At 34.1% G+C, this 72,089-nt stretch overlaps 2 protein-coding genes and 1 long non-coding RNA gene across 5 annotated transcripts; 1 reads left to right on the top strand and 2 right to left on the bottom strand.

The window, feature by feature from the left end:
• Positions 1-43,357: 43,357 nt before the first annotated feature.
• Positions 43,358-46,855, bottom strand: LOC100819620 (probable serine/threonine-protein kinase NAK-like). 3 transcript variants are annotated; one of them, XM_006601790.4, is made up of 7 exons: positions 46,617-46,855; positions 46,405-46,495; positions 45,475-45,797; positions 45,084-45,219; positions 44,784-44,926; positions 44,559-44,682; positions 43,358-44,114 (listed from the first exon to the last, which is right to left on the bottom strand). In XM_006601790.4, exons 2-7 carry the CDS (start codon positions 46,454-46,456, stop codon positions 43,660-43,662), a joined length of 1,233 nt encoding a protein of 410 aa, XP_006601853.1. In that variant the 5' UTR covers positions 46,457-46,495; positions 46,617-46,855; the 3' UTR covers positions 43,358-43,659. The 3 variants fall into 3 exon arrangements, with proteins under 3 accessions (XP_006601853.1, XP_006601852.1, NP_001241128.1); XM_006601789.4 differs by having other exon boundaries at positions 46,405-46,470; positions 46,617-46,678; NM_001254199.1 differs by lacking the exon at positions 46,617-46,855 and having other exon boundaries at positions 43,660-44,114; positions 46,405-46,456.
• A 6,184-nt stretch (positions 46,856-53,039) lies between these two features.
• Positions 53,040-53,483, top strand: LOC102666715 (uncharacterized). The gene is made up of 3 exons (XR_419584.4): positions 53,040-53,090; positions 53,176-53,241; positions 53,406-53,483. It is a non-coding gene; the product is annotated as an uncharacterized lncRNA (long non-coding RNA).
• A 9,610-nt stretch (positions 53,484-63,093) lies between these two features.
• On the bottom strand, positions 63,094-63,483 carry LOC113000210 (uncharacterized). Its single transcript, XM_026126887.1, has one exon. The coding sequence runs from the start codon at positions 63,481-63,483 to the stop codon at positions 63,094-63,096; it is 390 nt and encodes a 129-aa protein (XP_025982672.1).
• Positions 63,484-72,089: the final 8,606 nt, after the last annotated feature.

Raw genomic sequence — 72,089 nt, 5'->3', positions numbered from 1 at the left:
AGTAGAAGGGGTTCGATTAATCAAATAAACTAGAGAGCTCACAGCCTCACCCAATAAATGAGATGGCGCATTACCATCTATCAAAAGTGATTTTGTCACCTCTAATATATGTCTATTTTTCCTCTTATCCGCTCCATTTTGTTGTGGTGAATAAGGACCTGTAGTTTGACGCAAGATACAATTAGAGTTCATGAACTCTTAATTGACTCTTAAAATATTCTCCTACATTGTCTTATCAAGACCTTAATATATGTGTTAAATTGTGTAGCTATCATCTGATGAAAGGAATGAAACACATCACTTTTATGTTTAAGCAAATACACCGGGTTACCCGAATACAATCATCAACAAAACCGATAAATCATTTTTTTCCATTATGGTAGATTGTGGGGCAGGGCCCCAAACATTTGTGTGAATTAATGAAAAAGGAAAGTCATTTTTTTATTGCTTAAAGGAAACACAACATGATGGCTTTTTGCCTTTACACAAGTTTCACAAAGAAAATCAGAAATATTGCATTTATGAAATAGCGATGGAAATTACTTTTATAGATAACCAAAAGAGGGATGTCCCAATCGCCTATGCCATAGCCAAATTTCCTTTTTGTTTTTATCTTGTATGTGTTCATTCGCAAGACAAGCCAATGCTCCTTTATAGGTTTTTTGTGAGACATTTTCCACATAATACAATCCTAGACTCTCTCTACCACTGCCAATCTTCTCCCTGGAATGGATGGTCTAAAAAAGACAATGGGTTAGATAAAACGAGGCAACACAAGAATGTGATTTGGTTAATTTGCTAATAGAGAAAAGATTACAGTTCAATGTAGGAACAAATAAAACATTAGGAATCGATAAGGATAGTGAGAGGCATACAGTACCTACACCTTCAATAGGAGATGAGATCCCATTGGCATTAATAATAACAGTTTTAGAACAATCAAGGGAAAAACTGGTAAATTTATGAGGATCACAAGTCATATGATCAATAGTACTTGAATCAATTATCCAATCACTACCCCTAGTAACAACAGAAAGATTAAGAGCAGAGTTAGATATACCTGACTTGGTCACAAATTCAGCTGCAGTAGAAATATGGCTCTTGGAAGTAGCGTCTACCTTGGTATTGGGAGTAGTTTTGCCTTTTGGATGCCAATCTGGATAGCCATGGAGTTTAAAACATGTCTCCATGACATGATTATCCCCATTGCAGTGGGTACACTTGCAGATTCCTTTCTTAGAATACTTCTTAATAGCAAAGGAAGTCCTCATAGTAGACTCACTATCAAGCATAGCCTCTTAGCGGTTTGCCTAAGCACAAACAGTTGCATAAACTGATTGAACATTTGGAAGGGGAATGGTAGCAAGGATACGACCACGAACTGCATCCAAATGTGAATCCAGGCCAGCCAAAAAGACATAAAATCATTAAGAATTAATCATGTTGTTATACTTCTCGACATCTTTAGGGCATTCCATGGTACAATTCATGATAGTATCATACTACAACCATAATCTTTGCAATTTACCAAAGTATGTAATAACAGAGTCTCCATTTTGCTGAGTAGAGATTACCTCACGATATAATTGATATGATCTGGATGCATCCTGGTTGATTGAGTATGTTTGCTGCACACTGTCCCAGATGTCCTTTGTCGTAGCTAAGCAAATAAAGAGGGATTTGATTTCTTTCGTCAAGACTTGACTTGGCATTTTTCATCTTCCCATGCTTCATATTCATCAGATTTCTTGTTTTCTGGTGCAGCCTTTGTTCCAGAGATGTAACCCCAATGTTTTTTGCCTTTGATCTTGTTCTACACGTTCATCGACCACTCGACATAGTTGGTGTCGTCAAGTCGTTCAAGGGTGAGCGCTATTCAAATAAATAAATAAGCATTGATTCCTATATTGGAGAGGATGTTGGTGCTCTGATACCATATGGAAAGGTTTAAAGAATAAGTCTAATGTATTTTATTTAAAGAATAGTGTAATATCTATCTATCTATCTATCTATCTATCTATCTATCTATCTATCTCTCCTTTCCTCTCAAACATTCTTTTAAATGGTTTTGCCAAACGTTGACTCATTTTTTTTCTTCACCGAAAAAAAATATATTAGTACGTGGACATTTAATGTGACTTTAAACTTCTAAAAGTATAATAATTAAAAAAAGCTTAAAACCCATCCATCCTGGAGAAAAGTAAATAAATTGTATAACATGTAAAATTTAAAATGAATTTAAACAATACTTAATTACAATCATAAAAGTAATTTAGACAAACATGAACACAATCATAAGGGGGATATGGCTTGGGCTTGGTACCAGGAGGATATTGGAACTTAGTACAGAAATGACTAGGGAATTGCTTGGGGCACCCAGCAATTTTTAAAATTGTCAAAAATATCCTTATTAGTTATAAATAAGGAGGAGTTTTTCATTTCTGCAGTGTCATTTTTTTTCCGCAAAATCTCGATCACTTAGTGTAAGTTTCTTCTGTTAAGATCGGTTTCAAACCGTATTTGTTCTCCGATGATGTACAAGCGTTGTTCAGGAGTATATGGTGAATTCTGGTCGGTTTTCGTCGTCGGAGAAGAAGAGTTATACGAAAAAAATTTGAAGAACCTTCGGATTGACAATCCATATGATTCATACAGATTACTGATCCGTAGGTTCGTAAATTTTTTTTAAAATTGTGAATATTTTAAAAATAATTTTTTTGTAATAACAAAAATCCGTAAATATTTTAATAATTTTAGTAGATAAAAATATTAATTTTGTGATATTAGTGCTATAAACAAAAATATTGATTTTCTGATATTATTTTATAGTGGTATAAACAAATGTATTTAGTAATTAGATTGTTAAAAAAATTATAATATATATAAACTTTTTTAAAATTACTAAAACTAACATTAGATTGCTTAAATTTTAATTTAGTGATTAATTAAAAATAATTTAATTCAAAAACATGACCAATTTAATTACTAAAAGATATTATTTGTTGCTCAATGTTACTTCAACAAAGGGATAATATTAGACAAATTATTTGTAGCTAACCAGTAACTAACAAAGGGATAATATTAGACATGATAAAACAACTATTATATATAAGAACATGATTGCAAAAAGTTTATGGTCAACACATGATAAAACAACTATTATATAACTAACAAAGGAATCATGTTCGTAAGTCATAATAATATTCCTAATAATTAAAAGGAATAATGTTCCAAGTCATAATAATGTTCACAAACATGGCCAAAATAACACATGGTTAACAGTCAGATCAAGGAATTTGAAAACAATTTCCATGCCAGCTTTCAAGGATAGGGTTTCACAAAAATATTTCCATCCAGCTCCAATTTTAAGTGTCTTTCTCCAGTGATTGAACACAAGTCGACATTCTGCAACATCCTCCAAATGCAAATGAGTCCAGCTTTTGTCTTTAAGAAAATAATACATGGTGCTTGGAGTGTCCTGATATTAAAAATAATGTTATGTCAACAATTTATGAAATTTAAAACTTGAAAGATAAAGAATGGCTGACAACTAAATTGGAAAGTTGCTTACCAGACTGCTGCAGGTAACTTTGTGCGGAGTGAGATACACCTTGAAAGTGATAGAATTTGGCACTTGATGGTATAATGAGAGTCATCTTGGGAATGATTTTGGCAGGCTACTGCTCTTGAATAAGGTGAGAAAGAATACACTTCTACCATAATAAGTTAACGACCCTTGATGATCTCCGGTTAGGTGATAAAAATCTCTTAGTGTTGTCCACCCTGCTACAATGGCTGGTTTGTCCAAATCTTGGTTGTAGACAACGGTATGAAAATTTTCATCCTTGACAATGAAAAGCCAAAAGCAATCAAGTAGGTCTTTCCACCTCACAGCAAATGACATACTAACTTCACCATAAATCTACATTTGTTATAACAAAATAAGGTTGGTTAGTTACACAAAATAACAGAATAATGATATGTTAATTAAATCAAAATGAAAATGACCTGATCCTTGGCGTTAACGGTGTTTAAAATAGTATATGGTGGAACCGCGACCTTCAGCATGATTTTGGCCATTTCGCAGCATTGTCCGTGCTCTTCATTTGTTAATTATGACATAATTAACATTCAAGCATGATATAACAAAATTCACATTCAATTAGCAGTCATGATAAACGCCAATATGAAAAGTTAACATTCTTACTAGACAGAGTCACAAGAATTATTTCTAGTTGCTTATTGAGGGTGCTTAACCGTGATGGTGGTAGAGCAGAGCCTGACATTCTGAAATATATTTGAAATTATGGTCAGCAATTCGTAAGGTCTGTAAGGTGTCTATACTATATTATTTTCAATTAAAAAAATTTCAAAAAAAAAACATACGGATTGTCACATTTTAAAAGAATAAAAAAATAAAAAAAATTAAAAGAATAACTACAAATTTTTTTAATAAACATAACACTATTAAAAAAAAATACCAGATCCGTATGGCCAAAACACTAATTAAACGGATTGTCACATTTTTTGTCCTACCAATATAATCTAATGCTTGTTTTTCAAATCTAATCTAATCTAAAATGTAATCTAATCTTACTAATAACTAACACAAATATTTCATACATAAAATCAATAATAAATAAAATCAATACTAAATAATTTATAAAATAATTCACATTTAAATATTTTCAATTAAAAATAATTCCTAATTTTTTTAAAAAATAAAAATAATTTAAAAAAAAAACACATACGGATTAGTCATACGGATTATTGATCTGTACGGGTTTTTCTTTTTCCCAAAAACGTCATTTTTTCCAGTGACCAACAACAGCAAACCACATAAATGATTCAAAACATCAACAATATTCAACAAAATAACACCAACCAACCATACCAAACCAAAGACAAACAATATTGAGAGGGAGACAAGAGAACGTGGTGCAAGAGGGAGACAAGAGAACTTACCTGCAACGGGAGAGGAAGCATCCACCAACATGAAGAAGTTTCATCAGGAGAGGAAGCCGAAGGACAGAACGGAGGAGAGAAGATGAAGGTGACCAACAAGGAGAAGAGCCACCTACGCGGAGGAGAGAACGAAAAAGGAGAAGTTGAAGCGCGGAGGAGAGAACGAAGGAGAAGACGAAGCAACACCGCGGGAGGAGTGAACAAGTGACTCGTATGGACGAGTCACTAATCATTTATATATTAAATGGGTGAAGGGCATTTTAGCCCTTTCACATGGGGTGCTAGGTGTCCCAACAAAAATGTTGGGTGCCCCAAGCAATCCCCAAATGACTAATAAGTCTTGAGCTAAAGCTTCATGCACTCCCTGCACTATTGCTTCCTGAGATTTGAATCCTGCACCTCCTAAATTTTTAAAAATTTCAAACTACCCTTTTCATATTATACCTTTCCAAAATAGGTGTCTCATAATAGTAAAAAAAATAGCTTTTGGAATAAATGTTTCATAGCAGTAAAAAATAGTTTTTCCTTCCAGAATAAGTGTTCCATAATAGTAAAAAATAGCTTCTACCTTTCGGAATAGGTGTTCCATAACAATAAAAAATAAATTTTAGAGTACGTATTCCATAACAATAAAAATAGCTTCCGAAATAGGTGTTCAATAACAATAAAAAATAGATTTTGCCTTCTAGAATAAGTGTTTCATAACATTAAAAAATAGTTTCCAAAATAGGTGTTCCATAACAGTAAAAAATAGCTTTCATAATGCTTGTTCCATAACAGTAAAAAACTAATGGTTGAAATTTAAAAAAAAAATTGTATTTCGAAAAGCCTATTCGGAAACTCAATCTATGTTCCCAAATGGTCATTCCATAAGGCTACTATATAGATTTTGAAATCATGTCTCTGGAATAATGGTTGAAAAAAAAACATTCCAAAAATTTCCTTTCAGAAGATAAAACACTATGTTTTGAATCGCATTCTTACCTTCAATGGCGACGCACAAAGGAAGGACGAGGAGGGAGGACATTTTGAGGCATCGTAATTCCTGAGGAGGAGGTCACGAGGCTAGCGTGAAGAAGGCCTTCATGAGAAAAGAAGTTGTCATCACGGGTGAAGGAGGTGTCATTGTGGGAGTAGTTCACACAAAGAGGAAGGTGTTAGGGTTTGGTATTTTGAAACAAAAATGGGGGTGCAAGCGTCCAATCCAAAATACTTTTGTATATTCTGAATTGGATTTTCTAGAATACAATAGGGCACAATAGGAAGCATTGGTGGGAGTACACGAAGCAACATCTTGCGTCTTGTGCTTGCGCTGTCATGTGTGTTGTGTGATTAGTTAGGCTTTCGGGGATTCCTATGCTAGATTTTGTGGGATTTTGGGTTGTTTTAGCATTGGTGCTATAAGTTCATCCACTTGTATTAACTTATAGCATGTTACTTCCTACACCTCACAAATTTGAAATTTCATTAGGCACCCCTTATTAAAAAATGATAATATAAACAATTTTATTTATGTTTAAAAATAGAATGAGTTGGGAAACTAAAAGCGTATATTGTCAAGGAATTTAATTCAAATATATTGATTAACTTATTTATTTTTCAATCTGGGTTCAATTGATTACTTCATCAATTATGAACGTTCTTTATCACATGTTTTTGCTCAATTACCCATGTGGATGCTTCAATCCATGTCAACAAAAACTAAAGACCTCCATTCAGTTTGAAATTTCCTACTTCTTCCATGACTGAAATGAAGGTCTCTATACTTCAAAAGTAACCTCAATCGAGGACACAAATTTTTCAAGATAAGCTCCAATGAAGTAGTGTTGTCAATGCGGAAGTACACAGACAAGGTGAGAGAAACAATTGTCCCAAAAATGGGATTTAGCAATTCATTTTATTTAGTTTAATTTTGATTTTGGATTTCCAGCCTATACTAAAAACGAGCCTGTTTTAATCTTGGGAACTGCTTGGGGCACCCAGCAGTTTTTCAAAATACCAAAAATGTCCTTATGGGTATTTTCTGTTACAAATAGTAGATTAGGTTTTTTTATTTCTGCAGCACCCTTTTTTCCTAAAATCGCACTTCCTTAGTGTAACTTGCTTCCGTTAGCGTCCTTTTGTGAGCGTTTGTTGTCGTCGATGGTATACGTTTTTTGTTTATGGATATACAATGAAGTTCAGTGGTTTTTCATCGCCAGAGAAGAAGAGGTGCATACTTTTTTTTCAAAACATACAGATTGTCAATCTGTATGTTTTGATTTTTTTTTAAAAATTATAATTTATTTAATTTTTTATACATTTAATTTATTTACAAAATTTGATAATTAAACAAATTTGATATTTAACTGAATATTGTATTTAGATGTTTATTACAGTAATTAATAGTTAAACAAATTTGGTATTTAATTAAATGATGTATTTGAATGTTTATTGCAGTGATTGAAAATTAAGCAAATATGGTATTTAATTGAATGATGTATTTAGATGATTATTACAACGGATGATAATTAAATAAATTTGATATTTAATTGAATGATGAATTTATTGGAATTTATATGATATTTATTAGTCATTTGTTTAATTATAATATTATCTTTTATTTTTTATAATTGAATATATTAATGAAAATATGTAGTGAAAATTTATACTATGACTATATGATCTACAATACATTTTTCTAAATTTTGTATAGAGCTATATTTGTGTCAATAACAAATGAGGTGATTGTATAATTTGTTGTCATTATGTTTTATTAAGATGGACGAAGAACAATGGAGGTATGATACTATCATGTCTGAAGAAGTTGATATGAATGTTAAAAATGAGGAAGATGCTGGCGTGAAAGTAAAACACGTTGATTACTCTGATGCCTTTAATACTTCTCAGGTATTTGTCTAATTTGTTGTTGGTACAGTAATTATATTACATAAATGTTCATTGATCTCATACATTCTTTGAATTGTGTTATAGTTGTTTGCTACCCGTGATAAAGTTTTACATCGGGCTCGATCGGTGACTCATGAAATTGGATTTGTTGTTGTGATAATGAGGTTAGACACAAATATCAGTGTTAGAGGAAGGGTCTCATTTTTGTTAATAGCTTATGAAAGGAGTGGTGAGTATAGGCCTAAGAAGAAGGGTTTGGTTAGAACATGTACTAGCATTAGAAAATGTGGATGCCCGTTTAAGTTGTGTGCGAAGCCAGTTTTGGGAGGAGAAGGATGGATGATGAAGTTAATTTGTGGGACTCATAATCATGAAATAGCAAAGTCATTTGTTGGGCATCCATATGCGAGTCGACTGACTAAAGATGAGAAGATTATTGTTGCTAATATGACAAAGTCCATGGTAAAGCCAAGAAATATTCTTTTGGCATTGAAGAAGCACAATGCCAGTAGTTATACAACAACCAAAAAAATTTAAAATGCCATAAATGCTTATCGTTCTTCCATAAGAGGGAGTAACTCCGAAATGCAACAACTCATGATGTTGCTTGACCGAGATCAATATATTCACTAGCATAGGCTAAAGAATGAAAATGTTGTATGTGACTTGTTCTGGAGTCATCCTGATGCAGTCAAATTAACCAATTCTTGTAATTTGATTTTTTTGATTGACAATACGTAGAAAACAAATAGGTACAAACTATCGTTGCTTGATATTGTTGGTGTTACACCAAAAGGAATGACATTCTCCGCTGCTTTTACTTACTTGGAGGGAGAATGTCTTAATAATGTTGTTTGTGCTCTACAGCAGTTTCGGGGTCTTTTCATGAAAGTTGATGCACTCCTTGGGGTTATTGTTACCGACAGAGATTTGGCTTTGATGAATGCAATGAAAACTGTATTCCCGAATGCTACGAACTTGTTGTGTTGATTTCACATTGACAAGAATGTGAAGGCAAAGTGATAAACCCTGGTGGGTCAAAAAAATTCATGGGATTATGTGATAAAGGCTTAGGGGAGTTTGGTTGACTATCCATGTGAGAGTTATTTTGATGAGTACCTTATGAACTTAGAAATGGCTTGCTCTCCATGGCCTATGTTTGTTGGCTATGTGTGCCAAACATGGGTGATTCTGCACAAAGAAAAATTTGTTAAAGCATGAACTAACAAAGTGATGCATCTAGGAAACACAACTACTAACAGGTATGAATATTCTTTTTTGTTTGTGTTGATTTGTTTAAGTGTTGACTTAATTGAAAATGTTGCGGTTATTTATACGTTGTTGTATATTTCATTTGTAGGGTTGAGAGTGCTCATTGATCATTAAAAAGACTTCTACAAAACAGCCTTGGTGACATATGCAGTGTTTGGGAAGTAATGAACAACATGATGACACTTCAACACACCCAAATTAAAGCATCTTTTAAGACAAGTACCTACATTGTTGGGCATGTGTTTAAAGTTACCTTGTACAAAAAAACTACTTGGCATGGTATCATGGTACGCTTTAAATGAAATTGTTACTAAGTATGAGCGTGTAGCTTATGCAGACATAACCCCTTCATGTTGTGGATGGGTGAGGACTACCCACGGTCTTCCATGTGCATGTGAGCTATCTAAATATGGTGTTGGCTCTATACCACTAAAGACAATCCACATTTTTTGGCGTAGGCTCAGTTTTTTAGATCAAGGGTTATGTGAGGCTGAGGTGACCATAACTGAGGAGATGGAAATGAAATCGAAGCGAATTGAGCAGCTCGATGTTTATGGAAAATTAAATTTAAAGACAAAGCTTCGGGAAATTGCTTATCTTGATCTGAACTCTATGTGTCCTCCTCCAGAAAAAGTGAAGACCAAAGATGCTCCAAAAAAACCGCTGACCAAACATCAAAAGTCAACAAAATATGATCCGTCTTATTGGGATTATATTGATGCGTTACACTCTGTGCAAAATAGTAATTCTTTGATGAAACGTAGTGCATCATCATCTGAGCAGCCAATACAAAGATGGAATATTCCAATGTTGGATTAATTTCATCCATGCATCTAGGAATATATTGAAAACATTATTGATGTCAAAGCGGATGGTAACTGTCGTTATCGTGCAATAGCTGCCTTGTTGGGTATGGGTGAAGATTCGTGGTCATTGGTGCGCAAACATCTGCATAAAGAACTCACAAGCTGGTCAAAAGAGTATATAAACTTGCTTGGTGGCATAGAGAAATTTGAGGAATTAAAGTATTCCCTACTTGTTGCTGGATTATATATGGTGCGTAAGTTTATTGTTATGTCACTTTTTCTTAAAATAATATTTAAGTAACCTCTATTTGTTGTCTGTTACATGTAGGTTACCATAGACAAGTCGATAAATATTACGGATATGGGATATGTCATTGCTTCACAATACAAAGTGCTCGTTGTTTCTCTTTCATGACAACAAAACATGACATTTTTTCCTCATAGAAGTCAACCACCACAGTTTCTTATGTGCATCGTGTAATATGCATTGGTCATGTGTATGAGAATCATTTTGTTCATGTAATTGCTTAATTATTATGTTAGTATAAATGTTGACAATGTTGTCAGTTATCTTACATTGAATCTGTTTGTAGTTATTGTGAATATATGAATACAGGGTTTTGATGATGCCAAAGTAGAATCAAACAAGGTTGCTTCAACAAGCATTCCAAGGTTAAGCATTGCTTTAAGATTAATACAAGGTTGCTTCAACAAACATTCAAAGGTTAATCATTGCTTCAAGATTAATTCAAGGTCAAGCAAACAAGATCATGAAAAAGATAAGGCCTCAAACAATCTCATTGGTTGATCAAGCTTTTGTCTCAAAACACATTGTTTCCAACATCCAAGGCTCTGGTAATCGATTACCAGGCAGTGTAATCGATTACCAGAAGACAATTTTGAAAATCAGCTTTTAGAAGGGTTTTAAAATTTGAATTTAAAAGTTGTAATTGATTACCATTGATGTGTAATCGATTACTAGTAACGGAACACCTGAAATTCAATTTGAAAAGTCATGACCCTTCAAAATATAACTGTGTAATCGATTACCAATGAAGAATTTCAGAAAAAGCGTTTTGAAAAGGCACGATAAGCCTATATATATGTGTGTCTGACTTCAAAAAGAAAGAGAGAGATGTTCTAAGAGAACTTAATTGTCAAATGCTCTCTCAACAACTATTGGGTAAACACTTACAAATCTATTGAGAATTCATCTAGGAACTTCAATTAGTATTATCATCTCTAAAAGAGAGAAATTCCTCTAGGATCTTCAATTTGTATCATTCACTCTAAAGGAGAGAAATCTTTCTGTTCATCTTAGAAAGTCAGTTGTAATCAAGAGACTAGTTGTTTCTTAGATTGTGAGAATTTTAATCAAGAGACAAGTAGTCTCTTGGAGAATCTTGAACACAAGGGTAAGGGACCCTAAGGTGTGTTCAAAGTCTGTAAGGGATTTACAGAGATAGTGAAAATCTCAAGTAGGTTGCTAGAGCACTAGACGTAGGCACGGGAAGTGGCCGAACCAGTATAAATCTCAATTTTGTCTTGCACGTTTAAAGAACATTGATTAAATTGATTGTTCCTTATTCTTCTGCATTCTGAGCCTATCATTTAAAAGGGGATTAAAAGTTTATTAGTGGGAAAATTTTGAAACTTAATTCACCCCCTCTCTTAAGTTATTGAGGCCATAGGTCCAACAAGTGGTATCAGAGCATGATTCTTGTTTAAAGTTTAAAAACTTCAAGAATAATTATGACCTCATCTAACTTTCCATTTCCTGAGGGAAATTCTTCTAATAGGCCTCTTGTTTTCAATGGCGAGGGCTATCACTATTGGAAAACTTGAATGCAAATCTTTATAGAAGCCATAGATTTAAATATATGGGAAGCCATTGAAATTGGTCCATTCATTCCTACAATGGTTGTGGGAAATATAACTATAGAAAAACCTAGAGAAGAATGGGATGATGATGAAAGAAGAAGGGTTCAATACAATTTAAAGGCCAAAAATATAATCACTTCTGCATTAGGCATGGATGAATATTTTAGAGTCTCAAATTGTAAAAATGCAAAAAGAAATGTGGAATACACTACAAGTAATCCATGAAGGCACAACTAATGTCAAGAGATCTAGAATAAACACTCTCAAACATGAATATGAACTATTTAGAATGAATCAAAATGAGACCATACAAGATATGCAAAAAAGATTTACACATATAGTTAATCATCTTACACCATTGGGAAAAATATTTCCTAATGAAGATCTGATTAACAAAGTGTTGAGATGTTTAAGCAGGCAATGGCAACCAAAGGTAATAGGAATTGCAGAATTGAGAGATCTCGCTAACATGACTCTTGCCACTCTCTTTGGAAAACTTCAAGAACATGAAATGGAACTTATGAGACTCTATCAACATGAAGAGAATGACAAATAGAATAAAGGAATTGCACTCAAAGCCTCATTGATGTAAGCTCCATTGGAGCTTGTAGGCCTAGGATCTTCTTCATCAATGGATTCATTTGCTTCTTGGAAGATAAATGACAGCGGAATGGAGAAGGAAGAGAGAGAGGAGACGCCACTTCAAGGAGAAGATAAGTCTAGAAGAAGCTCACCACCATAGGAGGCCATGGATAAGAGCTTGGAGGAAGAAGGAGATGAATGAAGGGAGAGGGAGAAAAGAGCACGAAATTTTGTGCTCTAAAAGAGCTCTGAAATCTGAAGTTAATATTCAAATGATCAAAGTTGAAAAAAATGCATACACCTGACCTCTATTTATAGCCTAAGTGTCACACAAAATTGGAGAGAAATTTGAATTTCAATTCAAATTTCACTTGAATTTGAAATTGAATTTGTGGAGCCAAACTTTGGAGCCAAAATTTCACTAATTATGATTAGTGAATTTTAGTTATGGTTCAGCCCACTAATCCAAGATCAATTCCAAGATTCTCCACTAAGTGTGCTTAGGAGTCATGAGGCATGTAAAGCATGAAGGACATGCACAAAGTGTGACTATATGATGTGGCAATGAGGTGTAGTAAGCAAATGCTCACCTCCCCCTCTAAAATTTAATTGGATTGAGCTTCTACCAATTCAACTAAATTTATTTCCAACCACACATATCAAATATTCACTTAGTGCACGTGAAATTACAAAACTACCACTAATACAAAAACTAGTCTAGGTGCCCTAAAATACAAGGGCTGAAAAATCCTATATTTCTAGGATACCCTACCTACAATATGGAGCCCTAAATACAAGGATCAAATATAATGAAATCCTAGTCTAATATGTACAAAGAGAATTGGACCCAAACTTGGCCTATAGGCTCAAAAATCTACCCTGAGGTTCATGAGAACCCTAGGGCCTTCTTCAGCAGCTCTAGCCCAATCCTCTTGGAGCCTCTTGCTCATGGCTTTAGTGACTGGTCCCTTCCTAGGGAGGATTGCATCATCCCCTTCTCCTTGAAAAAGATTTGACCTCAAATCTGTTAGTTCCTCCTCCTCAATATCAGCTCCACCTGCAAAATGAATTAAATCAGAAATGTTAAAAGTGGTGATGACTCCATACTCTTCTGGGAGGTCCAACCTATAGGCATTGTTATTGATCCTCTCCAAAACCTGAAAAGGTCCATCCCCTCTAAGGCTAAGCTTGGATTTTCTTTTAGTAGGGAATCTATCCTTCCTAAGATGGAGCCAAACCCAGTCACCCTTATTAAGAACTAGCTGTTTTCTTCCTACATTGCCTTTAGTTGAATACACCTTTGTTTGGTTCTCTATTTGGTTCTTAACCCTCTCATGCAACTTCTTTACAAACTTTGACCTAGATTCCCCTTCTTTATGTATAAAAGAAGTGTCTAGTGGGAGGGGAATGAGGTCTAACGGTGTTAGGGTATTGAACCCATAGACAACCTCAAAAGGGGACTGCTTGGTGGTTCTATGAACCCCCCTGTTGTAGGCAAATTCTACATGAGGAAGATACTCATCCCAAGACTTATGGTTGTTTTTCAGAAGAACCCTTAAAAGGGTGGATAAAGACCTATTCACTACCTCTGTTTGCCCATCAGTTTGTGGATGACAAGTGGTAGAGAAATGATGTTTAGTTCCTAGCTTAGCCCATAGGGTTTTCCATAAGTGGCTAAGGAACTTAGCATCTCTATCTGACACAATGGTCATAGGCAAACCATGGAGTCTCACAACTTCCCTAAAAAAGAGTTTTGAGATATAGGAAGCATCATCCACCTTGTGGCATGGTATAAAGTGTGTCATCTTGTTAAACCTATCCACCACCACAAAGATAGAGTCTACACCTCTTTGGGTTCTAGGAAGCCCAAGGATAAAGTCCATACTAATGTCTACCCAAGGTGCAGATGGGATGGGTAAGGGTATGTATAGCCCATGAGGCATCACCCTAGACTTGGCTTGTAAACAAGCCACACATCTAGTGCAATGCTTATGGACATCTTTCTTCATATGGGGCCAATAAAACTTTTCTTTGAGTAAAACAAGGGTCTTGTCTATCCCAAAGTGGCCCATGAGCCCACCCTTATGGCTCTCTTTCACGAGTAATTTCCTAATGGATCCTTGGGGTATGCAAAACTTTCCCTCTTTGAACAAATACCCCTCAGCCAAATAGAATCCATCTTGGGCCTTTTTCCCACAACTCTCGTAAATGGGAGAGAAATGTTCATCTAAAGCATATAAGTCCCTAATATTATCAAATCCTAAAATTTGAGCTCCTAGGGAGCAAAACAATGTATGTTTCCTAGAGAGGGCATCAGCTACCACATTTGTTTTTTCCTTTTTGTATTTGATAACATATGGAAATTGCTCTAGGTACTCTACCCATTTTGCATGCCTCTTGTTTAACTTACTTTGCCCTCTAATGTACTTAAGTGATTGATGATTACTATGAATGACAAATTCCTTGGAAACAAGGTAATGTTCCCAAGTTTGGAGGGCTCTTATTAAGGCATAAAGCTCTTTATCATAGGTGGGGTAGTTAAGGGTGGCACTATGAAGTTTTTCACTAAAATAAGCAATAGGGTGCCCACCTTGTAACAATACAGCTCCAACTCTCACTCCAAAGGCATCACATTCTAGCTCAAAAGTTTTAGAAAAGTCAGGAAGAGCTAGAACAGGTGCCTTAGTAAGCTTTTCTTTGAGCAAAGCAAAGGCTTGCTCTTGTTTTTCACCCCAAGTAAATGCCATATTCTTCTTCACCAGCTCATTGAGAGGTGATGCAATTGTAGAGAAATTAGGAACGAACCTTCTATAGAAGCTTGCTAACCCATGGAAGCTCCTAATATCTCCCACACTTTTTAGGGTGGGCCATTCTTGGATGGCCTTGATTTTCTCAGGGTCCACTTGGACCCCATTTCTACCAACTACAAAACCTAAGAAGACTATATTATCTACACAAAAGGTACAATTCTCTATATTTGCATAGAGGGTGTTTTTCCTAAGGACTGAAAGAACTTGCCTGAGATGTCCTAAGTGATCATCTAGGCTCCTACTGTACACTAAAATATCATCAAAATAAACAACTACAAATCTACCTATGAAATCCCTTAAGACATGATGCATAATCCTCATAAAGGTGCTTGGTGCATTAGTGAGCCCAAAAGGCATCACTAGCCATTCATACAAACCAAACTTGGTCTTGAAAGCGGTTTTCCACTCATCACCCTTTTTCATCCTGATTTGGTGATAACCACTTTTAAGATCAATTTTTAAAAAGATATTGACACCATGCAACTCATCAAGCAAATCATCAAGTCTAGGAATGGGGTGCCTATACTTTACAGTGATGTTGTTGATGGCCCTGCAATCTATACACATTCTCCACGTACCATCCTTTTTGGGCACCAACAACACTGGCACAACACATGGGCTTAGGCTCTCTTGGACCCAGCCCTTCTCCAACAATTCTTTAACCTGAGACTCTATCTCCTTAGTCTCCTGAGGGTTAGTCCTATAGGCTGGCCTATTAGGAAGGCTTGCTCCTAGGACTAAATCTATTTGGTGTTCTATTCGCCTTAAAGGAGGTAGCCCAGGGGGTATCTCTTTGGGAAATATATCACCAAATTCATGTAAGAGTTCTTGGACCTTTGGGGGTAAGGTCTCAAATGTAGGAATTGTGGCAGTGCTAAGGGACGTTTCCCTTGATAGGAGAAGGTAGAAAGATTGTTTGAGAAGGAGTACTCTTTTAATATCACATTTTGTTGCAAAATGATTTTCCTTCTTAACAATCTTCTTGGAGGAATCCTTTTCCTCTTTTTCCTTCCCCCTGGCCTTTGAAGACAAGGCCTTACTATCCTTCTTTTTCTTTTGTTTTTCTAATTTTTCTTCCTCATCCCTCTTATCTTTCATAGTTAGTTGATCTTTGGCCACATGTGAAGGTGTTTGAGGATGCAACACAAATTTAGTGCCAAGATGGGTGAGGGTAATCTCATTAGTTAGGCCATTATAAATGATCTTCCTATCAAATTGTCTCGGCCTTCCTAAAAGAATATGTCCTGCCTCCATGGGAACTATATCACAATTAACTTCATCCTTATATGTCCCAATGGAGAAAGGTACCTTCACTTTTTGGTTAACTATCATTTCCCCTTGCTCATTGAGCGATTGAAGTTTATAAGGTTTTGGGTGGGGAATAATAGTGAGGTTCAACTTGGAAACTAATCTTGTGCTACAACAATTGCAACAAGATCCATTATCCACAATGAGAGAACAAGTTTTATCTAAAATTTTGCATCTTGTATGAAATATGTTCTCTCTTTGGAATTGAGATAGATCACAAGATTGACCTCCAAGGAGCCTTCTAACCATTAAGAGGTCACCTTCTTCATGGGGGTAGACTTCCTCACTAGACTCTTCACCCCTTACTTCATCTTCACTTCTACTAGAGGAAGGGCAAGAAGTAGTCTCCTCTTGACTACTATAAATGTCTTGACCCCTCATGATCATGGTTTTCTATGTAGGGCATTGAGAGGCAATGTGACCTTTCCCAAGACATTTAAAGAATTTAATGTTGCTAGTCCTTTCTTGGGAACTAGTCTTAAGGGTGTATTTCTCTATGATCTTACCCTTATCTTCCTTGGGTTTTGAAGGTGCAGCCCCTAAAATTCCATGGGCTTGGTCCTTCCTTGGATAAGAGTGAGAGCCATAAGATTTTGAAGAAGGCTTTCTTTTAAGTTGTTGCTCCACTCTTATACAAAGTTGGACTAGCTCATTTAGGTCCCTATATGGAAGGAGTTCAACCTTGTCCCTCACTTCCATATTAAGCCCACTAAGGAACCTAGCTATGCTTGTTCTTTCCTCCTCCCTAAGTTCAACTCTTAAAAGGAGTAGTTCCATTTGTTGTCTATATTCTTCAACACTCATACTCCCTTGTCTAAGCCTTTGGAGTTTGTCCATAAGCTCCCTCTCATAGTAGGAGGGAATGTGTCTCTTCCTAAGGGCACTCTTAAGATCATTCCAATACTCTGCTGGAGGATCCCCATGAATCTTTCGTTCCCTAACAAGGGAAGTCCACCAATAGAGGGCATACCCTTGAAAGCTAATGGTAGCCAATGGAACTTTTCGCTCTTTGCTAATATGATGGCAAGCAAAGAGTTGTTCAACCTTCATTTCCCAATCTAAGTAGGCCTCAACATTATCTTTTCCATGGAAATATGGGAGGCTAATGTTAACCTCTTGAGGCCTTCTATCCTTTTCTCTTCTTTGGGAGTCATGTTTAGTATGTGAACTATGACGCCCTCTATAATAGTCGCTAAGTTCTTCACTTAAACTCTTGCAAGAGTCATGACTACTATAGGAGGCATGTTTTTCTCTTTTCATTTCTTTCATTATTTTTCTTCTTTCTTCCTTTCTTATTTTCTCTCTTTCATCTTGACTTATTTCTTCCACTCTTTTTTTACCTTTTCTTTTCTCTCTTGTTTTTCTTTCCACAACTTAAGGGATCTCAACTCATCTAATATCTTATACAATGGGTCCTTAGGAGTAGAACCCTCACCATTAACACTAGATGAAGAATGAAGACTCATGTTGGTTCCTAAGTTATGGTTCTTTCTTGTTGGGGGTTTGAAAAAAAGGTAAAATAAGCTATGGTTGAAACTAGCCAAAATAAACACTAAAAGAGGTGTGGAAGATAAGGTAAAAACTAATTGGTAAAAGGCAAGCTATCTAGGCGGTTTGACAATGGAGGGTAAAGGAAATAAGCTATGAAAGTAAGCAAGAAATTAAAGTGCAAGAAATGCAAACTAGGCGGATCCTAAGAGTGTTTGGATGACCTCATTTAAGGTTCCCAACAAAACACTCACTATCTACAGGGAAAATTGCCTAAAATTATTACACACAAATGGAAGTAGGGTGACCTATTGGAGGCTCCCAACTTACTTCCAATGAAAGGCCTTTTGTTACAAAATTTGAAAGCAATGAAAGTAAGTAAATTGTCAATTACAAAATTACAACAAGGTCCTTTTGGTGGTTGTTCTCTCTTTGGCGATTCACTCAATTTGGAGTGCTTCTTAGTCCAATAGCTCTTAAGGTGGTTTTCCCCTTGCTTCTTTACTTAAATTCTTCAAGATATGGCACCAATACTCCTTTCCAATTCCCTATATGGCAACTCACAAGCAAGAAAACAAAGAGACAAGCAGTAACCAAAGACAAAAAAAAATGAAATGAAAGCTAAACCAATAGAGTTTTAACAAGACAAATTTCCAAGGATTATTCAACAATTAAAGCAATAAAAAGCACAAAAAAAGCAAGCTAGGACTCAAAGAGAAACCTAGAATGGCTCTAGAATAGAGTAGAAAAACTAAAAAAAAAACTCAAGAAACCTCTAGTTTTGGCACTTGTTTTCACAATAATTTTCAATTGAAATTTCAGAACTAGGATTGGTATAAAATAGGCACCAATTATAGCATAAATTTTGAGCCAAAACAACAAGCACACTTTCCTTTCACTTTTTTTTCCTGGACACTGATTTTTCTGCCAACTTGTGCGATTTTTCTTATTTTTTCCTTTAATCCAAATCGCTTGGTTATTTTTTATAATTTTGGTCCAGATGTCTAGAAAATTCAGTAAAAAATTCAGCTCAAAAAACGTAGTGACCAACTCCCAGTAATTTATACAAGTTCGTATGTTCAAGCTGCCAGCACCAGCGATTTCAACCTAGAAGTCAAGAGTAGTGTTTATGTTGCTTAAGGCTTGGATAGTTACAATTTGTGTTTGCTTATGCTCAATTATCTTGAATAACACAATTCAAGAGAGCTTAAGACTTATTTTGATTCACAAATCCAACCACAACTCAGCACCACAACTCAACTTCATCATAGGCATCATGTAGGAAACTTAGAAAACAAAAAAAAGTTCAAGAACAAGACTACTTCTAGGAATTGATTTAGAACATGTTATGAACTAAATAACATGCCTGAATTAGACTCAAAATTCAAAAGATAGGCTAAGAATGACAAAAATACATGAACAAATGTATCTAGAATTCAATCAACAAAATAAAAATTCAACATAAACTTAGAACATAATGTGACAATTACTATGACTAAACATGACTCTAAGACAACATGGATTAAGTGATTTACACTTAGATTTTTGGGTTTTTTTTTCTAATCAATATTTTGGAAGAAAATTTAGATCTAAAGGTTCAACACAAGAATATTATGAATGAAAAATGATAGAACCTAAAATCAACACAAAAAACATGATTCAAGAGTAGATCTACAAAATTTGAACCATAGAAATGCAAGAACAAGTGTAGATCTAAGATTTAATCGGTTTATTTTTTTTAATCTACTCTAAACAGAACCAAAACACAAGACAATGGAGGATATACAAGGAGAATAAGATGAAGAACAAGGAATTAAAGAGAATTCACCGAACAAAAAGATAGAGGAAGCAAAAGAACATCACCTAGATGAAGATGCTCAGATACCACATGATGTAAGCTCCATTGGAGCTTGTAGGCCTAGGATCTTCTTCATCAATGGATTCCTTTGCTTCTTGGAAGATAAATGACAGCGAAATGGAGAAGGAAAAGAGAGAGGAGACGCCACTTCAAGGAGAAGATGAGTCTAGAAGAAACTCGCCACCATAGAAGGTCATGGATAAGAGCTTGGAGGAAGAAGGAGATGAATGAAGGGAGAGGGAGCGAAGAGCACGAAATTTGGTGCTCTAAAAGAGCTCTGAAATTTGAAGTTAATATTCAAATGATCAAAGTTGAAAAAAATGCACACACATGACCTCTATTTATAGCCTAAGTGTCACAAAATTGGAGGGAAATTTGAATTTCAATTCAAATTTCACTTGAATTTGAAATTGAATTTGTGGAGCCAAACTTAAGAGCCAAAATTTCACTAATTATGATTAGTGAATTTTAGTTATGGTTCAGCCCACTAATCCAAGATCAATTTCAAGACTCTCCACTAAGTGTGCTTAGGTGTCATGAGGCATGTAAAGCATGAAGGACATGCACAAAGTGTGACTATATGATGTGGCAATGGGGTGTAGTAAGCAAATGCTCACCTCCCCCTCTAAAATTTAATTGGATTGGGCTTCTACCAATTCAATTATATTTATTTCCAACCACACACATCAAATATTCACTTAGTGCATGTGAAATTACAAAACTACCCCTAATACAAAAACTAGTCTAGGTGCCCTAAAATACAAGGGCTGAAAAATCCTATATTTCTAGGGTACCCTACCTACAATATGGAGCCCTAAATACAAGGATCAAATATAATGACATCCTAGTCTAATATGTACAAAGAGAATTGGACCCAAACTTGGCCCATGGGCTCAAAAATCTACCCTGAGGTTCATGAGAACCCTAGGGCCTTCTTCAGCAGGTCTAGCCCAATCCTCTTGGAGCCTCTTGCTCATGGCTCTAGTGACTGGTCCCTTCCTAGGGAGGAGTGCATCACTCATCATCTTTTGTTTAAGAATAAAGTGACAAAGAGGACTTGAATGAAATAGAAGAAGATAATGATTTCAGATTTTTTGTGAAGAGATTCAATAAATTTTTGAAAAACAAAGGAAATCAAAGGAGATCAAATATCAATCCAAAGAAGAAAGGAGAAGATTCCTTCTTAGCCCCAAAATTCTATGAATGCGATCAACCTGGGCACTTGAGATTCGATTGTCCTGTCTTTAAAAGAAGAATGAAAAAATCCGACAAGAGAAATTTCAAAGAAAAGAAAGCATACATCACTTGGGAAGATAATGACATAGATTCTTCAAGTGATTCAAAAATGAAATCATAAATCTGGGTCTCATGGCCAACGACTATGAGAGCGGAGAAGAGGTAATGTCTTCTAATTATAACTTATCTATTTCTTTTGATGAACTCCAAGATGCATTCAAAGATTTGCATAAAAAATCTGTCAAACTTGCCAAATTAGTTTCATATTCTAATAAAACTATTTCAAGTTTGGAAAAGGAAATTTTTAAATTAAATATAGTTAGAAAATCTTAAATCTGAAGTTAAAATTTTAAAATCAATAGATAAAAATCAATCTTCTACAAAATGCTTAATGCAAGAAAACAATAAAGCATCTCATTGATGTGAATGTTGTGATAAATTCAAAGAAGAAATTGAAGATTTAAAAATTGCCCTTGCCAAATTTAATTTTGGTAAAAATAATTTAGATATTATATTTGGCAAACAAAGATGTGTTTTTGATAAAGCTGGGCTAGGATATAATCTTGAAAATCAACAAAAGATGCATAAAAATTTCTTTGCCTCCAGTCAAAAGGCTAGTTCTCCCTTGTTAACATGCTTTTACTGTACATAGTGCATCAACATGTTATATTAGAAAGAATGGTAGTACCATTGGAAAAATGGTATGTGTTCCAAAAGGATCCTTACTCAAAACAAACATTCAAGGATCCAAGAAAATTTAGGTACCAAAATCAAAATATGATTATATGAATGATGGACTCCTTGAAGAAAAATTGATACATTGATAGCAATTGCTCCAAACACATGGCAGGAGATGCATCAAAGTTTATTTATATTTCTCCCAAAAATAGTGAACATGTGATCTATGGAGACAACAACAAAGGTAAAATAGTTGAGTTGGAAAAATAGGTATGAATCCCTCTACCTCCATAGAAAATGCTTTACTTATTGATGATCTTAAGCATAGTTTATTAAGTATTCATCAATTATGTGATAAAGGCCTTTTGGTATCATTTGACTCTCATATATTCCAACAAGTGGTAACATTTTCTTTTAGGCCAAGAAATGATACTTTGAATGGTATGACATGTTCTACTCTTTTAATTCATTATAAATTGCTGAATGTTTTTCTTCTTTCTGCTCATGATTTGTTTTTTATGTTGACAAAGGGGGAAAGATAGATAAAATATAAGATAGTAAGGAAAATTATCTATTCTTTTTTAGACAGCTTTTTATATATGAAATCTTCAACTGTTTCATATAAGAAATCATTGAAAATTCAAGGGGGAGTAAACGACCCAAATAGATATTCTTTTTACTCCTAACCTACAGATGGTTGTCATCATCAAAAAGGGGGAGAATGTGAATCATGCAGGTTTTAGGTTTTGATGATGCCGAAAAGAATTTGCTTGATAATTATTCTCATCATCAAAAGGAGGGAGAATGTGAATCATGCAGGTTTCGATGATGCTAAAAAGAATTTGCTTGATAATGATTGTCATCATAAAAAAGGGAGAGAATGTGAATGTATGAATATAGGGTTTTGATGATGCCAAGTATAATCAAACAAGGTTTCTTCAACAAACATTCAAAGGTTAAGCATTGCTTTAAGATTAATACAAGGTTGCTTCAACAAACATTAAAAGGTTAAGCATTATTTTAAGATTAATTCAAGGTCAAGCAAACAAGATCAAGAAAAAGATAAGGCCTTAAACAATCTCATTGGTTGATCAAGCTTTTGCCTCAAAACACATTGTTTCCAACATCCAAGGCTCTGGTAATCGATTACCAGGCCGCGTAATCGATTACCAAAAGACAATTTTTAAAATAAGCTTTTAGAAGGGTTTTGAAATTTGAATTTAAAAGTTGTAATCGATTACGTGTAACGGAACTCCTGAAATTCAATTTGGAAAGTCATGACCCTTCAAAATACAATTGTATAATCAATTACCAGAAACCTGTAATCAATTACCAGTGAAGAATTTCAGAAAAAACTTTTTGAAAAGACACATCTATTCAAACCATTTTGAAAAGGCACGATGGGCTATATATAAGTGTGTCTGACTTCAAAAAGAAAGAAAGAGATGTTCTAAGAGAACTTAATTATCAAATGCTCTCTCAACAACTATTGGGCAAACACTTGCAAATCTATTGATTATTCATCTAGGAACCTCAATTTGTATTATCATCTCTAAAAGAGAGAAATTCCTCTAGGATCTCCAATTTGTATCATCCACTCTAAAGGAGAGAAATCTTTTTGTTCATCTCAGAAAGTCAATTGTAATCAAGAGACTGGTTGTCTCTTGGATTGTGAGAATTGTATTCAAGAGACGAGTTGTCTCTTGGAGAATCTTGAATACAAGAGTGAGGGATCCGAGGGTGTGTTCAATGTCTGTAAGGGATTTACAGAGATAATGAAAATCTTAAGTGGGTTGCTTGAGGACTGGAAGTAGGCACGGGAAGTGGCCGAACCAGTATAAATCAAGTTTGTAATTCTCTTTTCCCTTATCTCATTTATTTCATTGCAATCAATTTTGTCTTGCACGTTTAAAGAACATCGATTAAATTGATTGTTGTTTCTTCTTCTGCATTTTGAGCCTATCATTTAAAAGGGGGTTAAAAGTTTGTTGGTGGAAAATTTTGAAACTTAATTCACCCCCCCCCCCCTCTTAAGTTATTAAGGTCACTTGTCCAACAGTTACGTAACAGGTTATTTTACGAGACCATTGTCCTTTACCATCATTGGCGTTGGTGTGGAATACACATTGTCATTATCAGGCAAAGCAGTGGCCCACCCTATACATAGGTAAAATGCAGCGTTACACAAATTTGTCAAGGTTGACAACCAAATTTATTGATTTAGGTGAAGAATGAACATAAAATATGTTATTTCCACTAACGTTTCTGTAAATAATTATTTTGTTGACATTTTGTTACACTATGTATGTTATTTCCACTAATTGTGTTACTTTGTTAAGATAACTTAAAAAAGTTAGGACATAAATAAGTACTTTGAAAATAACAAACATACGGTTTCATTAGCTAATGGACACCAATTTAAACATTACATTAACTTAAAAGAGAATTGAAACAAACAGAAAATGCATCAAAAACTACAATTAAATAATACTAATTTTGCACTGAATCATGTTGCGACCGAAACATGTCGTCTTCCATTTTGGTTACCAGTTTACTAAAAACAGCTACATGAAAATGATAAAGAGAACAACTTACCTCAAAGGAGAACGAAAATGCATCGAGCCAATGAATGGAAAAGAAGATGAAACACCACAGCGAAGAAGAAGAAGCTTAATGCGCGAATGGAAGCAAGGAAGAACAGGGAATGAAGAAGAATGTGTGAAGAAGGTGAGGTAACGAAGGAAGAAGTGTGTGAAGAAGAAGCAACAATGAAGGAATAGGTGACTTGTACGGACGAGTCACTTTTTAATTTATAGAGAAAAGGTAAAGGGCATTTTAGCCTTTTCACCTTAGTTGTTGGGTGTCCCAGCAAAAATATTGGGTGTCCAAAGCAATTGCCTTAATATGACGCAATTAGTCCCAAGGTGTTATGCAGACTCAAGCAGTCTTGAGACTCTAAACCATGCATGTTTAAGGGCATTACTATTGGCCACTACCAAATTGCTCTTGGCCCCTACCAGCCAAGAGAAATTACCAAACTACCATTCCTCACCCCATCTAAACTACTCCTTCCTTCCCTTTTCTTTCTTCATTCAATCATTCTCATCTCCCTTTTTCCCTCTCTTCACTCTTGTAGTCCATACTGAAAATGGGCTTGTTTTAATCTGACGCAATCAGGCCAAAGGTGTTATGTGAACTCAAGTAGTCTTGAGACTCTAAACCATGAATGTTTAAGGCCATTACTATTGGCCCCTACCAAATTGCTCTTAGTCCCTACCAGTCAAGAGAAATTAGTAAACTACCCTTCCCCACCTAATCCAAACTACTCCCTCCTTTCCTTTTCTTTCTTCATTCAATCATTCTCATCTTCCTCTTTCCTTCTCTTCACTCACTACTAAAGGTTTTTTTTTTGTTTTGATAAACACAACGGAATCATCATTTGGTTGTGCAAAATGCACAACAAAATCATGATTCCATTTTTTGGGTTTTTGGTTACACAATAGAATCACGATTCCATTGTGTAACACATTTGTAATACAATGGAATCGAGATTGAATGCACAACTAAGTTTACCTTTAAAGCCACCTCTACCCTAGTTACCAAGTAGAGGTGGCTCAGATAGAGATGGATATAGAGGTAGATCTTTTTGGGATAGAGGAGAACGTGAATCAAGATTCCATTGTTTGTTTCCTTTTCTATTCAATTTTTTAAAAAACAATACTACGAAAATCTCGATTCGATTGTTTAACTTCTTTTTATCACAAAGGAATCATGATTTTGTTGTGATGGGGGGGTGCCAAAAAAAATAACAACGAAATCTCAATTTCATTGGGATAAAAAAACTTAAACAACGAAATCAAAATTTCGTTATGATAAGGGGATGTCGAAACAAATAACAACGGAATAGAAATTTCGGTGTGATAAGCGGGTACCAAAAAACATAACAATGAAATTGTGATTTTGTTGCTATGTCTAGGGCAAAAAATATATATATATACAACAGAATCACGATTTCGTTGTGATAAGGGGGATGAACCTTGTTACGCAACGAAATCATGATTTTGTGGGAAGGAAATTCTCGAAATAATAAAAAAATTGTCAACTCCTTGGTAGGGACCAAGAGCAATTCCAATGGGGTCCATAACAAGCCCCTATGTTTAATTGTGGTTACAGACTGTAATTTAAAATCATGATTATCATACATTAAAAATGAAAATATGGGATGGAATTAATAATAATTATCATCATCATAGTTTTAAATTGGGGTCTTGGTCGTAGTCGTGATTGCAATTTTTCACAATTCTTGCCATTAGTGGAAATGGTGGAAAAATATTGATGCAATCCTACCCCGCAAGGGCATTGGATAGAAAAACTCCAAGTAGATTGGGTCTGAGATGCAAGAGAAGGCCCTAGGGTTCTTATGAGCCTTAGGGTAGATTTCGGGCCCATGGGCTAAGTATGAGCCCACTTATCTTTGTAAATATTAGATTAAGGCTTCATTATTTTTGGGCCTTGTATTTAGGGCTCCATAATATAGGTAGGGTACCCTAGAAATATAGGATTTTTCAGCCCTTGTATTTTAGGGCACCTAGACTAGTTTTTGTATTAGGGGTAGTTTTGTAATTTCACATGCACTAAGTGGATATTTGATGTGTGTGGTTGGAAATAAATTTAATTGAATTGGTAGAAGCCCAATCCAATTAAATTTTAGAGGGGGAGGTGAGCATTTGCTTACTACACCTCATTGCCACATCATATAGTCACACTTTGTGCATGCCCTTCATGCTTTTCATGCCTCATGACACCTAAGCACACTTAGTGGAGAATCTTGGAATTGATATTGGATTAGTGGGCTGAACCATAACTAAAATTCACTAATCATAATTAGTGAAATTTTGGCTCCAAAGTTTGGCTCCACAAATTCAATTTCAAATTCAAGTGAAATTTGAATTTCCCTCCAATTTTGTGTGACACTTAGGCTATAAATAGAGGTCATGTGTGTGCATTTTTTTCAACTTTGATCATTTGAATATTAAACTTCAGATCTCAAAGCTCATTTAGAGCACAAAATTTCGTGCTCATCTCTCCCTCTCCCTTCATTCATCTCCTTCTTCCTCCAAGCTCTTATCCATGGCCTCCTATGGTGGTGAGTTTCTTCTAGACTCATCTTCTCCTTGAAGTGGCGTCTCCTCTCTCTCTTCCTTTCTCCATTCCGTTTCCATTCATCTTCCAAGAAGCAAAGGAATCCATTGATGAAGAAGATCCTAGGCCTACAAGCTCCAATTGAGCTTGCATCATGTGGTATCAAGAGCATCTTCATCTAGGTGATGTTCTTTTGCTTCCTCTATCTTTTTGTTCGGTGAATTCTCTTTAATTCCTTGTTCTTCATCTTATTCTACATGTATATCCTCCATTGTCTTGTGGTTTGTTGCTGTTTAGAGTAGATTCAAAAAAAATAAACCGATTAAATCTTAGATCTACAATTGTTCTTGCATTTCTATGGTTCAAATTTTGTAGATCTACTCTTGAATCTTGTTTTTGTGATTGATTTTAGGTTCTATCAATTTTCATTCATAATATTCTTGTGCTGAACCTTTAGATCTAAATTTTGTTCAAAAATATTGATTAGAAAAAAAAACACAATAATCTAAGTGTAAATCACTTAATCCATGTTGTCTTATAGTAATTGTCACATTATGTTCTAAGTTTGTGTTGAATTTTATTTTGTTGATTGAATTCTAGATACATTTGTTCATGTATTCTTGTCATTCTTAGCCTATCTTTTGAATTTTGAGTCTAATTCATGCATGTTATTTAGTTCATAACATGTTCTAAATCAATTCATAGAGGTAGTCTTGTTCTTGAACTTTTTTTTTTTGCTTTCTAAGTTTCCTACATGATGCCTATGATGAAGTTGAGTTGTGGTGCTGAGTTGTGGCTGGATTTGTGAATCAAAATAAGTCTTAAGCTCTCTTTAATTGTGTTACTCAAGATAATTGAGCATAAGCAAACACAAATTGTAACTATCCAAGCCTTAAGCAACATAAACACTACTCTTGATTTCTAGGTTGAAATCGCTGGTGCTGTCAGCTTGAACATACGAACTTGTATAAATTACTGGGAATTGGTCACTACGTTTTTTGAGCTGAAACTTTTACTGAATTTTCTAGACATCTGGAAAAAAATTATAAAAAAAGAACCAAGCGATTTGAATTAAAGGAAAAAATAAGAAAAATATTACAAGTTGGCAGAAAAATCAGTGTCCAGGAAAAAAAAAGAAAAGTGAAAGGAAAGTGTGCTTGTTGTTTTGGCTCAAAATTTGTTCTATAATTGGTGCCTATTTTATACCAATCCTAGTTCTGAAATTTCAATTGAAAATTATTGTGAAAACAAGTGCCAAAACTAGAGGTTTCTTGCGTCTTTTTTTTTTAGTTTTTCTACTCTACTCTAGAGTCATTCTAGGTTTCTCTTTGAGTCCTAGCTTGCTTTTTTGTGCTTTTCATTGCTTTAATTGTTGAATAATCCTTGGAAATTTGTCTTGTTAAAACTCTATTGGTTTAGCTTTCATTTCATTTTTTTTTTGTCTTTGGTTATTGCTTGTCTCTTTGTTTCCTTGCTTGTGAGTTGCCATATAGGGAATTGGAAAGGAGGATTGATGTCATATCTTGAAGAATTTGAGTCCAGAAGCAAGGGGCCAACCACCTTAAGAGCTATTGGACTAAGAAGCACTCCAAATTGAGTGAAATACTAAAGATATAATAGCCACCACAATTGAGGACTTTTTTTTTGTAATTTTGTAATTGGCAATTTGTTTTGCTTTCAAATTTTGTAACAAAAAGGCCTTTCGTTGGAAGTAAGTTGGGAGCCTCCAATAGGTCACCCTACTTCCATTTGTGTGTAATAATTTTAGGCAATTTCCCCTTAGGATAGTGAGTGTTTTGTTGGGAACCTTAAATGAGGTCATCCAAAAACTCTTAGGATCCGCCTAGTTTGCATTTCTTGCACTTTAATTTCTTGCTTATTTTCATAGCTTATTTCCTTTACCCTTCATTGTCAAACCGCCTAGATAGCTTGCCTTTTACCAATTAGTTTTTACCTTATCTTTCACACCTCTTTTAGTGTTTATTTTGGCTAGTTTCAACCATAGTTTCTTTTAGCTTTTGTTTTCAAACCCCCAACAAGAAAGAACCATAACTTAGGAACCAACATGAGTCTTCATTCTTCATCTAGTGTTAATGGTGAGGGTTCTACTCCTATGGACCCCTTGTATAAGATATTAGATGAGTTGAGATCCCTTAAGTTGTGGAAAGAAAAACAAGAGAGAAAAGAAAAAGGTAAAAAAAGAGTGGAAGAAATAAGTCAAGATGAAAGAGAGAAAATAAGAGAGGAAGAAAGAAGAAAAATAATGAAAGAAATGAAAAGAGAAAAACATGTCTCCTATAGTAGTCATAACTCTTGCAAGAGCCTAAGTGAAGAACTTCGTGACTATTATGAAGGAAGGCATAGGTCACATCTTAGACCTCACTCCCACAGGAGAGAAAATGAAAGAAAGCCTCAAGAGGTTAACATTAAAATCCCATACTTCCATGGGAAGGACAATGTAGAGGCTAATTTAGATTGGGAAATAAGGGTAGAGCAACAACTTAAAAGGAAGTCTACTTCAAAATCTTATGGCTCTCACTCTTATCCAAAGAAAGACCAAGGTCAAGGAATCTTATGGGTGAGACCTTCTAAGCCCAAAGATGATAAGGGGAAGACAATAGAAAAGCAACCCCTTAAGGCTAGTATGCAAGAGAAGACTAGCTCCATGAAGTGCTTTAAATGTCTTGGAAGAGGACACATTACTTCTCAATGCCCCACCAAGAAAACCATGATTATGAGGGGCCAAGACATTTATAGTAGCCAAGATGAGGCTACTACTTCACCTTCCTCTAGTAAAAGTGAAGAAGCAAAAGGGGAAGAATCTAGTGAAGAGATCTACCCCCAAGAAGAAGGACAACCTTTAATGGTTAAGGAGGAGTGTAAGGAGGTAAGTGTCTCCTCCAAGAGGTTAGCTAAGAAGGAAAGACATTTTGAAATAAAGACAAATATTAAAGAAATTTCCCTTCTTAGACAACCTCCATATTTTCTCCTTTGTAAAAAGACACTTGTTAGCATTGCCACATCTCTTAGGCTTGAGTTTAATCCTCAAGTAAAGGAGTTGTTGGATGAGGGTTTGGTTCGCAAGAGATTAAATCCTTGTGCTTTGTTGGTGCCCAAAATAGGTATTATTAGGCACCAAATCCCTAAAATAGGTGGTGTGATGAATGTTTTGGGTGGTGCAACACTCTTTTGTAAAATCACTCATGCACCCAACATCTTCATGATTTGTGTACATAGGGACTCATTAGGTAGGTTTGCTCTTATTTTTAGTTTCAATACAAACTTAGGCACTCATATGGGACACCTTAGGTTTGTCATACTTTTTGGTAGGAATAATCAACATGAAAATACAGAAAAAGGTATGTTCTATTGCTTTACTTTTCTTAATTTTTTAAATTGTGATCAAGGGGTTCCCATGAACCCTAAGAGAATAAAGGTCATTCCTGAGTGGCCCGCTCCACCAAGTGTAAGAAAAATTTGGGGCTTCCAAGACTTAACAAACTTTTACAAAAGCTTTGCCCCATATTTTTCTATACTTGTAGCACCACTCATTGAGTTGGTGAGGAACCATATTCCTTCATGGGAAGATGCCCAGGAAATGAGTTTTCAGACCTTACCTTACTTCAACATACAAAACTCCACTAATACATATGTTTTTTTTCTTTTTACAGGTGTTGAGGAAAAAAGCCCAGAGTTTCAAGAACATCGGGATTTGAGGTCAAATCCTTTTCAAGGGGGAGGGAATGCATGATGCAAGCTCAATTGGAGCTTGTAGGCCTAGGATCTTCTTCATCAATAGATTCCTTTGCTTCTTGGAAGATGAATGGCAGCGGAATGGAGAAAGGAAGAGAGAGAGGAGACGCCACTTCAAGGAGAAGATGAGTCTAGAAGAAGCTCACCACCATAGGAGGCCATGGATAAGAGCTTGGAGGAAGAAGGAGATGAATGAAGGGAGAGGGAGAGAAGAGCACGAAATTTTGTGCTCTAAATGAGCTTTGAGATCTGAAGTTTAATATTCAAATGATCAAAGTTGAAAAAAATGCACACACATGACCTCTATTTATAGCCTAAGTGTCACACAAAATTGGAGGGAAATTCAAATTTCACTTGAATTTGAAATTGAATTTGTGGAGCCAAAATTTCACTAATTATGATTAGTGAATTTTAGTTATGGTTCAGCCCACTAATCCAATATCAATTCCAAGATTCTCCACTAAGTGTGCTTAGGTGTCATGAGGCATGAAAAGCATGAAGGACATGCACAATGTGTGACTATATGATGTGGCAATAAGGTGTAGTAAGCAAATGCTCACCTCCCCCTCTAAAATTTAATTGGATTGGGCTTTTACCAATTCAATTAAATTTATTTCCAACCACACACATCAAATATCCACTTAGTGCATGTGAAATTACAAAATTACCCCTAATACAAAAACTAGTCTAGGTGCCCTCAAATACAAGGGCTGAAAAATCCTATATTTCTAGGGTACCCTACCTACATTATGGAGCCCTAAATACAAGGCCCAAAAATAATGAAGCCTTAATCTAATATTTACAAAGATAAGTGGGCTCATACTTAGCCCATGGACCCGAAATCTACCCTAAGGCTCATAAGAACCCTAGGGCCTTCTCTTGCATCTCTGGCCCAATCTACTTGGAGTTTTTCTATCCAATGCCCTTGCGGGGTAGGATTGCATCAAATATGATTGATGCGACTACAATCACAATAGTGATATGTTGTGATAAGTCAAAAAATCTTTATATTGTGATTACAATTGTGGTTATGGACCGTAATTTAAAACATAATAATACATATAGAAATGAGAAACATGAAATGAAATGAAATGTGTAATTGAATAAAGTGCAAAAATGTCAAGGGATATGAAAAGACAACAAGACACAAAAAAGAAATTAGTTAGTGAAAAGCAAATCTTGACAACAACTAAAAATTAGGACGCAACCGATTCAAAATATAAAAATATAGGGAACAAAAAAGATTAAAAAAGTAGTTTGTTTTACCATCCAGGGGCAATTTTTTTTTGCTTTTTCCATATGGGGTGCTTTTTAAATTATTTCTCAAAAGTGGGTAAGTCGTAACAAGTCTTGCGACTTCTGAGTTAAAAGTCGTAATATCTCTTACGACTTATAATTTTTTTAACTGAAGTCGTAAATAATTTTATGACTTAAGTTTAATTTTTTTTATTTATGACTTCAAAGTCATTAGTTACTTTTTTTTTTTGCTCTTACAACTTTGAAGTCGTAAGATATTTTTTTTAAATGTATTACGACTTTGAAGTCGTAATGCTTTTTTCACGTTATTTCATTTTCTTTTGTTTGTATTTTATTTTCTTTTGTTTTCAATTTTTTAAAAATTGTAAATAATTTTATTTATTTAATTATTAAATAAATATTTTAAATTTTTCTTGTTATTAGTTTTATTTAATATGTTATATATTTTTATGGTTTTATTTGATATGTTATATATTTTTTAATTTTTTATTTAAAATATATTATATTTTTTATTTAATATATTTTGTATATTTAAAATTTAGATAATCTTTTAATAATGTTATTGAATTTTATTTTTTTAAAATGAAATAAAAAGTAACTAAATGATATTTAATATATTTTTTTGAATATTTGTTTTATTTTAAATACTTAAATTTTAAAAACTAAAATTTGAAACCAAATATTAAAAAAAATTGTTACTAATATTAAGTTATAATTTATGAAATAATATTATTTATTTTGTGTAAAGGAATTTACTATTAACAACATCTAATAGTTTAGTAATAAAAGTAGTTGTTAAATTGAGAACAACACAATACATTAATATAAAATGAAAAATGCAAATTAAAGAGAAACATAAAAAGTAGAAACTATATTAATCATCTACTTGTTTGTATGGACAATTACTACAATTATATCATTCACTTCTACACAATGAGTATTTCTTAGGCCTATTTGGAATTGGTTCGTTCATCTCATTATGTATACGAATAGTGGTTGGCCTTCCCAATGTCTGTTGTCGTTTTGAAGGATCAAACATAAAATATGGACCTAAATATTGAGGTCATTTGTCTTCACTTCCAAGGGAATGAAAGTGATGCTGATAAACTTTGAAAATATTTTCCAACTTGTATACAAGGTCAACAAAGTCATCATAATTTAAATTGCAAAAAGCATGTGCTACAATCGTATGCGAGCAAGAAATTCGAAGTGCTTGAAATTGGTCACAATCACACGACCATTCATTCAATTTGATTGTGCATGTCTTTGCTCGTCGATCAAGCCACATATTTGAAATTTCTTGAACCTCAAACTCCCCTATTTCTCAAACATACATGCAAACATAATGCGAGGTAGTAATGTGTTGATTTTCTTGCATCATGACATATACGTCTTCAGAGTACCTATGTCCTGCCTTTATCATATTCATGATTTTCATGCCATTAGTAACAAATGAATCATTTATTTTATTAAGTGTTTCATTGACTAAGGCAATAATAGGTAATGCTCGAGCTCCTTTCAAAATAGAATTCATGCATTCGGAAAGATTGGTAGTCATATGGCCATGTCATTTCCCTTCATCGTAGGCCTAAGTCCATTTACTCTTGGGAATTTGGTCCAATCAATATGCTGCTTGTGGAAACTCTGCTCGCATTGCGATTAACTTTGCCTCAAATCGTGGTTTCCTCATCTTATATCCTATAGCAAAAGATAAAACAATGAGTAATGAATATAGTGATGATGTAATAAAACAAGAATTTGATGCACGAAATGGTTAGAAGCATACCCATATTGATGACTTGTTTTTTTAAGTCAATATTTTTAAACTGTTTGTTGAAATTTGATGCAATGTGGCGAATGCAATACACATACGAAACATCCGGTCCATTCAACCCAACTCGTTCTGATTGTAAAGCTGCTAGCAAATTGGTTCCCCTGTATGATATAATACACAAATTTGGTTGAGGTGTAACATATCTCTTCAAATAATGCAAGAACCACATCCAAGCTTCTTTAATTTTGCTCTCAACAATTGCAAAAGCAAGTGGAAAATTCTTCCTACTACCACTTGTCCAATGGTAGTCAACAAAGTACTGTAATATTTTTCAGTTAAAAATGTCTCATCTACTTGCACAATTGGCTTGCAATATTGAAAGCCTTTAATTCATGGCTTAAAAGCCCAAAATGCACAATTAAGAATCACCCTAGGAGACTCATCCTCACCATCCTCCATTGAAGATGAAGTTTTGTATCTTACTATTGTACCTGATACAAAGTGTTGAGCAGCTATCAACCATACAGGAAGATAACTATGGTTGTTCTCAACTTCCAAATGTCATTTCAAGGGCATTTTGTTTAGCTGTCCATACTTTTTTGTATGAAATAGTACAACCAAACTGTTGTAGCATGTCTGCAATCAAGGTTTTGATTTCGATACCAGGATTTGTTTTCACTAAATGAATAATATTATGAGCAATTATAGGTGAGTCTAACCTAACATGATCTTGTGATATGACAAAAGTTGTGCAAGTGTGAATACCATTTATTTTCTTCAACTCCCAACTCTTGTGTATTTTGCTGAACGATACTCTCGCCCTCCAATAGCATCCATTACCATATTGATTACACATGATAACGTACTTGTCACTCTTATTCTTTACCACATCAAAATTAAATGAATGCATAAAATGAAATTGTTTAATGGCATCCACAACTTCTTGTTTTGATTCAAATGTCAAACCTTCGTAAAGGTCATTTGTACTAGCACTCCCCTTGTTCTGATAAGAATTTGAGTACTCTTGATTTTCTGAAAGTTGGCTACTAATAGTCTCAAAATATGAAGATGACTCACTTTTATTGCTTGATTCTCCATGTCCATGAACATCGTATTGTTGTTTGTCATCACCGAAGTTGCTAATATTATCTCTTATTATGGGTTCTTCACTAGCCATATGTCAAAAAATACAAAAGAAACTTATTAGTGAAAATGTAAATAATTTAGTGTATCTAATGTTAAATAATAAAAAAAAAACCCCACACTAGGAAAAATTGAAAAAAAAAATACATCCTTATGGTAAAACTCCCTAATGCTGTGTATCTAACGTTAAATAAGAAAAACCCCATACTGGGAAAAATTGAAAAAAAAACACACCCTTCTGGTAAAGCTTCCTAATTTTATGTATCTAACGTTAAATAAAAAATATATCATGGAGCCGATAAGAAAAAGGTGAAAATGAAAGACCATTTTGTATTTTGATAAATATGCAAGATTGTTACTTCGTGAAATAAAAGTGTGAACCACACCTCCCTTTGATAACTTACATAACAATGAATAGTGAACTATGAATAGTGCAACATACGTTTGTATCAATGAAAATAAAAGTATTTTGTAGTAAGATTTTTCATTTTATGTATGGTGTGCATATAATTAACTAATATCATTTTCGTATAAAAATAATATTTTTGTATAAATAATAGTAACAACTCTAAAATATTATTATCTAATAACTTATTTAAATTTCTAAAACCCTAAAATAATATTAACTTAACACTTATAATTTATTAAAAGACTAAACCCTAAAATAATAATTACTTAAATCTTATAACTTATTAAAACACTAAACCCTAAAATAATAATAACAATTATAATATTCTAATATATAATAACGTATGATATTTTAAAATTACAACATTATATTTGAAAAGCAAATAGTGAAGTCGTGACATGTTTCATGACTTTGAAGCCTTCATCCACTATCTAATAGTGAAGTCGTGGCTTCTTTCACGAATTTGAATTCATGGCTCAGTGTTTGACTTCCATTCACCATTTTTGGTCATGAAATGAAGTTGCAAACTGCATGAAAAAAGCAAAAAAGTTGCACCATTTTGATCATTTCGTGCTGAATCACAGTGCAAGAAAATTGCAGAAAAATATTGTAGTATTTTGCCCATTTGCACGTAGTGAGTAGGTGAGTCAAAGTGCTGGAAAATGCAGAAAACTCAACCATTTTGGCCATTTCGTGCTGAATCACAGTGCAAGAAAATTGCAGAAAAATATTGTAGTATTTTGGCCATTTGCATGCAGTGAATAGATGAGTCAAAGTGCTGGAAAAATGCAGAAAAATTGCACCATTTTGGCCTTTTGCATGCAGTGAATTGTTGACATAGGTCATTCAATGCATCATGCATGAATAGTATTATAGTAAAATTGTCTCATTAATGGATGCGCGATCATTCAATGCATCATGGTAGTAAACATTAGCCTGCTGAATATTGCATGGGTAGCTTACATGAAAGGATGTATGATACTCGTGAAGCATGACAGAAAAATAGCTTTTTGAAAGACTAAATGCATGTTTTACAGCTAGTGAATAATAAGTTGAAGACACAAAGGATACGTGTTCAAAAATGTCCAAATCTTAGATGGTTGAAATTTTTTATGGTTGTACTAAGTTCAACATTAACTCAAATGCATGTCAATTTGTCATCACGCCAACTGAAACCATTAAGTGTGTGAGGTCCAATTAATTTGACTAAAGACAAATATTGCATGGCTCTTTAAGCATCAAACCCATGAATAGTATGGCGTTGTGTATACTGGACTCCATGTGATGCATATAAGCTTTATACAAGTTAAGTTATAGGAAGCCTACACTTTGGTAAAAAAAGTAATACTCATTAAGTGTGTGATACATTTTCATGAAGCCAACTTATATAAATATAGTGTGCCTTTATTTGCTTGCCCTTTCATTCTTCTCCATTCTTATTTTCATCCAAACTAAGTTTCCTCACGAAGCTTGTTTTTGTTTGTCTACATCCCATTTTTTTCATCCTTTTATCCATTTCTTGTTTCCTTCATCGTGAACCAATGGCACATGCACAACCTAGACCTATTGATGGCTCGTTGTTGCGCTTACAAGACAATCATATTTCAAATCAAGTGTGGGAAGGCCAAGAGAGAATGATTCTTTCGAGGTATAATTCTGTCTAGGCTTTTACACACTAGGATAAGATAGATAATTGTGTAAAAACACCTAATCACTTTAGCTGGTTTCGGTCATGTCATAAATGTTGGAAAAATTGATATTAACTAGCATTTGGTTAGTGCATTGGTTGAACGTTGGATAACCAAAACTCACATTTCATTTTCCACATAGAGAGGCAACCATAACTTTACAAGATGTGGCCCTACAGTTGGGTCTAAAGATTGATGGATTGTCGATAACTGGTATCATCACTGTCATATACATGTTGTTTGTCAGACATTACTAGGGGACGTTACACCTGATAAGTATATAAAGGGTAAAATGATTTATCTAAGCTGGTTGCGGAAAAATTTTCAGCAACTTCCACCTGATGCTAAAGATGTTGTCATTGCACAACATGCTAGAGCTCATATCATGATGCTGATAGGCGGCTGTTTGATGCCAGATACATCAGGTGCAAGATTTCATTTTATGTATCTCCTTTTATTATCAATTTTGACTAAGGTAGGTCATTATAGATGGGGTGCAGCATTATTAGCATCCCTTTTCCAAGCTCTAGATTGGGTTGTGAAGTCTGACCAAACAGAAATCGGTGGATGTTTGCTGCTGCTACAGTCATGGGCGTGGGACTGCATTAAATGTATTGATAGATCATCTATCCATGGAAGAAGTACAAGAAGGACTTGAATTTCCTCTTGCACGAAGGTGGACTTGTCCAACTATCGAAACAAGCATTTCCACCAATTCAGTCAGATTGATAAGCGTCATATTTGATAGACTACATATGAATGAGATTCATTTCTTAATTTTTAGAAGTTAAGTATTTTTGTTGTTTCCTATCCAAACTTAAAAATGTGATAGTAATAATGTATGTCTTGCAATTCTTGTGGACTCCTTATGACACACCAAAAATAAGACCATTAATTAATTATGTTGAGGTTTCAATGATTGTTCAGGCAAAAGTCCATCTCATATGTTTTGCAATTGTGGAATGACATCCAACAGACAGGATCGTGAGACAATTCGGACTACGACAAATTATTCCAGATGACTCACCAAACCTAGATCAACTCCATGACATAGATATGAGAGGGAGAACAAGTATGTTTTTGGCCTCACCATCATCGTCACTAGATTGTCAAATGGAATCATTAGAATGACTATATTGTTCACGGTGAAATGGACCAAGGTCTTTTGCATGAAAATTCATAATACATGAACTGGTATATACGTCGAGCTAGACAATATATATCGCGTGAGGGGACACTATCTACTAATGTTGTAAGTTTAATTTACAATTTTAATAAATTATTGATATTATTATTCATTATTATTTCTAACTTTCTAAATCTTAATTCACAGTATTATCTTGGTCATCACCGACATCAATCATATGCTGAACCTAGTGTACCTCCAGTACATATTTCTGAATATATGTCTCAACATCATCAATCACAAGCACAATATCAATTAGCGGGTTTCTTTGGATACATGCCTCAAGGATGTCAACAAAGTTTTTAACCATTAATATTCTCATCATATATGCCTTAATACTCATTTCAAGTTTCTTCTACCTCAACTGTTTTTATGGACCCTCACAAAGGTTTGGCACCACTTTCAACACTTTGTCATATGCATATAATCTACCACCATCGAGCTCTTGTTATCGTCCATCATTATCTACTTAAATGTGTGACATGGGTCATGAAGAAGAGGAGGAAGATGATGATAACAACAACACCAACAATAACGACGACGACAACGATGATGATGATGACAATGGTGATGATCATGTTCCTCAACAACAACGTACAATTATACGTAATCATCCTAGAACAAGAGGAGGTAGAGGTCGTAGAAGAAGAGGACAACAAACACATGCAAATCCAGTCCAACAAGATAAGAGACCTCGATGTATATCTAGAAGAACTCGTTGTGGGACATCAGCTCATTATTAATTTTTCGTTAAAAAACATGTAATTTTCATTTAAATGTCTTGGATTTTTAAATTAAAGTGTTTTAAAATTTTAGTATCTCCTTTTAATTTTAGTATCTATTTTTATTAAAAGATTATTTAAATTTTAAATATTAAAAAATATAATATATTTTAAATAAAAAATATTTAAAAATATATAACATATTAAATAAAACCATAAAAATATGCAACATATTAAATAAAACTAATAGCAAGTAAAATTAAAAATATTTATTTAATAATTAAATAAATAAAATTATTTACAATTTTTAAAAAATTGAAAACAAGAAAATAAAATAGCATGAAGAAAAGCATTTCAACTTCAGAGTCGTAATGTATTAAAAAACTTTAAAGTCGTAAAAGCAAAATAAAAAAGTAACTAATGATTTTGAAGTCATAAATAAAAAAATTAAACTAAAGTCATAAAATTATTCAGAACTTCAATTAAAAAAAATTATAAGTCGTAACAGATATTATAACTTCTAACTCAGAAGTTGTAATATTTCTTGTTCCTTTTGGGAAATAATTTGAAAAGCATCCCATATGAAAAAACAGAAAAAATTAGCCTGAATGGTAAAAATAACAAAAAAAACACTATATGCGCATATTTTTTCCTCAAAGTCAAGCAATGTATTTGTACCCTCTCAAGTCTTAATCCAACATAGGTCCGCCCTTGACTTAGAGTTTAGACTGAATGAACGAACTCAATAATCAATATATATCCAAAGATTGTCTCTAGAACAATGAAAGGGTCAAAGATCAGTGCGGGCAAATTAAATGGCCTCTTGAAACAAGTCAATGAAGCAAAAATTAATCAGCACTTACTTCAACTCACGGGTCCTACACCTACACAGTACAAACATTCACTACTAGCACTACTTCCCTTAAGTGAAAATGCATTAACTAATTAAGTGGAAAAGAGATTGTGAGAATAAATGTCAATAATTTTAAAGATAATTTATAAAATAATATAAATTAATAAACTTATTATCACTAATTATATCCCTTAATTTTTCAATGGTCATTAATTTTTTATTTATTTATAGCCATCAAAGACAAGTATTAAAGAGATACAATAATTCATGCATCATATTTAACTAAAGTCCCTTGGTATGGGTCATTGAATCTTCTAATCTATTTTCACTGCACAATGTAGTAAGGAGAGGAAAAGATACGGGATCTTGGTGAAATTCAATTATTAGTTTCACATGATATTTTAGTCTTTCTCTCACCTTATTATACCTTGTTATTAAAAAAAATATTTAAATAAAATAATTAAAAAAAGTCTTATATAAAATATCATATTTAATATAATCTATCTATGAATTCTCATCCAAAGTAATGAGCTAAAGGCAACCCACGTAAATTATGCATATACCACATGTTGTGTCCTTAAATTGGTATGCATACATAAGTGATTTTTAATTTAGTCATTGTCGTTGGCAGAAGTAATAAAAACGAAATATAGCTGTCTTTACACGTATAAAACAAATTGACGTGACAACGATTTGTGTGATTAAATTGTCATTTAAATTTTATGCACGACATTTGTTTTTTATTTAGTCTCGATATTGATATTTATTTTTAATTTGGTTTTATTCGATTAAGTTAAACCTCTTATTTACCATCTGATTAATCTTTTGGTACAAATAATTTTTTTTCTATCATGATATTGGTTATAATATTAGTGTGAAATATTCATCAACTTTGAACTAATAATTAATTTCTATTTAAAAATTGAATTGACTATTTTAGTAAAAAAAATTCAATTATATATTTTTGATCTACAAAATTCTAATATGAAATTTTACTTAGGAATTAAGCTCAATTTCACTAGAATTATCGACTTTTTAGTTTTGGGACAAATAATTTAGCTCAATTCCACTAGAATTAACCACTTTTTAGTTTTGGGACAAATAATTTAGCAGCACACCAATGAATAACAAATTTTAACTAGTCATTACATTTAGTTTCAAGTTCATACCAAAAAAAAAGTTTCAAGTGACTTCTGACAGCTCAGTTTACCAACCTGGCGTTTCCGTTATACTGGAAATCATGCATTCACCTCTTTCATTCTTTGATCTCGTCATGACTCATATCAAACATCATTGAAAAAGAAATACGTGCAAGAAAATAGATTGTTATTATAGGTAAGTTGACACTTTCTTGGCGTGGATTGCAAGAAGGTTGAATATGACAATTTAATTAAGTTGAAAGGTCTATATTAATTACAGTGAAGTTGACACTTCCTTGGCGTGGTTTAGTAAAAAATGAGTTGTTGAGAGGGATTTTACTGATAGTACTGTCAAGAACCTCACTCTATGGAAAATGACTGTCTACAGTTTGATAGGGAATGGATGCCTTCAAGGTTGGAATATGTGAAGAAATAGTACACTTGCTGACTTAATGGAAGAAGAGGGAGAATTAAATTTTATATGCCTAAAGATAGACGGTCTCTTTTCCAAATAATTGATGTAAGGTGGGAAAATTAAATTTTATCTCTTAAGTCAAACAAAATAGAAGAGGTTACATAAGGATTGGTTGCAGTCAATTTTGCACGTATTTTTATAATTGTTAGATGAAGATCATACGGTTCAGAATTTAAATTTGCATTTTAAGATGGATATACCTAGGTTAGGACAACTAAAAAAAATAGTTTTAAAAAAATAACTATAAAACTAAGTTTATTTTAAATACAGTTAAAACTCTATAAATTAATAATGTCAGGACCGAAGAAATTTATTAATTTAGAGAGTTATTAATTTATCGATAAATTAATAATTATTAATTTAAAGAGTTTTTAAGTAATTATACTGTACATGTCAAACAAAAAAACAAATTAGTCTATGCCTCTTAGAATTACGTTGCAGCGAACCTTGAGACTCAACGTAAATTAGTAACTACTGTGTTCATATGCATTGAAAATCAATAATGACTTTTGAAGTGCAGTAAACAAGAGGAACAAATGTGTTCAATATATTCTTAAGCAAGTTTGGCATATATAAATTACATGAATGTGTTAGAGTATTCAAACCATATCTCACAAGATGAGCTCCACATCTAAAAGGTGTTGCAAAATCAACTATGTGGAGTTGTGTGAGTACAAGAGAGACAATCGTGCAAGCACACAAAAAGATAACTATTGAATCATATTTCAATAGAGTGTAATATATTTTTTTCAGTTTTTATGAATTATTAATTTATTATTTTCTTGGGACCGAAAATTATAAAGGGATCTCACGAAAAATTATTATCTTATTATTTTATCAAGTTTTTCAATTTTTTACATTAGCCCAAATCGGGACCACACAAATTTATTATTTTAGAAAGTTTATTAATTTACCGAGTATTAATTTAAAGAATTTCTACCGTAAATTGTTTTTATTCATTCATAACTAATTACATAATTAGTTTTAAATATAATTTATTATATAACTAGTTTATTTATAACCAATTATATATTCATATTTTAAAAATAACTAATTATATCATATTATTACTACTTATATACAATTGGTTTTGATTATAGTTATATTTATTTATAATCTAGTTATTTGTTAGTTATGGTTATAGTTATTTAAATACTCAAATCATGAGCATCCCTAACCGAGATAAAATATAAACAATCCGACCTTTATCTGACAGTAGTTCCGAGAATCAAGAGATATAATTCAAATCCTATGGATAAAGAAAGATTGTTTCATGTTAACAATTATGTAAATACATAGAAAATCGACAAGAAATCCAGATTTTGATAACCTTGTAAGAACAGAAACCAAGATACATATGGTTTTGATCAGTTCAATTTAAATTGTGATGGAAAATATACACTTTGACTTTTGATTATGGACCACAAATTGCACCTGTTTGTTTTGTTCATAATGAATGACATTATAGTAATGTGATGAGTTAATGGAGGTGAAGAAGAGAGCACTCGAAACTAAAATAAATATATGCTCAGAAAAATTGAGGCAGTAAATGAAGGAATATGATTTTTTTTCAGACACTAAAGAAAGAAGCACTAGAGGAAGCATATCTTTCAAATCATTGCACTGTTGTTGAGACGAATGAACATTGAGTCCTCAAGTATGGACATGAATCTACACGCAGATATGCAATCTGTTTGTCAAAGTCTAGATCAAAATTTCAACATTTCAAAACATTTCTCCCTGGTGTGTGTGAACATACACAAATGAATAAATAAATAGATACCAGCTGAATAGACTAGTATATACTGAACATTAATTAAGAAATCATGCTACTGGGCTTCCAAACGAACCTTCATTAGTTTTATATTTTCAAGAAACATATAACAAAATAAATCTCCAGATATATGTTAATTGCAACAAATGCGACGGCTAGGAAATTTGACTTAAGAAGAATTTCAAAGGATTAAAAAAATGGTTGAACTACAACCGAAAAAGCAGAGTCAACAGGCTTTGGTGGTGGGGAAGGAAGTCAGGTAGTCAACATGGAGAAGACTTTTTTACATATTATAAAGCAAAAGATAAAAATGTAGAGAATCAACCACATGGGTAGTGTTGCAGTTGTTTACAGGGTTCAAAATTAATGAACACCTTAAGGACCCACATTAGACCCTTGAATGTCTAACAATCAGAACCACAACGAGAAAAAAAAATTATATATAGCACAAAATGTAACATGGAAATAAAGCAAACTATACATTGCTTACATAAACATGGTTCATGCCAGCCACACCTAAACCTCCGAATTTTGTTATATGCTTTACTACTTGCCGCATCACAAAATTCTCTCAACCGCGGAGGAGAGAAGCAGAAGGTCTAGGATAAGCAGAAGCCTTTCTAGGGGCATCTGAACCACCATCGCCACCATTGGTACGGCCGGGGCCGGAATTGCGTACATGATGCTGTTTATGATCAGCGCCTTTTCTCTGCATGTTCTTTGATTCCTGAAGCTCCTCCAATGCTTTTACCACCTCATCCATATTCGGCCTGCACTTAGGCTCTACGGAAAAACATTGCATAGCAAGCGCAGCTGCTGCTTGAGCTCGATTCTGTGAATATTGACCTTCGAGACGGGGATCCATTACACGGAAGACTCTTCGTTTATTAGATAGATAAGGCTTGGCCCATTCAACAAGGTTATGCTCTCCAGTTGGTTGGTTCTTGTCAATAGCTCGTCTTCCTGATATCATTTCCAGAAGAACTACTCCAAAACTATACACATCACTCTTGGTAGTGAGATGACCTAGCGAAACAAAAATTATTCAGTGATGTAAAGTAATAGGCAATACTATCTTGTTTGCCCATTAATATGAAAAACTAAAAGCTGCTCAAATCTAGTAAATTCACAAACCACGATACAGCAACAAATTCTGTAACTGACAATCAAATGTAAGATAGAAGAATAGACAAATTTTTCCAAAGAAAAATGATGCTAGGGGAAACCATGGTAACTGGCATTCGGCAAAATCACAAAGTTTCAGGGTACTTGCAGGTGTAAATGAAAGGATGCTTAAAACTCTTCTGATAGAATAGTGTAAATGCCTATTAAGAAAATTTGAGTAACTAGACTAAGAAAGTAGCCACAAAATCTTATTTTATGTGATAATATATTCTATCAACCAAAACAGTACATCATGAGGATGAAATCTAAGCTAGGAGGACAATATGACAAAACCACAGTTGATACCTGTCGCTAAATACTCTGGTGCCGCATATCCACGGGTTCCCATGACCCTAGTAGAGACATGGCTTTTATCACCAGTAGGACCATCTCTGGCCAACCCAAAATCAGAAAGTTTGGCATTATAGTTCTGCAAAGCAACATGCAATGAAGCAGCTCAGTAATGAACACTAAATAACTCATATTTTCAACCATAACAGGGACATGCTCAGATTGCAATTATGTACATACTGTATCGAGTAGGATATTTGACGTTTTAAAGTCACGGTATATGACTTTATGTTCTGTACTATGAAGAAAAGCAAGACCCTTTGCAGCCCCTAGTGCTATTTTCATTCGCAAACTCCAAGAGAATGGCTGAAAGTAAGAACCTCCTGTATTTATGATGATTTCAGGCAAAATTATCATTAGAACTCAGAGGATTACACTTTAAATTATTATTCTATTGCTACTGAGGGAGAAGAAAACTTCTTTTAAGGGGAACAGAAAGGAATAAGAACTATATATTCAACCAAAATAGAAGGTACTAACTTCTGAATAGATGATTTTCCATGCTACCCTTAGGCATAAATTCATAAACCAGAAGCCGATGTTCATCCTCAAAGCAGTATCCTATTAACTTGACAAGGTTAGGATGCTGTAGTTGGCCAAGATAGTTTATTTCAGCCTGAGAGTCAAACAAAACAAGAAAAGAAAAACATCAACTATTATTCAATCAGTTTTTGGGCATTGATCAAACTTCGGTTTCATAGTCAACAAGTCCATACAGTTCCACTGAAAATCCCCAAAACAAAGTAAGACAGGCAGAGTGGAAGAGTATCCATAAATGCTTAAAGTTACCTAGGATTTTGTTAATATACAATGAATTAAAATTTAAAGCCAAAGCAATAAGCATCCATAGAAGAATTCAATTGATACTAACCAACCACTCTCTGTGACCCTGGAGCCCATCTTGGTTAAGCTTCTTAACAGCAACAATCTTGCCTATTCCTGGTTTGGTAGCAGCAAGTGAATGCTCATCAATCCAGCCCTTAAAAACTGAACCAAACCCGCCCTCTCCCAAGACACTATCGGGGCGGAAATTTCTTGTGGCTGCTCTTAGCTCATGATAGCTGAAGCTTTTCAAGTTGGAAGATTGCAAGATCTCACCCTCACTCCGAGAAGTGACGGGTATGGAGGCTGATGAGCTCCTGCTATTTGAGCTGATGTCATGGCCACTCCTGCTGACACTTCTAGAAGTGATCCCTACATCAATACAAAGAAAAACAAGTTCACAAAGACTCATCACTTATAATACCAAATTCACATGGAATCCCAAAAGCCCCAAATTATCCTTCTGTTGTCTTAACAGCAATTTCCCTCATACTGAGATAACACTTTTTTTCTCCAGAAAAATTACCTAGCAGAAAACATTACTTCTGATGGTATTAAAAAAGGTGAAAAACTCATAAATTAGTTTTGTTACGGAATAGTAGTGCAAAACCATTCAAAGATTTTCCAACCCCATTTTTACTCCCATTCCAAACCAACCCTAAGTGAAAATTTCAAAGGGGTAGAAAAGCTACAATTCTCATGAAGACTCAAACCTAAAGTCTATCAATCCAATGGGTGGGTATCTCAAATCTTCATGGGACACAGATCACCATATCAGAAAAAACATAGAAGCCTTAACTTGCAAGGATCTCAATCATGTGCTATAGACTTAGATACATGAACATGGCTTCACAACTATCCATAAAGCTAACAACTTTAAGCCTATTCCATGTTCATTTCCAACCCCAGAAGAAAAATTAGCTCATTCAAGCATTCACAGAGAAGAAAATGAAGATGCAAGCACATAATAAAAACTGACCTGTATTGGAAGGACTCACAGCCTTAATCCTATTACTCCAGCAAGCACCCATCAACAAAATCACCCCTATGACCAAACTCAAAGGTTACGCCTTTCAGATGCAACCAAAAACAACAAAGTCTGAAACTTTAAGGGTGATAATGCAAAATTAAAAATAATGGGGGCAAAAGGGGGCAACAAAACACCCCAGAGTAAAAGACTGTTAAACCCACCAAGATGAAGGCAGATCTCAATGATTACGCACTCAGTAACATTAGCTGATATTTCAGAAACCCTTTTTTCAGCTTTCTATCATTTGGGGTTTGATGAGAGGAGAAGGATCGTGGAAGGAAGCACGAAGGTTCAAAAGAGGAACTTTGATCACTTCGTTGATGGAGGCTTTTGTAAAATGATTATTGGTAGCCTTTTTTGGACCCTTTTGCCAAACCAGAGAAAGTAGAATAGAAGGTTGACTTCACCTTTTACCTGTTTCTCCTCTTTTTGTCTTTTTTCTAGCCAACATTAATTAACGGAATATAAACCATAATATAATTATCTGAACATAGAAAAATATAATTACATATATGGAGTACTTATATTTTCTCAAATAAGTGATATATTATTTTAATAAGAATTTAATGACTAAAAGTGTGAAATGATTTTACATTATCTAATTATAATTATTTTCTGGATTATTTTAAAAATTAATAAATTTATTATAATTATTTTAAAAATTAATAAATTTATTATTAATTATGAAGTATGATTGAAAGCACGTGTAAAATTTTAATTTTATATTATTAATATATAAATTCTTTTCTCTTAATTTAAAAAATGCTCATGAAATTGATACACTAAAAAAAGTTAAATTGTTTGTTGGTGATTGCATCTTACTATCATTATAATGATGATGAAATGACTTATAACTATTGCTTGTTTAAGCTTTGTAATTTTTTTGTCAAAAACAAAAACCTTTGTAATTTAAAGCTTAATTTTTACACTATCATTATGTTTTTGTCGGTCAAGGAGTCGTGTCTTATACTCTTATTATAAGACTTTGTCCCCAGGGTTATTGAATGATTTGTGTATTTATTTTACAATTATTAGATCACTTATTTTATCAGTCTATTTTACTACTCCCTTCTCATTTTATTATAAAGTTTAAATTAAAAGTGTAGTTTATTCTTTATTATAAGATCTAATTTAAAATATTTTTATATTATATTTTTATAAAAATATTCTTAAATAAAGTTAGTTATAAAATAACGTGACAATAAAAAAAATAACATTAGTGTTTGTATTTTCTTTTTCATAAAGATAATTTTGAAGGAAAAAAATGTAAATTCAGGATAAATTTAATACTCTTAATTAAATAAACCATTTTTTTAATATTGATGTATTCGTTAATTAAATCTTATAATATGAACTAGAAGGAGTATTATAATAAGATTTCCATTTTGCTATTTCATTTTATTTAAAAATTATTTATTGTTTTCAACGTGAATAGTAAATAAATAATTTTATTTTGAATAAACTTCAAATACTTATTTTTTTACTATAAAAGTGTAGTTGAATTTAATTCAAATATCCATCATCGTGCTTAATTAGAAGTTTAGATCGTCTCAAACTCCTATAAATTAAATTTATAACATCATTGTTGTGTGTAAATTTTATTACACTTTGTTATTCTAATGAAATCTTTACTAATTTGAATGTCAAGCTGTTTTTTATAGGTGGTGCCTTTTATCTATAGTGTCTCAGTCATGTCGGAGAGTTGTATCATTTTTTAGAAAGGAAAATCTCATACCTTGATTCATGTAAACTATACTTATATCAATATTAATAAAACCCTAGCTGCACCTGAATTTTGTTCTACGAATAATTCATATTGGCATTATAATATTATATCAATATTAAAGTATATTATTATTAATTTATTATATTATTATCTTCGATATTAACCTGAAAAGGATAGTGTGTTAAATATTTATGAATATTTTTTTGGTAGAAAAATATTGATGAATATGAATGTAAAAAGATAAATAAATGCACTAGCGCATCAAGTCAAGTCAAACTAGTCTCAATAAAATTATCACATGTTAAAATATGATTAAAAAAAATTGTATTTTTGTAATACGCAATTACGGACTTGGCCGATTTCAGGACCCTTCCAATTACGGGTTGTTAAAGGTATTGGGTTTTATAATAGATGACGATCAACTCTATCAAGTGACTAATAATTAATTCACTCATCATAATTAATGATAGAAAGAAGAAAAAAACTTAACTAATTTTAGAAATTTAGTAGTACTGGTAGTATTTTATAGTAACTGTGACGAAAGTTACACTAAAATTCTAAACAATAAATGTTAATAATAAATAAGCCCATCATCAATATTCAATTATGATGACCTTTTCACCTACTACTAGATGGAAAGATAATTTCATGTGTGGGTTAATGTTCCATGGAAGATTCAAATCTTGCACATGTGTGTATTCATGTTTTGATTATTACAAACAACTGGGTCCAATGATCAGTGAATGCGTAAGCCATGTTTACTTTAATAAACAATTGTAAGATTTGTGACAAAGATTACTACGAATCTTCGCAAGCAATTCTGCAGTTTAGAAATGATCGTAGTTGGCTACAGCCAACCGTGTCGTATACACCAATCTTTGAGTATTTTTAACGATTTTGGGTGCCATGAGTGTATTTATACTGTAATATTTAATTTTGTAAGTGATTTAATCAAAATGTTAACGTCCGCAATTCAAGGCCCATGAAACAGAAAGAGATTGTACATATAAAATAAATAAAAATGTCAAAATAATAATAATAATTTGTTACAAGCAAGAGTTATATAAATTGTTATATAATTTTATTTTATGAATAAAATATTTTAAATAAAAATATCATTAGAAATTTTTAGAGATAAAATAAATTTGGATATATATATATATAAGAATGACGAAGTTTCATTGTATATACATATTATATATATCCAGGTCAAATGAATAATTGGATAAAAGACAAGTCAGCCAAAGAAAATTGAATGAAAAGAAATGGAATTGAAGATTCAAAATAATGTGACAATTTGGTGAGCTACTTTTCCGACTAATGCCATAGAAATTGACAAATACTTGGCATAAAGTAGTCATTATCATGTGAGCGGTCATCAAGAATCAATATTCATATTTCACAAAGAATGGTATTCTTTTGAATTGTATGAGTTAAGGACCAGGAGTGAGTTCAATCCGCATAGCACACTTGTTAAGCCTAAATGTGTTTATAAAAGTTTGCTAACTTTTGGTATGAAAGTTTTTTTTATCGATAAATAAATGTTAATTATTAGTATTATTTTATATGGAGGATTTGATATGAAAATATACAAATACATGTTAAGATAATAAATATAATTATCTATAGTGGACGTTGAGTCCTTGGAAGTTTTGTCTGCATTGCATTATTCATGTTATATACTGCCTAAGGGATAAGGGAATACTAATTTGGGTAAAAGTATTTTAACCTAAGGAATAATGCTTAATCTAATATGATAGATTCAAATTATAAAAATCACATTCTATTAGATTGAGTTGCTACATAAGATTAAGAGGAAAGGATTCACACGCTAGTTTTCTCTGGTTATTGTTTAGTTTTGTCTTATGTGATTTCTGTCTTGATTTACATTACTTCCACTCACATTCTTTAATTGCTCAAATAATCCAAATTGATATAAATTGGTAATTGTCACAATTCATTGTGGAATCTACACTCTGACTCTACTCTCCATTTCTATGTGGTAAACTAAAGAAATTTATAAGCAATTGAGTGACCCACAACCATTCTTAATCTTAGGGTGTATTTGGATTAAGGCTAAAAAACTTCTAAACGTTCATATGTGCATTCTGAGACACCAAAAGTAAAAGTAACTCTTTGTTATTTTTGGAAAAAGATCAGTTCCATTTAATATAATTGGTTCTTAAACATGCACTTAAACATTATTTTTGTTCCCACTGCTACAAAAAAGTCATTTTACGACGCGTTATCCACATCGTTCCTACCAGACGCGTCGTAGTTGGATTAGCGGTGGCAATACCGTAAATATGTTACCATTTTATGTGGCATGTGCATGGCGCGTGACACGTTCAACAACGTTCACTGGGTAGCACGTCTTTGTGGGTTATGCAGCAGGTAAGTTAAGGTGTTTTTTAAAACGCCGTCGTTGAAATTTTGAAGGGCAACGACATTTTCTTGATCCACCGTCGTTAAGATTGAGGTTTATAATGTTTTGCGCGGCAAACACTCGCGCTCGAGCTCCCGCTTCCCTGTTTCTTTGAAATTTCGATCTTTTGTGACCTCTGTCGTTTGCCTGCATCTCCGTCGCACCCCTGTGACCTCGGTCGAAGGGCGTAGTACATTGTCGCACGTTCGACGTCTCATCTTGTCTCACCACTGCGCAAGCCACAAAGTTTCCCTTTTCAGAGTTGTCGTGCCCTACAACTTGTCTTCAAGGTAAGCTTGTCGATGTTTGAAATGTCTTGTTTAGTGTTGAAGAAGTAATTATTAACGGTTTACTGAAGTTGGAATGTTGTCGTAACTAGGTTGTTGTGCAAATGTTGTCTTGCCCTAACAAAGTAATGTTTGAATGTATGACTATATATAATTTTACTTTGGTTCCACACACCAGATATGATTTTTCATGTTTACTGAGAAGTTAATAGATACATACTGCTTTTTAGTGTCAATAACTTAGATAATAATGTGTAATTTCACAAAACTTCAAGAGTGTGAGGGTAATTTGTTCTAATAGTTATAACTTTGGCATTACAAAGGTGATTTCTTGTTTCTGAACGAGTTTCCAAACAGGCATTGGAGTATGTAGCTATGATTGGGATGATAACATAGACAACAATGTTGGATGTCGAGAAAACATTGATTTGGCCATTGCATCTTGAAAGCAAAGGAGTATAGTAGCCTTAGTAGTTACTGTTTTAAATTTAGATAAGAGAGATTGCTAATTAAATTAACACTCAAGTGAATCCGGTGAATCGGATAGGCCCCTTTCTTCCACAATTTCTGTAATGTTTTATGTTACATACTTTTTAAAGGCTTTTGTTGGCATGAGTGTGAATCCCCTGAGCTATGATGCTGTAGTTATACTTGGTGATCGATGCCCTGCATATTTGGCATTGAACCGGTCAGTTATTGGTTTGTGAAAAATTTCATGGAAAATAAGAAGCTAGTTGCATCTATCTGCCATGGGCAATAGATCTTAGGTAGCTGCTACCCATGTTAAGGTATAATCAGTATTCATTTACTTATAACTCTTGTGTTGAAGTCAACCAAATCATCAGAAATGAATACTTAATAATGTGGTTTGGAAAGGAAAAGATGTTGATAGTTTTTGTAGTTTACTGTGCAGCTCTGTAAGGGAGAGAAAAAAGGGATTTTGAGAGACGGGAGCACCTGTAGTTGCCAGCTAGATTCATTTAGTCGGTGTTGCTGAAATGTTGATGCCAAAGTTAATGATGTTTACAATTTATATCATAGGAGACATTTTGTCAGTTTTATAAGCAATAATGAAAATTACATTGTTTAGGCAAATTGAAATTCTCTTTAATGGATTGGTGAAGAGAAGAAAATTAACTGCTATGTACTTAAATGTCTTGATTTGTTCAAGGGAAAGTAACTCTTTTTTAACCAAGTAAGGGATGGAAATTTGGAGAAATTGAGTGATCATATTAAAATGTAAGTGGACTTTGGTGCTCATTGTTAGAGTTAGGTGGTTAACTGATACATGTCTCATGTCTGCATAAGCTGACTAAAACTTGTAACAACTTATGTTGAATTAGCTTATTCAATAATCCTGTGGCCTTTAGTAGTAATCTTTCTAGTCTCTAAAAGAATTGACAAGGTTTTCTACAGTGATTATATGAATAAGTGGAGTACTAGTAATTTGGAATTTGTATTTATCCATCTATTTGCTTATACATATAAGATTAACTTAAGTTTAATAAATGCACTACTAATATAAATTTAATATAGTGATTCTCAAGATAAATGGGGTGCTGAGACAATAAAGAATGCCAAATGGTGTTGTATTTATCCATCAATTGGTCTGATTTTTCACTAAATTCTTAGGAAGATCCCCTATACTCTCCACGCTTGCTAGAGAACTGAAAGACTGAGCCTTCCCTTGAGATGCTTGTTCATAATGCTTGTTTTCTGAGACTTATGTTGGAATCAGCTTCCTCAATTTCCTTGGCTTTTGTTACATAGTGTGGCTTGAGATGCTTGTTCATAATGCTTGTTCATAATCAGCTTCCTCAATATTCTTCAGAATGTTTTTTTGCATGATGCATTTGTTACTACACTAAGGAAAGCTGAGCAATTTCTTTGGGCTAGTTCTGAGATGGATTCTGTGAGTTCTATCTATTTGTTACTTTTTAATATACTCCTGTATATACATACCGTGATATACTTAACTAAGTTCTGCTTCTTTTTTGGGATGTAGTTTCGAGACATGGTAAAGAATTTGATTGAAGCTCAGAAGTGGGCAGAAGGGATAAGAGGCTGCGTAACAAAAATTGAGTTATGGTTGTGTCATCGGGACTCTAATGACAAGAAAGTTAATTTAGAATTCATTGATGAGTTACTGAAATTTACTCCTGCACCATGCAATGAACCTCTTTATCATAAATTGAAGGTGCTTCTCTTAACAAGCTGTCAATAATCCCTTTGGTAGTTGCAGTTTTCTGCCATATTTTTTTGGTTAACTTATGTTGATGCAGGACTATGCAGAGGAAGCTAGGTTGTTAATTCAGGATATTGATACTGCTTTGTCAATGAGTTCAAATGTAGTTTCTCCTAGAATCATCATATGTCTTTTCTTAATAACTTTATATTGATATATATCTAGTAACAATTTATGTTCTTGCTAATTATAATGGCATCTGGTAAGTAGTAATATTTTGAGTCTTCTTTTCAGTCCATTAAATTTGACTAAAATTATTTATTCCAGATGTCTGAGTTGGAACTTTTATACTCCAAAGCTTGTGGCCTACCCATCTACATGAAAGAAAGTAAGAAATTGGAAGGGAAGATTTCTTCAACCAAGGTAAATGTTGCCGTACATGATAGTTTGGCACATTATTTCAGCTTTCTGGTTGTGTGCTTAAGTTTCCATTTATATTGTTTATATTTTGAAACTATTTTTCTCTCCAAAGAGCGATTTTTTATTTACAAGGTCAGGGATCTGTAGATACATTTTGATTAGAATGTGCTTGTCACAACTTAAAATAGAATGAGAAACCATCTTTCCCCTCCAATATTTGACACATACACATTGAACCTTCAAACCAAAAAAGGAAAAAAAAAAAACAATGACCTGTATTGGGTTTTACAAAAGCAATTACACTTGGTGTTTCCTATCTCTAGTCTAAATTTGTGAGATTCAAAAAGAGGATAGAAGTTTATTTTTTTTGAGCTTGAGGATTACAAATTCTTAGGAACGAAATTGAATCTGATCCAGAAAGTTACCACTGCTGGTTTAGTTGATATGAGATTTTAACACCCACCCCCTCACGCCCAAAACTTGACATTTGGAGTTCACCTGATTTTTATCTATCTCGCTTTATTAGTTAGAGTTCATCTATATTCCCTGGTACAATGAGTTTTGGCTCACGTTCTGAACTGCCTCAATTCTTGTGCTTTAGTTGTTGTGCTGAACGGCCTCGCTGATTTCATCCCATCCCTCTCTCCCTCGGGTCTCTGGACCGCTGTTGCTTCCTACGGCACCCCCAACGGTTGGGCCGGAGAAGTTGAAGATTTCCCCACTCACATCTATGTCTTCCTCACCCGCGACAGAACTCACCGTGTCAAGGTTGCCAGTCATCGTCCAACGAGTCACCCCACCGGGTCTCCACGCGTTCACCCCCTGCCACCTCCCCAGGCAACAACAACTTCAACGACGGTGCTTAAGTAAGCACCATCTTTGAAGTTATATATTACTACGTCATTGCATTTAAAGCTCATCCTAAAAACCGAATGTTTCCACGTCGTTGTTGCCATCGCAACGTCTTCGAAGGCACTGGTTCAACTACGACCGTGACGTCAGCCCCGTCGCAGGAATCACGTCTTTCTAAAACGGTGGAAAGTGACCGTCGTAAATGGTCAGACGTCTACAACGACGTCGCATTTAAAGACGGGCGTTCACTGTCGTTGAATGCCGACGACGACCGTCGTTGAACGGATTTTTTGTAGCAGTGTCCCTTCATCCTCTTATTCCTTTATTAAATATTTCATTTTGTTTTCTTTTACAATAATTTTCCTAACCAACCTTTTTGTTGTTTTTACCAAAAGTGTTTTATTCTTTTCTATTCATTCTTATATTTGGGATATGAGAGTTTCTGTTACTCCAACCAATTTGGGATTTTTTGATACAGTTAGTTTTTTAGCCAATTAAATTACACGTCACATTTTCATTAATTATTTTTTTAATTAGTTCTTGATTATTATTTTTAAAAAAATTTAAATTGTAACTTTTTTAAATTAAAAAATTGATTAAAGATAACTTTAGAAGTTTTAACCTAAAATATTTTTAGTTACTTTCTAACACTTTTTATCTTAAATTTGTTTTATCTTCCTCCACGGTGTGTATTTGCTTCTTCATTCTAACCAAGTTTTTGAAAGTTCTTATCGACATATTCATTTTGCTTTTCACAAAACAATAAATTCAAAATGTGCTTATGGACATATGCTACTATGCTAGGAATCCTTTATCTTACTATTGTGTTGGTACAAGTTGACGGGGTACCTGAATTTTTGCTTTTGTAATTTTTATTTTATTTTATTGTTTTTTATAATTATAGTAACACTTTATTATTATTTGTAATTTCTTTGTTATGTTTATTTTTATAATACTTTTTTTACTATTTTAGACTTTAGACTGTTATTATATTATTAATGCAGAATTTTTTTTCTTAAAATTATAGTGTTAGTTTACAACTATATTTATATTTTATTAGTATTATTTATATTCATTATCAATACTATTTATAATTACTTCAAATTTGGTTAAATATTATAATATTAATATATAAATATATTAATATTAATTAACATTTTATTATCATTTATCTATCTTTAAGATATTTCAAATATTTAGTATAATGTTTTTTCCGGTTATTAAGACATAACTATTTTGCTATTCTAGATAACTTAATTTTAAGATAATTTAAACCTTAATATGAATTTGATTTTTGTAGTTTTAATTTCCATACATTATACAATAAAGTTGTTGTATTTTGATTTGAATATTTTTTATATTTTTGTTGCCAATTTTTAAAATATTATATCTTTAAGTAATACTTCAAAATGTTTCATTTTTATAATGTTATTTTATTTTGTTATTATAATAATTATTATTACGTGTGAGTTATTATCATGATTATTGTAATATTATTTTTCTACTATTTTAGTTTTAGATTTTAAACTATTATATTTATACCTTAGTTATATTTTTTACACCTTTTGTGATTATAGCATTAATTTACTGTTATATTATTTTTTTATATTTCTAAATCCATTGTTTGTGTTGTTTTTATTTACTTTATATTTATTTGAATACTACAGCATTAATATATATAATGTTATATTATAAATACTAGTTAAAATTATTATTGTTATTTTAATTATGCTAATGATACTTTAAATATTTATCATAATAGGTATTGTTTTACCATCAGTTTTAATAATACTATAGATGAAAGTTCTTACCGACATCTTATAATTCATTGTACCCATCTATTACCCAAAAAAGCAAAAATTGCTATTTTTACCTAATTTACCTTTATCTTACTATTGTAGTGTACCAATACATTGCTCAAAAGTCAAAATGTGCTTTTTTGCATCAGTTTATCCTTGATTTTTAACTATTACGGGGAATCCTTATCTTTCAAGAAGACTGATGGGAAACAAAAAGGCGGAACCTAGGTTTAGAGGCGACAAAAGCACCAGTTTGGGGTCTTTTTAGAAACTATTTATCAAAAGAAACTCTTTTGAAACTATTTACCGGGGGATCTGTTTTTATTTGTATTGTGCCAAAGCAAAGGCGCAATTCAACGGGGAGCTTACATGTGGCATTGATTTGTTGTGCCAAAAGCTTTGCGCAATAGATTACTACACATGTAGTGGCGCAACCACTTTTGGACAGACTATGACAGTGTTGACTGCTTTGGACAGTACGTGACCAATTGGAAAGGAATGTGGCATGTCAGTTGGAGCAAGCCTTTGCTCAAATTACCTAAGTACAACGTATTGCGCCATTACTACCGGCGCAATACATGCCTATATAAACGAGACACACTTTCTGCTACATTTTCGCATCTCTCCAATTTTCTTTCTCTGGCACATTTCCGCATCTCTCTAATTTTCTTTCTCTCTTTATTACAGCTTTGTTGATATTTCTTCTGTGGGGTGAAAATCGGTAATATATTTATTATTTTTTTATTAATTTGTATTATTTTTTATGTTATTATAGTTAATGAAAATTATTGATGACATTATTGATTTATTTTGTAGGTTTTATTATAAAAATGAGTTCTTCGATTATTGTTCTGGTTTATTTGAATGGAAGAATATTTCAAAGTGACGACGACATCAGATTTGAAGGCCCTAAAAAGGCTATTCAAATTAAACGTGGTGTAACTTTTGATGGGTTAAAAAAAAGAATTCGTGATAAGTTAAAATTAGATAAAAATGGAAGTATATCTACTATGACTTGTTGATTTTTAGTTACAAGTAAATATATTGCATTGCAAATTTGTGACGATGAAGATGTTGAAACAATAATTGAAAGTTTTCAACAACAACAAAAAATGGGTGTCATTGAATTGTGCGTTGAAGTAGATGTTGCTAGTGCTTCCACGTTGAATGTGAAAAATTCACTACTATCATGTGGGAATAATATAGCTGACAATGAATCAAAAGTTCAAAGATTTACAATAAATTTAGATGATGATTCTTACGATGATGATTACATGATATCTAATTCATATGTTGAGGACTCGTTGGATGAGGAGGAAGATATCGATGATATATCTGACACAGATGAAAAATGTATATTTAATTAAATAATATTGTAATCTTATAATATTTTAATCTTATATCTAATTTATAAATACTTTTGAGAAAAAACCGTATATTAAGATTTATTTGCAGGTGAAAGTGGGACTGCATTTTGGAAATCTGCTTCTAATTATAGTAACATTAATTGGAGTCATCCGGATGAAGAAGACATTTGTGGTTTCGATATGGGATCAACCTTCAATATTGGCCAAGAATTATTTGTTGGCATGGAATTTGAAAGCAAAAATTCAGTAAAAAAATGCACTACAACAATATGTTATGAAGGTGCACCAAACTTTTAAAGTTGTTGAATCAAAATCACAAAAATATGTTATTTGCTGCGCAAATCGAAATGATGACATCCCATGCCCTTTTTATATGAGGGCAATTGTATCTAAAAAAATTGATACATGGAAAGTTACGTAGTGGGGGGACCGCACACGTGTTTGAATATAAGTATAACACAAGACCATGACAAACTTGATTTTGATTTGATTGCTACGTGTGTAGTAGGTATGATTTTAACTATTTTAATTATTCATGTTTGTTTATCATTGATTTGGTTTATGTTGATAATTAATTTTTGTTATAATTATTTTCATAGGGATGATTAAAGAAGATCCGTCATTGAAAATTTCTTTGATTCAAGAAAGGATCAGTTGTATGTTTAACTATAAAATTTCATACAGAAAGGCTTGAAAGGCTAAACAAAAGGCCATTATGATTGAGTATGGCGATTGGGATGAATCTTATGGCCAACTTTCGTCATGGCTGAAACACATGCAAAATCATTGTCCAGGATCGTATTATCAACAATGTGACGATGATTTTGTAGTTGGCAATATGGTGAGTCGTGAATACCGTCAGTTCCATCGAGTATTTTGGACTTTCGGTCAATGTAAAGAGGCTTTCAAGTATTGCAAGCCAATCATACAAGTCGACGGTACATTCTTGTATGGAAAATATCGTGGGACGTTGTTAATGGCAACAACACAAGATGAAAATGGTCATGTTCTTTCGCTCGCATTTGCTGTGGTTGAGGGAGAAACATTAACAGCATGGTCATGGTTTTTGGCACACTTGCATGAACATGTCACAGATAAAATGTCTCATTTATGATCGCCATGCAAGTTTAACGCCAACCATTGCTAATGAAGCACTTGGGTGGCAACCTCCCCATGCTTATCATGTTTACTATGTGCGACATATCGTAAGCAATTTCAACCACAAGTTCAAGAATGAGAAACAAAAACAAATGTTGAAAAAATTAGGTAAGATTTGACTTATAATATATCTTATTTTTTATGATAATTTTACTGAAATTGGTAATGACTAATGTGCAGGATACACTCCTTGCAAGCATATATTCGATAGGAATTTTGACAAATTTTGTGATTTGAGTCCTGCCATAAAAACATGGATTGACAAGATTTCAAAAGAAAAATGGACCATGGCATATGACAAAGGAGGGCGTAGGTACGGTCATATGACAACTAATCTATCTGAATGTGTAAATAAAGTTTTTAGAGGTTGTCGCAACATACCAATAACTTCCCTTGTGAAGTCAACATACAGTAGATGTCGACAATATTTTGTAGACCGCGGTCGTAAAGCTCAGAAAGAATTACAAAGCGGTCAGATTTATTGCTCGAAGGTTATGAAAGAGATTCAGAAAAATAAAAAAAGGCTTGTTCTCACATTGTCCACATTTATGATACTCAGAGAACAATGTTTGAAGATGAGGAGGCTTATGATCCTATGTCTCAACGAGGTGGACAAAAGTGGTCAGTTAACTTAAACGACCGTTACTGCTAATGCGATCAATTTAGTACTTACCATTATCCATGTTTCCATATTATCATTGTGTGTGGTGTTGTCAGCATCAACTTCTATCAATACATAGATGTTGTATACACAAATGATCACATCTTACGTGCTTACTCTCCTCCATCTGATGCGTCGTGGACACTTGTGCCTGATCCAAGTTTTAATCGTATGAAAGGAAGGCCAAGATCAACACGGTTAAGGAATGAGATGGATTGGAGGGAACCTTCTCAAACTCGTAAAAAATGTGGTAGATGTGGTGTACAAGGACACAACCGACGCAATTGTCCTCTACAATCTAACCAGGGAAATTGTTAACGTCATGGTCTGCATGTGATTAGTTATCATTATCCGATTCAATTCATGATTTTTATTGATGTTGTTTGCTCAATTTTGTTACGCACATCTTCTAATTAATTCAAACAATTTAAAATAAAACTAATCAATCATCATCATCATGTGTGTTATGGCGGGAGGACGTCCCACATGGTCGCTCCCATCTCCGAGCTTGTCGATCTGGATTCCTTCTCCTATCGCCCCTCCTTTCATCAGCCTCAGCAGAAAATTGATTACCTAAATCTACCCCTAATAAACCAGTAATGTTAGGAATGTTTCCTGGCATGGTCCATGGAGGGCCCATTGGGGCGTTAGGCGTTGATATCAGACAACCATGTGCAAATGAAGGGGTTCCCGCAGGAGATGGAGACCCAAATAAGTTAGCCATAACATATCCTGGTTGTAGAAGAGGTTGAATTCCCATGAAATATGCATCTACATATCACAATATATAACATAATAAATAATAAATAAATTAAATAAAATACAATATTAATGGACATTATAAATTAAATTAACACAAAAGTTGCATACCTAATGAAGTTCCGCTTTGTTATGGGTATGGATACAGGGGCGACATTTGAGATGGCTCTTGGGTGAACTGATCAAGTGTGTAATACATTCCATGTTGGCGCTCTGGCATCACAAGAATAACATGTGTTTCTGCATCCACACTTTCCCTACGTCGCCCTAAACCTTGGGTCTCCATACTCCTACCCAACATATCAAACTATTGACGTTCAAATTGTGGAACCGAAGGAGGAGCTTCTTCACGTGCCTCAATAATTCTATCCTCTTCCTCAACTAAAAGAGTCATCTTATCAAGGCACGATGCCAAATCGTCCAAATTTGACACCCTTCTTATGGGGACAACATGAACTGCATTGTTTCTATAATTTCACCATGCATATAAATTCTTGTTAAATAATACATGTATTTAGAAAATGTATGGTATTAATAACCACTTTTTAGAATATTAAAATAAATAAGTAAGACCTACAATAATTAATAAATACCATTAGTCCTCTTCTTGCATGTTGTCAGCTGATATACAATTTGGTTTTACGCCTAAACCACTTCATATACTCATAATTCACACTGAGGGGCCCAACTTGTGGTGGCATTTCTTGAAACCGTCTTTCATAGCGACTATTCCATTCATTAAGCATTGGCTGCAGTAGTCGCCTCCAATTATGTCCACTTTTTCCTTTTAGTGTTAGGCCATGTATATTGCTAGGTTGCAATGGAGGGCCAGGTATAGGTTGTTGCAGTTCAAATTGCCTAATGACTCTATCTGGTTGATGCCATTCAACAGCATTGAAACAAATCATCGGCACTACACATCTTTAGATTGCAGACCCAACAAAACATAAATGACTCAACAACGCTTGGACTTCTTCGAAGTAAGGGTCCCACAAAAACTACAATGCAATTTAAAAATTCGTTAAATAATTACAAATAATAACATTGTTCATTTGAAAAATGTATACTTAGTTACCTCGCCCTTTTTCATGGTGTCTAATTTAAAATGATAGTGTTCCACACTATCATTGGTCATATGAGGATTTCTATTTTGTAACTATCTGTATAACAATTATGCAACAATAAATAATAATGTGTTACATACAATAATAATTAAAATTATAAATGAAGTCTATAATTTAAAAATTGTGTACCTATAGCCAAGTGGATTGTTTTGTTGTTGTGGAGGCACAATCGATGAGACTAATTTAGGGCATTGTTCCCATGCCCACAATTGTATTAAGAGAATGTAACCGCCAATAGATTGAACATTATAATCTGTTGCGTTACACATCTTTCTATATAAATAACTCAATGCAGTAGCTCCCCACGCATAAGTACTGCACTCATCAAAAGCTACCATAAATTGCAAATATCTCATAGGGACTCTTTTACTACTTTTATCCACCAACAAGACATCTCCAATAAATCTCAAAATCCAAGCACGTGCAAACATTTTGAGGTGCTCTTCGTCGTCCACATAGTCCTGGATATTTGCAAATTCTGAAGCCAACCAGCTTAATTTCAATGTGTTTCCGTCAGCCAATGCATTAGCATTTGGCCTGACTCCAAGGTATTGTTCACACATATCAATCCCATCAATATTTGTGTTGCCAATTAAAGGATTGCCATCCACAGGAAGACCTAGCAACACAAACACATCTTGTAGTGTGATGGTGGCCTCCCCACACGTCAAATGAAAGGTGTGTGTCTTTGGCCTCCACCTTTCAACAAAGGCATTTACAATTCCTCCATTGATTTTGATTCTACACAATTTTATTGCTGTGTATAATTCAGACTGCTGTAACAGAGGAATAATTTCTATCGGTGGTTGTTCTATACCCTGATAAGTTGGAATCGCTCGCCTCATTCTTAATTTTCTATTTGCATCCTCGTTCTAAATATGTTGGGACACATGTTGTTTTTGCATCCACAACACATCATTTTCACGTGGTCCACGTACCACATCAAAACTGGATGAGGAGGATGATGAACTTGCCATATAAAATACACTACATATTTCAAACATAATTAAATTTATTTAAAACCTTATTAATAACAACAAATATCACAAACAATTTAAAAATTCCATTTACAATCTCACATATAATAATTAAGTTACATAACAACTTTAAAAAATCACAATATCATATATTACAAAAAATTGTAAAAAGCTAATATTCCAAATCAATTTCTAAACCAAAAAGGTTAATAAAATCGTTTGGTTACAAACTACACTTATTGCGCAAAGCTTTTGGCACAACAAATTAATGCCACATGTCAGCTCCCCGTTGAATTGCGCCTCTACCTTTGGTGCAATACAAATAAAAACAGACCCCCCGGTAAATAGATTCAAAACAGCCCCCTTTTGGTAAATAGTTTCTAAAAAGACCCCAAACTGGTGCTTTTGCCTTTAGAGGGCTAGGTCCCCCTTCGAGCAATGAGAGAAGAAAAGTGAGGTTTTAGTTTACTCATACCCATTACATATACAACATTCCTTTATATAGAGTCCTACAGAAGATGCTAGAATGCAAGGCTTGTAACAGAAATTGGAATATTTGCAATAATGGGATATGCAAAAATAGAAACAAAATTAATAGTGTATTGCAGAATTGTATGGTGTCGCACGATAGGGGACAAGAACTAACAACATCTCTTCATGAGCCAATCCCTCTTTGCTAGATCAGCTTTAAATTCCTTAATTCCGTAACGAAATTTGCTAGATATTTTGGTGTTATGGTTTTCCGTTTTGGCCTCGAGTTTGGGTCATTTGCTTTTGTCTATTCCTCATCTCTCTTAACATTCCCGCCCTCATCGAAAAATACCTTGTCCTCAAGGTTATACTGAATGCGCAAATCATCCCAAGATTCCCACGTGGTTTCCTCAGGTGGTAACCCTTCCTATTGAACCAAGACAAGCAACCTCAGAGCAGGGGTAGTATTGTCCCAACGACTGTTGACAAAGGTTAATAGTCGAATGACAGGTTGATTATTGTCTGTGATTAATGGCAACTGCAAAATGGGTTCAACCTCAGTTGTAGTCGAGTGGAAGTGTTTGAGGAGAGAACAATGAAAAATGGGATGGATGCAGGAATCTTCTGGTAGTTGCACTTTGTAAGCCACTTTGCCAATATTTCGAATGATCCAAAATGGTCCATAAAAGTGTTTGGCTAGTTTAGAGTAGGGTTCCCTAGTTGCAGACGCCTGTCTCTGAGGTCGCAGTTTGATGAGAACCCAATCACCTATCTCAAAGCTAACGTCTCTACGGTGAACATCTGGAGCTTGTTTCATACTTTCTTGGGCCTTGATCAGTTTCTTTCATAAACTAGAAAACATAAGCTCACAATTGGAAAATAAATCATCCACAATTTCAACTTTATAGGATCCTACTATGTACTGGGGAATCATGGGTGATTTCTTGCCGAAAGTAACTTCAAACGATGAGAGACTCGTGCCTTAATGTTGGGACATGTTGTAGGACCACTCCACCCAAGGTAAGAACCTACCCCAAGTTGCTGGCCATTGATGAACAAAGGCCCATAAATATTGCTCGACGACCCAAGTAGCCACCTTCGTTTGGCCGTCCGATTGAGGATGATAAGTAGAACTCATCCTCAAGGTGATGCCACTCAATCGGAATAATTCCTGCCAGAAATGACTCAGGAACAATAGGTCTCGGTCCAAAACCAGACTCTGGGTCATGCCGTGAATCTTACCAACCAAATCAATGAATAGTATAGCCACTTAATGAGCTATGTAGTGAGTTGGAAGCATGGCCAAGTGAATGCCCTTAGAAAATCTATCAACAATGACCAAGATAGTAGTGTGGCCTCTATATGGTGGTAGACCAACAATAAAATCAAGGGAAAGACCCTCCCAAGGTCGTAGTGGAACTGGTAGCGGATAAAGCAATCCTGCCTTCCGATGAGTCTCATACTTTGTATGTTGACAATTGCGGCAAGCCACCACAAAGCATTTAATGTTGTCGTGCATCCCAGACCAAATGAAGTTATCCTTCATTCGAGCTAAAGTTTTGGTGACACCCATGTGTCCACCCAATGGGGAGGCATGAAACTCAGTAATCAATGTAGGTATGAAACGAATATCTTTGGGTAACCATATGCAACCTTGCTGAAGAATTAGCCCTTGCTGGATGTAATAATTTGGATGAGCACTTGGCTGAGTGGGAATGGGTTTTTGAAGGTCGAGGAATGCTAGATTACTTGCCAACTCCTGCTTCAATTCATTTAGGAAGGCAAAATGTGGAACTGACAAAATTAGTAGTTCGCTAGCCATGGTTTCTGATATGCGAGAGAGCGCATCCGTCACTGTGTTAGATTTTCTGGCCAATACTGAATATTGTAATCGTAGGCAATCAAGCATGCCATATGCATATGCTGCTCCGGGGTTTGAATCACTAGAGTCATAAGCTCCCTGAGGCTACAGTAGTTCGTGATAATGGTGAAACGATGGCCAAAAAGATATTGCCACCATTTCTTGACAGTTGTCGCAATGGCTACCAACTCATGAATGTATGTGGAAGATCTAAGCAATTTGGGACAAAAAGCTTTGCTAAAGAAGGCTATTGGGTGCCCTTTCTGAGACAATACTGCTCCCATGCCTACACCCGGAGCATCTGTTTTGAGAACGAACAAAAGCGTAAAGTCTGACAACCATAAAATAGGGGCCTTAGTCCCTACCTGTTTCAATGTATCAAAAGCATCTTGCACTGCATTGGACCATTGGAATCTATCTTTCACTAGCAGCTAAGTTAGTGGGGCTGCGAACGACGCATAACCTTTGATAAATTGCCGATAGAACCCTGCCAATCCCAGAAATCCTCGTAGGGCCTTAACGGAATAAGGAACATGCCATTGTTGGATTGCATGGACCTTGTCTTGTAGGGGTTCAACTCCTTCTTTGGATACCAAATGACCCAAGTATTCCACCTTCTCTTGTGTAAGAAACACTTAGACAATTTCTAGAAAAACTGCTCATCCTGCAAGATTCAAAAAGTTGTTTCTAAGTGTTGGAGATGATCCTCAAATGATCTACTATAAATCAGAATATCATCGAAGAAGATGATGATAAACTTATGTAAATAAGGCCATAAAATGTTGTTCATGGTAGCCTAGAACAAAGAGGGTGTGTTGCATAGGCCGAAGGGCATGACTCGAAACTCAAAGTGGCCATGGTGTGTGCGGAAAGCAATTTTGCTTAATCCTCCTCCATCATCAGAATCCGATGATAGCCCTACCGTAAGTCTAGTTTCGAAAAATAACAAGCACCACCCAATTCATGAAAAAGCTCGTCTATAGTTGGTATAGGATATTGATCCTTTACGATGATACCATTCAGGGCCCTGTAATCAACACAAAACCGCTAAGACCTGTCGTGCTTCCTGGCCAAGATGATCGGGGATGAAAACGGACTGGTACTTAGACGAATAACACCCTTTTGCAACATTGAATCAACTTGGGGCTCAATTTCTTGGTTTTGGAAGTGGGGATAACGATATCTGTGGGCATTTACGGGTTCTGAGTTTGGGTGAAGGTGGATGGCGTGGTTGTTTTGTCAGGGAGGTGGGAGAGCTATTGGGGCCTAGAATAAAGTCACAAAGGGTTAGGTTAAGGCATTGATTTCGGAAGATGGGTGATAAGTAAGTGGGAAAGAGGGTTGTATTTTCGAAAACTCTCTAGGTAACACTTGAATATGGAAAAACTCACTCGCGGCACCAGTTTGAACTAATCATCGAAGTTGCAAAACCGTAAAAAGATGAAGGCAAGCATTACTATCTCTATGAAGTTCAATCATTTGTCCTGCGTGCAAGAATTTCATTTTGAGATCCTTGTAGTCTGTGAGCATTGGTCCCAAGGGCTTCAGCCATTGAACCCTGAGGATGATATCCGCACCACTCAAATGTAGGACATGAAGGTCCAACATAAAACAGTTGACCCTAAATTTGCAGGATGATCTCTTCGTAGCATTCATGACACTCAATTTCACTCTCATTGCCCACCATTACACGCAATGGGTGTGTCGGATTTGTAGGGAGGCCTAACACACTAACCAGATGCTTCTGTATAAAACTATGTGTACTCCCATCATCAATTAAGATAACAACCTGTTGGCTAGAGATATCACTTACTAAACACAACATTTCAAGAGCAAGATGTCTTGAGAGGGCATGTAAGCTAATTTGAGCTGAGGAGGAGTTTGGTGAATCAAACAGTTCAGTTGGCTCGCTGTTGAGTGAACTTGGATCATACTTCTCATCATCATCGATGATGAACACGAAAAATTTCAATGAAAATTTATGCCCACGCGTAAAATTTTCATCATAGTTAAAGCAAAGACCCTTCTCCCTGTAGCTGGCCATTTCCTCTAGTGATAACCTCCTAAGAGGTGCAGGTGGTGGTCTAGACGAGGCTGGTAGTAAAGGAGGTGGTTAGGGAGATGCCAACACAAAGGTAGGTGGAGGTGAGTGTGTAGGAGTGAGGGAAATAGAAGGTGGTTGGCTTGCCAAAAAAGGAAACAGGCTACGAACGCGTCGCTGCTCAATGAATTTGTCCTGCTGAAGTCTGGCAAGACTGGCAGCCTGGATGAGGTTTAGAGGTTGGAGGGCTTGAACCTCCCAGCGAATGTAAGGCGTCAACCCATATACAAAACAACCGAGTAAAAAAGGGGTCAGAAGGCCAATAACTCGATTAGCCAGAGCCTCAAATTGCGACAAATATTCTGTTATAGTGCCTTTCTGAGTGAGTTTAAACAAATACTTGTAGGATCCTCATATTGAGACACTACAAAGAAGACCTGACCAGGAGGAAATCTGGGCATTTTGCATCATCCATTGGAACCAGCGAGTGTAAGTCCTTCCATGTAGATGGAAGCTATGGTGAGATGATCATGGTCTGGGGTTTCATGATACTCAAAGAATTGTGTTATTTTGAAGATCCAACCAAAAGGATCCATGCCGCCGAAGTGCGGAACATCGAGTTTCATGTGGTTGTGTTGTGGGGTATGGATTGCCAGAGATGGAGGGTTGGTCGAGGACGATGAAGCTTAAGAGTTTTGATTATGTTCAACAATTGATATCCATTGGAGCAGCTCATCAAGCTTGGTCGTGACTTGGTGTTGGTGGGTTGAGTAATGTTGTTGGTTCGTCATGAGTTTCGCAATAACTTCCTCGATACGATCCAAATTTGATTTAGAGCGAGTGGACTCCGCCATGCGAGATGCTCAATGAAAGCACCAAGTATTGTTAGGAAACAAAAATGCAGAACCTAGGTTTAGAAAGCTAGGTCCCTCTTCGAGCAACGAGAGAAGAAAAGTGAGGTTTTATTTTAATTATACCCATTACATACTCAACATTCCTTTATATAGAGTCCTATAGAAGATGCTAGAATGCAAGGCTTGTAATAGAAATTGGAACATTTGCGATAATGGGATATGAAAAAACAGAAACGAAATGCACAGTGTATTGCAGAATTGCATGGTGCCGCACGATAAGGGACAAGAGCTGACATAATCTTCCTTATGAGTCAATCCCTCTTTGCCAACTCAACTTTAAATTCCTCAATTCCGTTAAATGAAATCTGCTAGATATTTTGGTGCTATGGTTTTCCGTTTTGGCCTCGGTTCTGGGTCATTTGCTTTTGTCTGCTCCTCCTGTTTCCTAACAAAGACTTCTTTAGACTTGACACATATTCCCAAAGGCAAATAACCTTTCAACCATCTTAAGATTTGGTGCATGTTTCCCAACCTTAAATTTGTAAACTAAATTTGTAAAGGTAATTCAAAATTTGTTTGTATAAAATTGAATTTTCAACCAAGATTTTCATGCACAAATGTATTATTTGAGGTAATAAAATATGTCACTAAAATGAATTTGCTCTTTAAACAAAATTTGAAGCACCAAACATAAAAAATAATCTTAGGCTTCATTCGAGAGAGAAAAGAATAAAAGAGGAGTAAAACAAGAAACATAAAGGGAAAAAAAGAGAAAAAAATATTAACTTCAGAGTGATAAATCCTTTTGAGTCTCTTTTATAATCTTATTTTTAAAATGAGTTTGTTCTAAAATATATTACTAAGATGAGTTTGCTTTTGACCAAGGAATAGGTGAATTAGCAATTTTGACTTATTGTTTTATTTTCACATAATTTTTTATTTAAAAAAATTAAGGAAAATGAGGATGTGGTTTCCATGTAAACCAGCAATTGCAAATTGCATTTTCAACATTGCTAATTTCGTTAATAATGTTGTAGTTGTTAGACACAAAGATGATTAATATCAAACTAATGATGCACTATAAAACAACAAAAATGAAATGAATAGCTCCTTGAGGTAGTATGAAGAAATAGCAACTGAGAATTGTTGATTCCTCCACCAATGTTAGAAACAACATAATGCAGTTGTTGATTCTGTATCCCTTGACACATATTTTATAACATACCCATTTTAAAAATAAGTTTGTAAAAGAGACCCAAAAGACTCAATCACTCATTAACTTCAGCCATTGATTTGAAATTGAACAGATATGATGATGAAATAATGTATTTCCCACAGTAACAAGTCTCACGCTAATCGCCGCCCCCACATACTCAAGCCTAAAGACAATTTTTTTTTCCAGAACATACAACAAAATAAACATTTACCAAAACATACAATTCCCCTCAATATTTACACAAACATACATAAATATTATTCACAGTGTAAATTCAGGTTGGGGGACTTGAATTTACATTGTGATTTGTAAAAAAAAATTTAAAAACCAGTTGAGAATTCGAGTCCCCCCAACCCAAATTCTCATTGTGGTTTTTTGTTTTTTTTTTAATTTTAAAAAATTCTTTAAAATATTTTTTAGAAATATAAATAAAGGAAATTAATAAAATTAGAGAAGATTAGGATATAATTTTTTAGTTACGATGTATGTATTTAAATAAATTACAAGTTTAAGATATTTGAACATGTTGTGAATTATTGTAAAGCTAAATTTATCTGTCGTTGGCGATTTTGTTTTGTTACGTACGTTAATTTAAAAATCAAAAAATTAGTTTGTAGTATTAAAATAAATTTAAAAACACAGTGAATAAATAATTACTACATCTATGCTATATAATACACATAAAATTAAATAGTACGGTAACTGAAATGAGAGACGAGAATAACGAAACATACTAAAAAATACAATTGCAACGCAAATATGATGAAACTAATGATAGTCTGAAAGATGTTGTGCATTTGGGTTACTGATTTGCTAAAAATAGCTAAAATTTCTATTGGGCAGAATCGTTTCTAGTAGTTGGATTTTACTAACATCTTTAGCACGTCTTCATCGTTTTTCAACTCTGTTATTTCATATTTGATTAATTATTCTGAATATTTAACATGGCTTGCATGTCGAAGGAACAATCGTTTGACCACTTGTGATTCGTGAATTCCATAAGAGGGAATCCTTAGAGGTGCAACTTGCTTGATTATATCCTTGAGTTTGTCCATGCTACATCCCGAAGAAATGTAAAATCTTATTGTGTTTGTTCTAGTGAAGGAGTAACCTAAAAACTTGTCTTGGCGTGGTATGTTCCACTTCCTGTTGTAATACAACATTGCATCATGAGTTGGAGTAATAGTGAATTAAAGTAGGTCGAGTATATCATACGATGTTCTATTGATGATACATAATAATTCTATAGGGCCAACACACAAGTATTGCTCATTGCACATTAACATTGTATAAACATCATCATCATTTTTCAATTGTAGAGATTGAAAAAAATATTGTTGACCTGCCTATGAATGGTTGTCGGTAGTAGATTTCATCCACTAATTGATCATTGGTTAGCTAAAGGGTGTTGTGCATTCTACTCTTGAGTGTCTCAAAAGAACAATCATTAGGAACTCTCATTGGTGTTGGAGTGGGACTTTGGAAATAAACATCAGTTTGGTTATGAATGATTGATTCATGTGGAAAACTGAGGGCTAATCTCAAGTTAGCAATGGTCTAACTAGTTGTTTCTCCCAAGAATACCATAGTATTGAGATTGAATTTGATTTGTGAAGGTATGTTGTGTGGAATTGTGTGGTTGTATTGAGGGTGTTTGGTGTTATTTATAGTTGTATGAACATTTTGCCCCGTTGATGTGTATTGGAATCTCATAAGGTTAGGTTGTATTCCTACTAAAGGCTTCTCTGGAATCCAATGTTGATTTTTCCTTGTTACCTGATGCAGCAAACGTCCATTATAACTTTCATACTAAAAAAGAGATTCTAAGTTGTCGATTTAATGGCAGTTTTTTTGGTGAAACATTTTTTTTAAGAGACTTATTCAAATTGCAGAGTGTTGTCAATTTCGACTGTGATTTTTCCCTGCTATCTGATGCAGCAAACGTCCATTATAATTTTTAGACTAAAAAAGAGATTATGAGTTGTCAATTATATGTCATTTTTATTGGTGAAACATTTACTTTTTTTAAGAGGCGTGTGCAAATTGCAGAGTGTTGTCAATTTCGATTATGATTTTTCCATGCTACTTGATGCAGTAGACGTCCATTATATCTTTCAGACTAAAAAAAAGATTATGAGTTGTTAATTTTATGTCAGTTTTGTTGGTGAAACATTTATTTTTTTAAGAGACATGTGTAAATTGCAGAGTTTTGTCAATTTCGACTGTGATTTTCCCATGCTACCTGATGCAGCAGACGTCCATTATAACTTTTAGAATAAAAAAGAGATTTTGAGTTGTCAATTTTATTGGTGAAACATTTTTTTTAAGAGACGTGTGCAAATTGCAGAGTGCTGTCAATTTCGACTGTTATGTTACCATGCCACTTGCTACAGTAGAAGTGGATAATCTGGAAATTGTTAACATAAACTTAAACAAACAATTTATTTCATTACGTAAAGTAATCATTGAACACCGACATAGGACACCACAGGAAAACCTCAAAGCATAAACAACTAAGACATGAATCATCCCTAGATTACCAATCTCATTTGAATATTGTTTTGTGGGATGAAGATATGTTACTTCCTTCGGGCCCGAAAGAAGAGTCAGTATAACTACCATGGTTTTTGACCCTAAACTCTCATATTCATCTGATATGTCCTCAAAATTGGAGGTTGGGTCATGTTGGTTGCATGGTGGGTTATTGTTGCCACAAATTATGTCAAATAACTCCACAAATGGTAGTGGTGGGTTGTTGTAAAAAATGTTGAAAATATGTCGAACATCAACATCATCTCACAGAATAAAAGATGTGTACATATAAGGTTATCCTGACTCAAATATGGGGCATCAAAAGTGAAGATGTTGGATATGTTGGTGTGGTTCAATGTTTAGTTTTTGGTGAACAAGTTCAAGCAATTGTGTAAAGGTTATGGCTTTGTTGACCATTAAAGTTTTTGTGTTGTTACTAACGAAGGTGGTGCCCGCATTAGTGTTGCAGATTTGGCCGTTGTAGTAAACACAAACATATGCAGTTAGGTGACACATTGTGGTAGGGGTTGAGATGAATATTTGAAAGTTCTACGAATATCTTTAGCTGTAGTTGTATTTGTAGAATTTGTTTATAGTTGGGTGACTCACTAGTGTTCATTGTGCATTCGTATGAACTGGTAAATGGCCACTTAAACATTGTTTCAAGGGTTCAAAACATAGTTTTTATTTATTTATTTTGTTCTCATAATTTGAGGTCGTTGTCCATGGAACTGGTGCAAGATATTTTTTTGGATTCTTTGACGTTTTAACTAAGGAATAATGTGTCATGAATATTAGTAATGTATTGGACATAATTTTAAAAAAATGCATAACATGGCCACTTCAACATTGTTTCAAGGGTCCAAAGCATAGTTTTTTATTTTGTTCTCCTAATTTGAGGTCGTTGTCCATGAAATTG

This window comes from Glycine max, chromosome 18 (assembly GCF_000004515.6).
Source record: "Glycine max cultivar Williams 82 chromosome 18, Glycine_max_v4.0, whole genome shotgun sequence".
NCBI lineage: Eukaryota > Viridiplantae > Streptophyta > Magnoliopsida > Fabales > Fabaceae > Glycine > Glycine max.
Note: the sequence above shows the minus strand (reverse complement) of the source record. Positions and strands in the feature narration are given on the sequence as shown.

Excerpts from the sequence above, each read along its gene's own strand:
- LOC100819620 (XM_006601790.4), bottom strand. The coding sequence starts at position 46,456 with ATGGGTGCTTGCTGGAGTAATAGGATTAAGGCTGTGAGTCCTTCCAAT. Across the intron at positions 44,683-44,783 it reads CAAATATCCTACTCGATACA|AACTATAATGCCAAACTTTC; the intron begins GTATGTACATAA and ends GTTGCTTTGCAG. Across the intron at positions 44,115-44,558 it reads ACCAGAGTATTTAGCGACAG|GTCATCTCACTACCAAGAGT; the intron begins GTATCAACTGTG and ends TTGTTTCGCTAG.
- LOC113000210 (XM_026126887.1), bottom strand. The coding sequence starts at position 63,483 with ATGAAACAAGCTCCAGATGTTCACCGTAGAGACGTTAGCTTTGAGATA.